The sequence below is a fragment of the Ictalurus punctatus genome, chromosome 3 (genome assembly GCF_001660625.3).
Source record: "Ictalurus punctatus breed USDA103 chromosome 3, Coco_2.0, whole genome shotgun sequence".
Classification (NCBI taxonomy): domain Eukaryota; kingdom Metazoa; phylum Chordata; class Actinopteri; order Siluriformes; family Ictaluridae; genus Ictalurus; species Ictalurus punctatus.
In genome coordinates this window covers 37340363-37409809 of record NC_030418.2, presented here as the reverse complement: position 1 = coordinate 37409809, position 69447 = coordinate 37340363, and the positions used below count along the sequence as shown (strand labels likewise).

The 69447-nt window shown below is 37.6% G+C and overlaps 5 protein-coding genes and 1 long non-coding RNA gene across 6 annotated transcripts; all 6 read right to left on the bottom strand.

Moving 5' to 3' along the window:
* Window positions 1–36116: 36116 nt before the first annotated feature.
* Window positions 36117–41054, bottom strand: LOC128632760 (uncharacterized). The gene is made up of 9 exons (XM_053679962.1): window positions 40962–41054; window positions 40544–40722; window positions 40335–40456; window positions 40168–40229; window positions 37848–38170; window positions 37627–37748; window positions 37160–37221; window positions 36958–37053; window positions 36117–36719 (listed from the first exon to the last, which is right to left on the bottom strand). The coding sequence occupies exons 1-9, from the start codon at window positions 41027–41029 to the stop codon at window positions 36545–36547; spliced, it is 1209 nt and encodes a 402-aa protein (XP_053535937.1). The 5' UTR covers window positions 41030–41054; the 3' UTR covers window positions 36117–36544.
* A 104-nt stretch (window positions 41055–41158) lies between these two features.
* Window positions 41159–43690, bottom strand: LOC128632782 (uncharacterized). Its single transcript, XM_053679990.1, has 8 exons — window positions 43583–43690; window positions 43159–43313; window positions 42938–43059; window positions 42444–42505; window positions 42243–42338; window positions 41878–42032; window positions 41657–41778; window positions 41159–41224 (listed from the first exon to the last, which is right to left on the bottom strand). The coding sequence occupies exons 1-8, from the start codon at window positions 43648–43650 to the stop codon at window positions 41159–41161; spliced, it is 846 nt and encodes a 281-aa protein (XP_053535965.1). The 5' UTR covers window positions 43651–43690.
* Window positions 43691–43779: 89 nt separating this feature from the next.
* On the bottom strand, window positions 43780–48707 carry LOC128632781 (uncharacterized). The gene is made up of 20 exons (XM_053679989.1): window positions 48643–48707; window positions 48452–48488; window positions 48206–48360; window positions 47967–48088; window positions 47580–47641; window positions 47410–47480; window positions 47219–47255; window positions 46967–47121; window positions 46728–46849; window positions 46341–46402; window positions 46171–46241; window positions 45980–46016; window positions 45729–45883; window positions 45490–45611; window positions 45103–45164; window positions 44933–45003; window positions 44742–44778; window positions 44490–44644; window positions 44251–44372; window positions 43780–43845 (listed from the first exon to the last, which is right to left on the bottom strand). Exons 1-20 carry the CDS (start codon window positions 48683–48685, stop codon window positions 43780–43782), a joined length of 1764 nt encoding a protein of 587 aa, XP_053535964.1. The 5' UTR covers window positions 48686–48707.
* A 496-nt stretch (window positions 48708–49203) lies between these two features.
* Window positions 49204–49905, bottom strand: LOC128632769 (uncharacterized). Its single transcript, XR_008396371.1, has 3 exons — window positions 49691–49905; window positions 49439–49593; window positions 49204–49321 (listed from the first exon to the last, which is right to left on the bottom strand). It is a non-coding gene; the product is annotated as an uncharacterized LOC128632769 (long non-coding RNA).
* Window positions 49906–50047: 142 nt separating this feature from the next.
* Window positions 50048–63337, bottom strand: LOC108262008 (uncharacterized). Its single transcript, XM_053679988.1, has 54 exons — window positions 63306–63337; window positions 63055–63209; window positions 62816–62937; window positions 62429–62490; window positions 62259–62329; window positions 62069–62105; window positions 61823–61977; window positions 61584–61705; window positions 61197–61258; window positions 61027–61097; window positions 60836–60872; window positions 60584–60738; window positions 60345–60466; window positions 59958–60019; window positions 59788–59858; window positions 59598–59634; window positions 59352–59506; window positions 59113–59234; window positions 58726–58787; window positions 58556–58626; window positions 58365–58401; window positions 58113–58267; window positions 57873–57994; window positions 57486–57547; window positions 57316–57386; window positions 57125–57161; window positions 56873–57027; window positions 56634–56755; window positions 56247–56308; window positions 56077–56147; window positions 55886–55922; window positions 55634–55788; window positions 55395–55516; window positions 55008–55069; window positions 54838–54908; window positions 54647–54683; window positions 54395–54549; window positions 54156–54277; window positions 53769–53830; window positions 53599–53669; window positions 53408–53444; window positions 53156–53310; window positions 52917–53038; window positions 52530–52591; window positions 52360–52430; window positions 52169–52205; window positions 51917–52071; window positions 51678–51799; window positions 51291–51352; window positions 51121–51191; window positions 50930–50966; window positions 50678–50832; window positions 50439–50560; window positions 50048–50113 (listed from the first exon to the last, which is right to left on the bottom strand). The coding sequence occupies exons 3-54, from the start codon at window positions 62879–62881 to the stop codon at window positions 50048–50050; spliced, it is 4602 nt and encodes a 1533-aa protein (XP_053535963.1). The 5' UTR covers window positions 62882–62937; window positions 63055–63209; window positions 63306–63337.
* A 97-nt stretch (window positions 63338–63434) lies between these two features.
* LOC108263784 (uncharacterized) lies at window positions 63435–68144 on the bottom strand. The gene is made up of 7 exons (XM_047153194.2): window positions 67820–68144; window positions 65089–65141; window positions 64529–64691; window positions 64281–64435; window positions 64054–64175; window positions 63667–63728; window positions 63435–63567 (listed from the first exon to the last, which is right to left on the bottom strand). The coding sequence occupies exons 1-7, from the start codon at window positions 67846–67848 to the stop codon at window positions 63435–63437; spliced, it is 717 nt and encodes a 238-aa protein (XP_047009150.2). The 5' UTR covers window positions 67849–68144.
* Between the last annotated feature and the right edge of the window lie 1303 nt (window positions 68145–69447).

The following is a 69447-nucleotide window of genomic DNA, read 5'->3' as shown; positions in this document are numbered from 1 at the left end:
GTTGTACTTGGAGCTGTAGTTGTTTCCTCTGTAGTTGTTGCTTCCTCAGTTGGAGTAGTTGGAGCTGGAGTAGTTGTAGATGCAGTTGTTCCTACTGTTGTTGGTTCTGTGCTTGTTGTAGCCTGTGTAGTTGATTCTGTGGTAGTGGTTAGTTCTGTTGTTGCTGCTGTAGATGATGATGTACTTGGAGCTGTAGTTGTTTCCTCTGTAGTTGTTGCTTCCTCAGTTGGAGCTGGAGTAGTTGTCGATGCAGTTGTTCCTACTGTTGTTGGTTCTGCACTTGTAACCTTTGTAGTTGATAGTTCTGTAGTTGGTATTGTTGTCAGTACAGTTGTACTTGTAGTTTCCTCTGTAGTACTTGGTTCCTGAGTTGTAGTGGTTGGGGCTACAGTTGTTGTAGATGCTGTTGTTGGTACTGTTGTTGGTTCTGTGCTTGTTGTAGCCTGTGTAGTTGATTCTGTGGTAGTAGTTAGTTCTGTTGTTGCTGCTGTAGATGATGATGTACTTGGAGCTGTAGTTGTTTCCTCTGTAGTTGTTGCTTCCTCAGTTGGAGCTGGAGTAGTTGTAGATGCAGTTGTTCCTACTGTTGTTGGTTCTGTGCTTGTTGTAGCCTGTGTAGTTGATTCTGTGGTAGTAGTTAGTTCTGTTGTTGCTGCTGTAGATGATGATGTACTTGGAGCTGTAGTTGTTTCCTCTGTAGTTGTTGCTTCCTCAGTTGGAGCTGGAGTAGTTGTAGATGTAGTTGTTCCTACTGTTGTTGGTTCTGTGCTTGTTGTAGCCTGTGTAGTTGATTCTGTGGTAGTAGTTAGTTCTGTTGTTGCTGCTGTAGATGATGATGTACTTGGAGCTGTAGTTGTTTCCTCTGTAGTTGTTGCTTCCTCAGTTGGACCTGGAGTAGTTGTCGATGCAGTTGTTCCTACTGTTGTTGGTTCTGCACTTGTAACCTTTGTAGTTAATAGTTCTGTAGTTGGTATTGTTGTCAGTACAGTTGTAGCTGTGGTTGTTTCCTCTGTTGTTGTTGCTTCCTCAGTTGTAGTTGTTGGAGCTGGAGTAGCTGTAGATGCAGTTGTTTCTACTGTTGTTGGTTCTGTGCTTGTTGTAGCCTGTGTAGTTGATTCTGTGGTAGTGGTTAGTTCTGTTGTTGCTGCTGTAGTTAATGTTGTACTTGGAGCTGTAGTTGTTTCCCCTCTAGTTGTTGCTTCCTCAGTTGGAGTAGTTGGACCTGGAGTAGTTGTAGATGCGGTTGTTCCTTCTGTTGTTGGTTCTCCACTTGTTGTAACCTGTGTAGTTGATAGTTCTGTAGTTGTTATTGTTGTCAGTACAGTTGTACTTGTAGTTTCCTCTGTAGTACTTGGTTCCTGAGTTGTAGTGGTTGGGGCTACAGTTGTTGTAGATGCTGTTGTTGGTACTGTTGTTAGTTCTGTGCTTGTTGTAGCCTGTGTAGTTGATTCTGTGGTAGTGGTTAGTTCTGTTGTTGCTGCTGTAGTTAATGTTGTACTTAGAGCTGTAGTTGTTTCCTCTGTAGTTGTTTCCTCTGTAGTTGTTGCTTCCTCAGTTGGAGTAGTTGGAGCTGGAGTAGTTGTAGATGCAGTTGTTCCTACTGTTGTTGGTTCTGTGCTTGTTGTAGCCTGTGTAGTTGATTCTGTGGTAGTAGTTAGTTCTGTTGTTGCTCCTGTAGATGATGATGTACTTGGAGCTGTAGTTGTTTCCTCTGTAGTTGTTGCTTCCTCAGTTGGAGCTGGAGTAGTTGTAGATGCAGTTGTTCCTACTGTTGTTGGTTCTGTGCTTGTTGTAGCCTGTGTAGTTGATTCTGTGGTAGTAGTTAGTTCTGTTGTTGCTGCTGTAGATGATGTACTTGAAGCTGTAGTTGTTTCCTCTGTAGTTGTTGCTTCCTCAGTTGGAGCTGGAGTAGTTGTCGATGCAGTTGTTCCTACTGTTGTTGGTTCTGCACTTGTAACCTTTGTAGTTAATAGTTCTGTAGTTGGTATTGTTGTCAGTACAGTTGTAGCTGTGGTTGTTTCCTCTGTTGTTGTTGCTTCCTCAGTTGTAGTTGTTGGAGCTGGAGTAGTTGTAGATGCAGTTGTTTCTACTGTTGTTGGTTCTGTGCTTGTTGTAGCCTGTGTAGTTGATTCTGTGGTAGTAGTTAGTTCTGTTGTTGCTGCTGTAGATGATGTTGTACTTGAAGCTGTAGTTGTTTCCTCTGTAGTTGTTGCTTCCTCAGTTGGAGCTGGAGTAGTTGTCGATGCAGATGTTCCTACTGTTGTTGGTTCTGCACTTGTAACCTTTGTAGTTGGTATTGTTGTCAGTACAGTTGTACTTGTAGTAGTTTCCTCTGTAGTACTGGGTTCCTGAGTTGTAGTGGTTGGCGCTACAGTTGTTGTAGATGCTGTTGTTGGTACTGTTGTCAGTACAGTTGTAGCTGTGATTGTTTCCTCTGTTGTTGCTTCCTCAGTTGTAGTTGTTGGAGCTGGAGTAGTTGTAGATGCAGTTGTTTCTACTGTTGTTGGTTCTGTGCTTGTTGTAGCCTGTGTAGTTGATTCTGTGGTAGTAGTTAGTTCTGTTGTTGCTGCTGTAGATGTTGTACTTGGAGCTGTAGTTGTTTCCTCTGTAGTTGTTGCTTCCTCAGTTGGAGTAGTTGGAGCTGGAGTAGTTGTAGATGCAGTTGTTCCTACTGTTGTTGGTTCTGTGCTTGTTGTAGCCTGTGTAGTTGATTCTGTGGTAGTGGTTAGTTCTGTTGTTGCTGCTGTAGATGATGATGTACTTGGAGCTGTAGTTGTTTCCTCTGTAGTTGTTGATTCCTCAGTTGGAGCTGGAGTAGTTGTCGATGCAGTTGTTCCTACTGTTGTTGGTTCTGCACTTGTAACCTTTGTAGTTGATAGTTCTGTAGTTGGTATTGTTGTCAGTACAGTTGTACTTGTAGTTTCCTCTGTAGTACTTGGTTCCTGAGTTGTAGTGGTTGGGGCTACAGTTGTTGTAGATGCTGTTGTTGGTACTGTTGTTGGTTCTGTGCTTGTTGTAGCCTGTGTAGTTGATTCTGTGGTAGTTGTTAGTTCTGTTGTTGCTGCTGTAGATGATGATGTACTTGGAGCTGTAGTTGTTTCCTCTGTAGTTGTTGTTTCCTCAGTTGGAGCTGGAGTAGTTGTAGATGCAGTTGTTCCTACTGTTGTTGGTTCTGTGCTTGTTGTAGCCTGTGTAGTTGATTCTGTGGTAGTAGTTAGTTCTGTTGTTGCTGCTGTAGATGATGATGTACTTGGAGCTGTAGTTGTTTCCTCTGTAGTTGTTGCTTCCTCAGTTGGAGCTGGAGTAGTTGTAGATGTAGTTGTTCCTACTGTTGTTGGTTCTGTGCTTGTTGTAGCCTGTGTAGTTGATTCTGTGGTAGTAGTTAGTTCTGTTGTTGCTGCTGTAGATGATGATGTACTTGGAGCTGTAGTTGTTTCCTCTGTAGTTGTTGCTTCCTCAGTTGGACCTGGAGTAGTTGTCGATGCAGTTGTTCCTACTGTTGTTGGTTCTGCACTTGTAACCTTTGTAGTTAATAGTTCTGTAGTTGGTATTGTTGTCAGTACAGTTGTAGCTGTGGTTGTTTCCTCTGTTGTTGTTGCTTCCTCAGTTGTAGTTGTTGGAGCTGGAGTAGCTGTAGATGCAGTTGTTTCTACTGTTGTTGGTTCTGTGCTTGTTGTAGCCTGTGTAGTTGATTCTGTGGTAGTGGTTAGTTCTGTTGTTGCTGCTGTAGTTAATGTTGTACTTGGAGCTGTAGTTGTTTCCCCTCTAGTTGTTGCTTCCTCAGTTGGAGTAGTTGGACCTGGAGTAGTTGTAGATGCGGTTGTTCCTTCTGTTGTTGGTTCTCCACTTGTTGTAACCTGTGTAGTTGATAGTTCTGTAGTTGTTATTGTTGTCAGTACAGTTGTACTTGTAGTTTCCTCTGTAGTACTTGGTTCCTGAGTTGTAGTGGTTGGGGCTACAGTTGTTGTAGATGCTGTTGTTGGTACTGTTGTTGGTTCTGTGCTTGTTGTAGCCTGTGTAGTTGATTCTGTGGTAGTGGTTAGTTCTGTTGTTGCTGCTGTAGTTAATGTTGTACTTAGAGCTGTAGTTGTTTCCTCTGTAGTTGTTTCCTCTGTAGTTGTTGCTTCCTCAGTTGGAGTAGTTGGAGCTGGAGTAGTTGTAGATGCAGTTGTTCCTACTGTTGTTGGTTCTGTGCTTGTTGTAGCCTGTGTAGTTGATTCTGTGGTAGTAGTTAGTTCTGTTGTTGCTCCTGTAGATGATGATGTACTTGGAGCTGTAGTTGTTTCCTCTGTAGTTGTTGCTTCCTCAGTTGGAGCTGGAGTAGTTGTAGATGCAGTTGTTCCTACTGTTGTTGGTTCTGTGCTTGTTGTAGCCTGTGTAGTTGATTCTGTGGTAGTAGTTAGTTCTGTTGTTGCTGCTGTAGATGATGTTGTACTTGAAGCTGTAGTTGTTTCCTCTGTAGTTGTTGCTTCCTCAGTTGGAGTAGTTGGAGCTGGAGTAGTTGTAGATGCAGTTGTTTCTACTGTTGTTGGTTCTGTGCTTGTTGTAGCCTGTGTAGTTGATTCTGTGGTAGTGGTTAGTTCTGTTGTTGCTGCTGTAGTTAATGTTGTACTTGGAGCTGTAGTTGTTGCTTCCTCAGTTGGAGCTGGAGTAGTTGTAGATGCAGTTGTTGCTACTGTTGTTGGTTCTGTGCTTGTTGTAGCCTGTGTAGTTGATTCTGTGGTAGTGGTTAGTTCTGTTGTTGCTGCTGTAGTTAATGTTGTACTTAGAGCTGTAGTTTTTTCCTCTGTAGTTGTTGCTTCCTCAGTTGGAGTAGTTGGAGCTGGAGTAGTTGTAGATGCAGTTGTTCCTACTGTTGTTGGTTCTGTGCTTGTTGTAGCCTGTGTAGTTGATTCTGTGGTAGTAGTTAGTTTTGTTGTTGCTGCTGTAGATGATGTTGTACTTGGAGCTGTAGTTGTTGCTTCCTCAGTTGGAGCTGGAGTAGTTGTCGATGCAGTTGTTCCTACTGTTGTTGGTTCTGCACTTGTAACCTTTGTAGTTGATAGTTCTGTAGTTGGTATTGTTGTCAGTACAGTTGTACTTGTAGTAGTTTCCTCTGTAGTACTTGGTTCCTGAGTTGTAGTGGTTGGGGCTACAGTTGTTGTAGATGCTGTTGTTGCTACTGTTGTTGGTTCTGTGCTTGTTGTAGCCTGTGTAGTTGATTTTGTGGTAGTGGTTAGTTCTGTTGTTGCTGCTGTAGTTAATGTTGTACTTGGAGCTGTAGTTGTTTCCTCTGTAGTTGTTGCTTCCTCAGTTGGAGTAGTTGGAGCTGGAGTAGTTGTAGATGCAGTTGTTCCTACTGTTGTTGGTTCTGTGCTTGCTGTAGCCTGTGTAGTTGATTCTGTGGTAGTAGTTAGTTCTGTTGTTGCTGCTGTAGATGATGTACTTGAAGCTGTAGTTGTTTCCTCTGTAGTTGTTGCTTCCTCAGTTGGAGCTGGAGTAGTTGTCGATGCAGTTGTTCCTACTGTTGTTGGTTCTGCACTTGTAACCTTTGTAGTTGATAGTTCTGTAGTTGGTATTGTTGTCAGTACAGTTGTACTTGTAGTAGTTTCCTCTGTAGTACTTGGTTCCTGAGTTGTAGTGGTTGGGGCTACAGTTGTTGTAGATGCTGTTGTTGGTACTGTTGTTGGTTCTGTGCTTGTTGTAGCCTGTGTAGTTGATTCTGTGGTAGTGGTTAGTTCTGTTGTTGCTGCTGTAGTTAATGTTGTACTTGGAGCTGTAGTTGTTTCCTCTGTAGTTGTTGCTTCCTCAGTTGGAGTAGTTGGAGCTGGAGTAGTTGTAGATGCAGTTGTTCCTACTGTTGTTGGTTCTGTGCTTGTTGTAGCCTGTGTAGTTGATTCTGTGGTAGTAGTTAGTTCTGTTGTTGCTCCTGTAGATGATGTACTTGGAGCTGTAGTTGTTTCCTCTGTAGTTGTTGCTTCCTCAGTTGGAGCTGGAGTAGTTGTAGATGCAGTTGTTCCTACTGTTGTTGGTTCTGTGCTTGTTGTAGCCTGTGTAGTTGATTCTGTGGTAGTAGTTAGTTCTGTTGTTGCTGCTGTAGATGATGTTGTACTTGAAGCTGTAGTTGTTTCCTCTGTAGTTGTTGCTTCCTCAGTTGGAGCTGGAGTAGTTGTCGATGCAGTTGTTCCTACTGTTGTTGGTTCTGCACTTGTAACCTTTGTAGTTAATAGTTCTGTAGTTGGTATTGTTGTCAGTACAGTTGTAGCTGTGGTTGTTTCCTCTGTTGTTGTTGCTTCCTCAGTTGTAGTTGTTGGTTCTGTGCTTGTTGTAGCCTGTGTAGTTGATTCTGTGGTAGTAGTTAGTTCTGTTGTTGCTGCTGTAGATGATGTTGTACTTGAAGCTGTTGTTGTTTCCTCTGTAGTTGTTGCTTCCTCAGTTGGAGCTGGAGTACTTGTCGATGCAGTTGTTCCTACTGTTGTTGGTTCTGCACTTGTAACCTTTGTAGTTACTAGTTCTGTAGTTGGTATTGTTGTCAGTACAGTTGTAGCTGTGGTTGTTTCCTCTGTTGTTGTTGCTTCCTCAGTTGTAGTTGTTGGAGCTGGAGTAGTTGTAGATGCAGTTGTTTCTACTGTTGTTGGTTCTGTGCTTGTTGTAGCCTGTGTAGTTGATTCTGTGGTAGTGGTTAGTTCTGTTGTTGCTGCTGTAGTTAATGTTGTACTTGGAGCTGTAGTTGTTGCTTCCTTAGTTGGAGCTGGAGTAGTTGTAGATGCAGTTGTTGCTACTGTTGTTGGTTCTGTGCTTGTTGTAGCCTGTGTAGTTGATTCTGTGGTAGTGGTTAGTTCTGTTGTTGCTGCTGTAGTTAATGTTGTACTTAGAGCTTCAGTTTTTTCCTCTGTAGTTGTTGCTTCCTCAGTTGGAGTAGTTGGAGCTGGAGTAGTTGTAGATGCAGTTGTTCCTACTGTTGTTGGTTCTGTGCTTGTTGTAGCCTGTGTAGTTGATTCTGTGGTAGTAGTTAGTTTTGTTGTTGCTGCTGTAGATGATGTTGTACTTGGAGCTGTAGTTGTTGCTTCCTCAGTTGGAGCTGGAGTAGTTGTCGATGCAGTTGTTCCTACTGTTGTTGGTTCTGCACTTGTAACCTTTGTAGTTGATAGTTCTGTAGTTGGTATTGTTGTCAGTACAGTTGTTCTTGTAGTAGTTTCCTCTGTAGTACTTGGTTCCTGAGTTGTAGTGGTTGTGGCTACAGTTGTTGTAGATGCTGTTGTTGGTACTGTTGTTGGTTCTGTGCTTGTTGTAGCCTGTGTAGTTGATTCTTTGGTAGTCTTTAGTTCTGTTGTTGCTGCTGTAGATGATGTTGTACTTGGAGCTGTAGTTGTTTCCTCTGTAGTTGTTGCTTCCTCAGTTGGAGTAGTTGGAGCTGGAGTAGTTGTAGATGCAGTTGTTCCTACTGTTGTTGGTTCTGTGCTTGTTGTAGCCTGTGTAGTTGATTCTGTGTTAGTAGTTAGTTCTGTTGTTGCTGCTGTAGATGATGTTGTACTTGGAGCTGTAGTTGTTTCCTCTGTAGTTGTTGCTTCCTCAGTTGGAGCTGGAGTAGTTGTAGATGCAGTTGTTCCTACTGTTGTTGGTTCTGTGCTTGTTGTAGCCTGTGTAGTTGATTCTGTGGTAGTAGTTAGTTCTGTTGTTGCTGCTGTAGATGATGTTGTACTTGAAGCTGTAGTTGTTTCCTCTGTAGTTGTTGCTTCCTCAGTTGGAGCTGGAGTAGTTGTCGATGCAGTTGTTCCTACTGTTGTTGGTTCTGCACTTGTAACCTTTGTAGTTGATAGTTCTGTAGTTGGTATTGTTGTCAGTACAGTTGTAGCTGTGGTTGTTTCCTCTGTTGTTGTTGCTTCCTCAGGTGTAGTTGTTGGAGCTGGAGTAGTTGTAGATGCAGTTGTTTCTACTGTTGTTGGTTCTGTGCTTGTTGTAGCCTGTGTAGTTGATTCTGTGGTAGTGGTTAGTTCTGTTGTTGCTGCTGTAGATGATGTTGTACTTGGAGCTGTATTTGTTTCCCCTCTAGTTGTTGCTTCTTCAGTTGGAGTAGTTGGACCTGGAGTAGTTGTAGATGCGGTTGTTCCTTCTGTTGTTGGTTCTCCACTTGTTGTAACCTGTGTAGTTGATAGTTCTGTAGTTGGTATTGTTGTCAGTACAGTTGTACTTGTAGTAGTTTCCTCTGTAGTACTTGGTTCCTGAGTTGTAGTGGTTGGGGCTACAGTTGTTGTAGATGCTGTTGTTGGTACTGTTGTTGGTTCTGTGCTTGTTGTAGCCTGTGTAGTTGATTCTGTGGTAGTGGTTAGTTCTGTTGTTGCTGCTGTAGTTAATGTTGTACTTGGAGCTGTAGTTGTTTCCTCTGTAGTTGTTGCTTCCTCAGTTGGAGTAGTTGGAGCTGGAGTAGTTGTAGATGCAGTTGTTCCTACTGTTGTTGGTTCTGTGCTTGTTGTAGCCTGTGTAGTTGATTCTGTGGTAGTAGTTAGTTCTGTTGTTGCTCCTGTAGATGATGATGTACTTGGAGCTGTAGTTGTTTCCTCTGTAGTTGTTGCTTCCTCAGTTGGAGCTGGAGTAGTTGTAGATGCAGTTGTTCCTACTGTTGTTGGTTCTGTGCTTGTTGTAGCCTGTGTAGTTGATTCTGTGGTAGTAGTTAGTTCTGTTGTTGCTGCTGTAGATGATGTTGTACTTGAAGCTGTTGTTGTTTCCTCTGTAGTTGTTGCTTCCTCAGTTGGAGCTGGAGTACTTGTCGATGCAGTTGTTCCTACTGTTGTTGGTTCTGCACTTGTAACCTTTGTAGTTACTAGTTCTGTAGTTGGTATTGTTGTCAGTACAGTTGTAGCTGTGGTTGTTTCCTCTGTTGTTGTTGCTTCCTCAGTTGTAGTTGTTGGAGCTGGAGTAGTTGTAGATGCAGTTGTTTCTACTGTTGTTGGTTCTGTGCTTGTTGTAGCCTGTGTAGTTGATTCTGTGGTAGTGGTTAGTTCTGTTGTTGCTGCTGTAGTTAATGTTGTACTTGGAGCTGTAGTTGTTGCTTCCTCAGTTGGAGCTGGAGTAGTTGTAGATGCAGTTGTTGCTACTGTTGTTGGTTCTGTGCTTGTTGTAGCCTGTGTAGTTGATTCTGTGGTAGTAGTTAGTTCTGTTGTTGCTGCTGTAGATGATGTTGTACTTGAAGCTGTAGTTGTTTCCTCTGTAGTTGTTGCTTCCTCAGTTGGAGCTGGAGTAGTTGTCGATGCAGTTGTTCCTACTGTTGTTGGTTCTGCACTTGTAACCTTTGTAGTTGATAGTTCTGTAGTTGGTATTGTTGTCAGTACAGTTGTAGCTGTGGTTGTTTCCTCTGTTGTTGTTGCTTCCTCAGTTGGAGTAGTTGGAGCTGGAGTAGTTGTAGATGCAGTTATTTCTATTGTTGTTGGTTCTGTTCTTGTTGTAGCCTGTGTAGTTGATTCTGTGGTAGTGGTTAGTTCTGTTGTTGCTGCTGTAGATGATGTTGTACTTGGAGCTGTAGTTGTTGCTTCCTCAGTTGGAGCTGGAGTAGTTGTAGATGCAGTTGTTGCTACTGTTGTTGGTTCTGTGCTTGTTGTAGCCTGTGTAGTTGATTCTGTGGTAGTGGTTAGTTCTGTTGTTGCTGCTGTAGATGATGTTGTACTTGGAGCTGTAGTTGTTTCCTCTGTAGTTGTTGCTTCCTCAGTTGGAGCTGGAGTAGTTGTAGATGCAGTTTTTCCTACTGTTGTTGGTTCTGTGCTTGTTGTAGCCTGTGTAGTTGATTCTGTTGTAGTGGTTAGTTCTGTTGTTGCTGCTGTAGTTAATGTTGTACTTAGAGCTGTAGTTTTTTCCTCTGTAGTTGTTGCTTCCTCAGTTGGAGTAGTTGGAGCTGGAGTAGTTGTAGATGCAGTTGTTCCTACTGTTGTTGGTTCTGTGCTTGTTGTAGCCTGTGTAGTTGATTCTGTGGTAGTAGTTAGTTTTGTTGTTGCTGCTGTAGATGATGTTGTACTTGGAGCTGTAGTTGTTGCTTCCTCAGTTGGAGCTGGAGTAGTTGTCGATGCAGTTGTTCCTACTGTTGTTGGTTCTGCACTTGTAACCTTTGTAGTTGATAGTTCTGTAGTTGGTATTGTTGTCAGTACAGTTGTACTTGTAGTAGTTTCCTCTGTAGTACTTGGTTCCTGAGTTGTAGTGGTTGGGGCTACAGTTGTTGTAGATGCTGTTGTTGGTACTGTTGTTGGTTCTGTGCTTGTTGTAGCCTGTGTAGTTGATTCTGTGGTAGTCTTTAGTTCTGTTGTTGCTGCTGTAGATGATGTTGTACTTGGAGCTGTAGTTGTTTCCTCTGTAGTTGTTGCTTCCTCAGTTGGAGTAGTTGGAGCTGGAGTAGTTGTAGATGCAGTTGTTCCTACTGTTGTTGGTTCTGTGCTTGTTGTAGCCTGTGTAGTTGATTCTGTGTTAGTAGTTAGTTCTGTTGTTGCTGCTGTAGATGATGTTGTACTTGGAGCTGTAGTTGTTTCCTCTGTAGTTGTTGCTTCCTCAGTTGGAGCTGGAGTAGTTGTAGATGCAGTTGTTTCTACTGTTGTTGGTTCTGTGCTTGTTGTAGCCTGTGTAGTTGATTCTGTGGTAGTGGTTAGTTCTGTTGTTGCTGCTGTAGTTAATGTTGTGCTTGGAGCTGTAGTTGTTCCCTCTGTATTTGTTGCTTCCTCAGTTGGAGTAGTTGGACCTGGAGTAGTTGTAGATGCAGTTGTTCCATCTGTTGTTGGTTCTGCACTTGTTGTAACCTGTGTAGTTGATAGTTCTGTAGTTGGTATAGTTGTCAGTACAGTTGTACTTGTAGTAGTTTCCTCTGTAGTACTGGGTTCCTGAGTTGTAGTGGTTGGGGCTACAGTTGTTGTAGATGCTGTTGTTGGTACTGTTGTTGGTTCTGTGCTTGTTGTAGCCTGTGTAGTTGATTCTGTGGTAGTGGTTAGTTCTGTTGTTGCTGCTGTAGTTAATGTTGTCCTTGAAGCTGTAGTTGTTTCCTCTGTAGTTGTTGCTTCCTCAGTTGGAGCTGGAGTAGTTGTAGATGCAGTTGTTGCTACTGTTGTTGGTTCTGTGCTTGTTGTAGCCTGTGTAGTTGATTCTGTGGTAGTGGTTAGTTCTGTTGTTGCTGCTGTAGATGTTGTACTTGGAGCTGTAGTTGTTTCCTCTGTAGTTGTTGCTTCCTCAGTTGGAGTAGTTGGACCTGGAGTAGTTGTAGATGCAGTTATTTCTACTGTTGTTGGTTCTGTGCTTGTTGTAGCCTGTGTAGTTGATTCTGTGGTAGTGGTTAGTTCTGTTGTTGCAGCCTGTCTTGTGGACACTAAAGTACTGGTCAGATCTGTTATAGGTGTTGTAGTTGTTGGTAGACTTGTAGCTGTAGTTGTTTCCACTGTTGTTGTTTGTTCCTTAGTTCTAGATGCAGCTGTTTCTTCTGTTGTTGGCTGCGTGCTTGTTGCAGCCTCTGTTGTGGATATGGTGCTAGTGATCAGTTCTCTTGTTGGTAATTTGGTGTCAGTTGTCCTTTCTGTGGTTTCTGTTGTAAATGATGTTGTACTTTGGACTCCATTCCCACTAAGCAGCACCCATAGACATACTGTAAGCATAGATAATTTCCTTTATTTTATTTTTTCATGTTTTTCATTTAATTCAAACTGTTGATTATCTAAGCACCTATTACAGTCATTACATTGTGCAGCATATGTTACAAATGATCCTGTTATATTAGCCATCATTTACATTAGATCATAGACCTCATAACCCACAATTAAATATTACACCATAATAATTTAAATGATTCATAAACTGAATGTTCACTAATGAGCATTAATTTATCTAATGTCAAAGAATAATAGACAAAATTTGTGCAATGTTACTTTCAAATATGTACATAATAATAATAATAATAATAATAATAATAATAATAATAATAATAATAATGATGATAATGACCGTTGTGAACATTTTTATAATAAGCTATGGATATGGGATAAACATACAATTTTACAGTGAAAAATAAGGTTTACTTACATATTGTGAAGGCAGTAGTGTTACTGGTGCCATTATTTTTATAAAAGGCAAACCTGTCAATAGTAAATGAGATCAAATAGCATTTAGTATTATTTTTAATGTTCAGTATTGCAGTTTGAAAATTTCAATATTACAACAACTCTACAATATCACAATTGCAGCAGCAATAGCAAAAACAATAATTAAAGCTGCAAGCAGCGATGAACAGGCCATCTAACCCAATTGCACGTTTGGGTTGCCCTACCAGGGGAATGCCATTCCATTTTTTTTTTTTTTTTTAAACTTACATGTCGTTAGGAGTGTATCAGGATGTAAAATGTATCATTTCCTGTTGCCAGCAGTTGGCGCTATGACTATTACTGAATCTTGGCATGTAGATGTCTTCAGGACAGGACTTTTATCAAACATGTGAAGTTTGGAGCAGATTGGACATTCTATGTTTGAGTTATAACAACTTACTTTTTCATCGAAATTTGTGAGACCCCCATGCCATGCAGCAAAAACTCAAAAGCTTCACAATTTAGCATTGTCTATGCCTTTAGATGAGACTGACCAAATATGACACCGATCTGGTGAAATCTCTAGGAGGAATTTGTTAAAGTATGAGGCCTATACTGGGCAGAAAAGGGGGCAAAAATTTCAGAGAAAAATCAAAATTCCTGTAGAGGTTAAGGCATGGATTCAAGAGACATTTTTGTATATATTGGCAGATTACATAGGTTTCCCGAATTTCGTACATGTAGTAGAAACCTAGCGCGAGGCGCACATCATTGAAATTTTGTATGTGGCGCTATCAATTCATTTTGCCAGAGTCAATTCTGGAACCACTATCAGATGTAACTGTTCACCGTTTCTGATGCGTCTGCAAACTTTCGTGAGTTTTCGGGTATGTTTAGGCCCCCTAAAATGTGATTAATTTCAGAAAATAATAATAATAATAATAATAATAAAGCTGCAAGCAGCGATGAAAGGGCCCACGCACCCAGATGCACGTTGGGTCTGCTCTGCCAGGGGCACTCTGTTCCTTTTTTTAAGCACTTTTTAGCATTTATATGTTGTTAGGAGTGTATCATGAAGTAAAAAATATAATTTCCTGTTGCCAGCAGGTGGCGCTATGACTATAACTGAATTTTGGCATGCATGTCTTCAGGCCGGGACCTTTATCAAACACCTGAAGTTTGGAGCAGATTGGACATTGTGTTTGAGTTATAACAACTTCCTCTTTGAGAGCGCCAGGCCACGGTTCTGACGTATCTGCCAATTTTCGTGAGTTTTCGGGTATGTTTAGGCCCTTAAAATCACACGAATGCATGAAAAAAATTAATCAAATAAAATAACAATAATAATAATAATAATAATAATGAGACGTCTGTCCCCCTCCCACAGAGGGATGTAGGGCCCTCGCACGGCTGCACTTTGGGTCTGCTCTGCCAGTGGCACTCAATTTTTTTTTAGCACTTTTTAGCATTTATATGTTGTTAGGAGTGTATCATGAAGTAAAACGTGTAATTTACTATTGCCAGCAGGTGGCGCTATGACTATAACTGAATTTTGGCATGTAGATGTCTTCAGGCCAGAATTAGTGTAAAACATATGAAGTTTGGTGCAAAGTGAACATTGTATGTTTGAGTTATGAAAACATCCTGTTTAATAGAAGTAATAGCACATTTGATCACTAAGCTAAGTGTTAAGCATTGTCAGTGCCTTTATATGAGACTGACCAAATATGATGCCGATCTGATGAAAGCTCTAGGAGGAGTACGTTAAAGTACGAGGCCTGGAAATGGCAAAAAACGGAGCAAAAATTTAAGAGAAAAATCAAAATGGCTGACTTCCTGTTGAGTTTAGGGTATGGGTTAAAGAGAAGTTTTTGTACATATTGGCATCTTACACGTGTTTTCTGAATTTCATACATGTAGGTGAAACGTAGCATGAGAACTTCTCAAAATCTCAGAACTTTTCTATCCCTTTAAAAAAAGAGAACAACAAAAAAAGAATGAACAAGAGAGAAAAATATATGAGTGAGAGAATTCAGGAACTGCGTTACGGCTTGCTCCCATTTCTGCACGGGAAGTAGTGCGCACTTTCTATGTGAAGTGTCTAGGATGGAGCATGTGATGGCAGCCTCGAGAGGCTGCACATTGTAATGCTTACATTTGGTAACTCTGCTCGTGACTCGCTCTCTTCTCGGAAGCCGAAGCGAGTTGGGTTTCAGAGGCTTGCGGATCTGGGCCGGCCGCTGCTGAAGCAGCTAGCCGTCTCAGGTCTGGGGGATCTCTTATGGATCCGGAAGAGGAGCCGAAGATGAGCGCTGCTCTCTCTCTTGCTCTGTCTTCCGGGTCCGCTCGCATCCAGTTCGCATTGTGACTCCTCCTTCCTCTATGGGAAGCCAAAAAGGAAAAAAAAAGAGAAAAAACGCACAAAAATAATAGTAATAATTCCTCTCTGACTCCGAGGAGCTAGAATGTTGTACTATAAACTGAGAGCAGCATATAAAGAGCTGCTTGAAGTGATTACTAAGGCTGGATGAGCTTTTTTCTCCTCAGGGAAAGTAAATCCCTCACACTGCAGAAAACTCCCCTTTCTTCCAGAAGTGCATGACAACATATCAGGCTTCTGGGGGAAAACCATGCATAAGCCGTATTTATAACCCTACGACGTTGGATTATTTGGCCATTGTGGGGAAGGAACGGCATGACTATTTAGCTATGCTGAAGGTGGGGGAGGCACTTATGAGCTACCTCTCTCCATCGATGGCAGGTAATTTAGGGGGGCCGGCTTTGCCACCCAAGCCACCCTATAAGGCCACTGTGGCACTGGTGGGCAAGTCCTATGCAGTCGTGGTCTTGCTTGTGGGTCACCGGGCCTGCTACTAGGCCTGATCTGAGAATGGTCATAAAGGCCAAGCAGACAAAGAAGAGCGGTCCTGGAGGGGTGTGGAGAGACGTTTCAGGGGACATACGGTTGTTAGGGCAGTTAGCCCCAAGTGCTACTGTAGGGCCTCCCCTAGCCAAGACTGTCCCAAGTTTTCAGTGTTCTCTGGACAGCGAGCTGTCACAGGGCATCGAAAATCTGATGCCATCCCTCCAATACAATGTGGAATAGTTAACGTCACTAAAAGACCATCTGGCAGCATGGAAACTACTGCCAAATGTGTCTCCATGGGCTCTGTCTACCGTAGAAAAGGGTTACCGGGTCCAGTTTAGAGCTCAACCGCCCTGGTTCAGAGGTTTGAGGGGCAACATCCTCTAACTTCAAGGTTCATGCATGGTGTCAGGCGGCTGAGGCCCATCTGCAGGCCGCACGTGATCTTTGGCAATCTGCAGGCCTGGGACCTAATATGTTTATTAGTATAATATGTTAATATGTAAAATAATATGTTTGGTAAAGGTAGCTCTTTAGAGTTTTGCTGGCCCTGACATCTCTCAAGTGAGTAGGAGATCTACAAGTTCACTCTGTTGCCCCTGGATTAGCCAAGGCCTTGCTGTATCCTAGGCCGGATTATATTCCTAAAGTGCATACATTGGCTGCCCACCTTGTGGTGTTGCAGGCTTACTTCCCTCCTCCATTCCTCACACTGGAACAGAGGATGCACCTGCTGTGTACAGTGCAAGGGCACTCCCACACTGTTATGCTAAACTCAACGTCTCTTTCCCTTCTCAGGGAATAGGGTTACATGCGTAACCCAGATGTTTTAGGTTAGAGTCCGATGAACAGTGTGTGAGGAGTTAGAAAAAGTAAACTTTTGATAACACCCAATTATTTTAAAAATAACTAAAAATAATTAATTTCTGTCCAATATGTGATGCTGTTCTGAAACTGCTCAGGTAACATCAGGGCATGATGATTATCATGCAGGAAACTGGTGATGCAGTTTCATTACAGTCCTTCAAAGTGTTGCGGCTATACAGCCTCAAGTTCAATTTTGCGCTTTCTTCAAATTCATTCAAGCGGCTTTTGAAAAAGGAATGGTTTATGAAAATTCTGTGAATATCTTTTGTCGGGACTGCATTTAGATGATGCAGACCAATTTTCGTGCAAATCGAATAAGTGGTCTTGGAGGAGTTCATAAAAGTAGCTTTTCTAAACATTTAAAAATGGCAGACAGGAAGTATGCCAAGTCGTTCGTAAAATACAGCATTTTAGATTTAAATTCATAATGGCCGACATCCAAAATGGCCAACTAGTCATTTTTCATATCGTTAGACTTGGTATGCCCCACTGAATCTGATGAGTCCAATTTGATGATTTTAAGACAAACTCTTCAGAAGTTTTAGAAAAATAAATATGCTTTTTTTCATATCACATGCCCACTAGGGGGCACTGGTTTCGATACTGAGCAGGCTCCCTCAAGTCATGATGCATATGAAAAATAATATGTTTGGTATGCATATGCTAAAGCATTCAAAAGTTAAGATGAACATTAGTGCAACAGTTGGTGGTGCTAGAGGGATTGAGTTAGAGATTCCAAATTTGCTGGATTAACAGATCAGCCTGTCCTTTTTCTGTGTCCCGAATTTCATTACTTTCTCACAAACAGTTCTATGGGCTGCCATAGATTCATTAGCAGAAGAAGAAGCAGAAGAAAAAAAAAAAAAGAGAAAATATAGCTGCAAGCAGCAATACTAGGATCACACCAATTATTGGCACCATGAGCAGCAAAATAAGCTTTTTGACATGTTTTTCATTATCATCTGATGAACGGTGTGAGGAGTTAGAAAAAGTAAACTTTCAGTCCTAAAAATACCTGTATTTTAAAAATAACTAAAAATAGTTACTTCTTAGAAATTTTGTCCAGTATGTGGCGCTGTTCTGAAACTGCTCAGGTAGCATCTGGACATGATGGTTATCATGCGGGAAAGCATTCAAGTATTATAAGTGAAAAAAGTAATTTTTGCTCTCTCATGATCACTATGGGGCAGTGTGCTGAAACTTTGTACATAACGTCAAGGCCTATTCTTGTTGAAAGGTACCAAGTTTCATCACAAACCCTCAAAGTGTTGTGGAGATACAGTTTGAAGTAAAATTTTACATTTTCAGCAAATTTGTCGAAGCGCCATTTGAAGACAGTATGGTTTATCAAAATGCTGTGAATATATTTTTGTCGGGACTGCATCTCGATGATGCAGGCCAATTTTCGTGCAAATCAGACAAATGGTCTCGGAAGAGTTAAAAAAAAGTAGGTTTTCTAAACATTTAAAAATGGTGGGCAGGAAGTTTGCTCGACCATGACATAGTTAATAGCATTGTTCTCGCCATGAATTATGGAATCTATCAAGACCAATCTCATGACAGTAGGCAAAAGGAGTAGATAGCTATTGGCATTTTTAGAAATAGCATTATAATTTTTGGCCACAAGATTTCTAATCCATTGTGCCAAAGACAGAAACCTAGTTCCCAAATGATACGCCATGTCGGTTTGGTATAATTGTTTTCTGCAGGACACACAGAATCTATCAAGACCAGTCTCTTGAAATTAGGCACACATGGTCAATAGCTATTAGCATTTATAAAATAGCATTATAATATTTGACTACAAAGTGGCGCTGTCCTGCAACTTTGAGTCCCTTCAGAGTATGGTGCCAAAGATACTTACTGAGTTTCATAGCGATCTGCCAAGTCGTTCATAAAATACAGCATTTTATGGCTAAATTTATAATGGTCGACATCCAAAATGGCCGACATAGGAATTTTTTATATCATTGGAATGCCCCACCGAATCTAGACCAATTGGATGAGTTTACGACAAACTGTTCAGAACTTATTAGCAAAAATGTACTTTTTTCATATCTTGTGACCACTAGGTGGTGCTGTTCCCAAATGCTGCAGCTTACTTCACGGCCTAATGCTGATTATAGATACCAACTTATACCATCACGTCCATTTTGGCGAGCTCGCCGTCAAATTTGTTGAAGTGCCATTCGAAAACGATAAGATTTATCAAAATTCTGTTAATAACTTTTTGTTGTAAGTGTTTCTAGATGATATAGGCCAATTTTGCAAATGGGACAAAAGGCCTAGGACAAGTTAGAAAAAGTAGCTTTATCAGAAAATGACATCATAGGGTGCAATCGACTCGAATCAGAGGAAAAAAGAATTTTGTTTCTATGACTCATGGTTCAAAAGACATTAACATAAAAATTAGTGTAATTTTGCACAGTGGTGGTGCTAGAGGGATTGAGTTAGAGACTCCAAATTTACTGTATTAACAGAAAAGCATGTGCTCTGTGTGCCAAATTTTCTAACTTTCCCTCAAGTAGTTCTATAGGCTGCCATAAACTTCTAGAATGGAATAATAATAATAATAATAGAATAGACAAAGAATAAAGAATAGACTTAGAAGCCGGAATAATAATAATAAATACAGCTGCAAGCAGCAATTAAGGGGCCAAGCAGTAAAAAGGCTAAACGAGGAGCTAAATAAACATCACAGGGTACATCAAGACCAACTGTAAAAAAAAAAAAATTAAAAAAAGAGAGCAATTTTATACATTTGTATATGATTGTAGGCAAAATGGTTGAACATTCATAAATACAATCAATTGTTATATGATTTAATTGCTTATCATATTTGACCAATAGGTGGCACTGTGAACAAATTGATATGAGGTGGTCAGTGTCTGGTCACAATGACACACAAAGTTTGGTGTCAATATGTCAAAGCCTTGCAGAGATACAGCCTCTAAACAGTTTTGGCATAAAAAAATCAAAGTTGTTGATGTGTTAAATGAAAACAGTTAAGTATATGAACACAAAATCCATAATATATTCCCGGAATGGTCTGAAGATGATCTGAATTGAATTTGGTGACAATCGGGTCAACGTTCTAGAAAGAGTTTGAAAAAGAAGGTTTTCAATTAAATTTAAAATGGCGGACAGCAAGTTCATTTGACCATGACATAATTGGTATCCTTGTTCTCGGCATGACTCATGGAATATATCAAATCCAGTATCATTACAATAGGGAAAAGTACTCAAAAGATATTAGCATTTTAAAAAATTGCATTATAATTTTGAACCACATGGTTGCAGAAACACAGCAGGTACCCTCAAGTTATGATGCAAATGACATGTATTATATTTGGTCTGAATACTCAAATGCACAATGGAGATATAGCCTCACGTCCATTTTGGCGAGCTTCTTTGTGTGCATTCCTTGTGCGCTGCTCGAGGACAGTTTGGTCTATCAAAAAGCTTTTGATAAATTTTTGCCAGCATCATATGAAGATGATCTCTTTTGAATTTTGTGAAAATTGTACAAACAGTCTGGGAGAAGTTCAAAAAAGTAGGTTTTTAAAGAAAATCAAATTGGTGGATAGGAAGTTTGGCTGACTATGGCAAAATTGGTATCTATGTTCTCAGCATGACCCAAGGAATAAAAGAAGATCAGATCAGTTTAATTGCAAAAGGCAAAATTTCTCAAAAGCAATTAGCATATATTTCTACTTAATTATAATTTTTGACCAGAAGGTGGCGCTGCCCCGAAATTATTTTGTCTACCTTCAGGGCATGGTCCCAAAGACACATACCAAGTTTTGTAATGATATGCCAAGGCACTCATAAAATATAGCATTTTACAACAAAATTCAAAATGGCCAACATGGGAAAATCGGGTACCGTTCATCTCAACCAGGTTTGTGATTATATAGGTTCAGAAGTTATAAGAAAAAGTGCCAATTTTTCATATCTCCTGACCACTAGGGGGCACTGTGTCAAAACTGCATGTAGACTGAAGTCATGCTTGTGAGGACATGTTCCACGATTTGTCTCAAACCGCTAAAGCATTGCAAAGATAAATGGTGCACTTATATAGTGCTTTTATCCAAAGTGGTAGTTTACACACCAGTGGTAGCAGAGCTGCCATGCAAGGCACTAACTTGCCATCGGGAGCAACTTGGGGTTCAGTGTCTTGCCCAAGGAAACTTCAGCATGTGGAGTCACGCGGGCCGGGAATCGAACCGCCAACCCTACAATTAGTGGACAACCCGCTTTACCAACTGAGCCACAACCGCCCAATATATAGCCTTGTGTCAAATTTGGCAAGATCTTTGTAAAATTTGTTCACCCATTTTTCGAGAACGGTTGGGTTTATCAAAAAGCTTTTAATACCTTTTTGCCAGCATGGTCTGAAGATGATGTGAGCCAGTTTTGGTGAAAATCAGAAGTTCAAAGAAGTAGGTTATTAAAAAATTCAAAATGGCGGAAAGATTTTCATGATGGAAAATGACCTCATAGGGTACAATCAAATTGTTTTGAGCCAGGGAATCAGGAATTTCTTTCTAAGACTCATGGTTCAAAAGTTATTAACATAAATGTAAGTGCAAACTTGAACAATTGGTGGCGCTAGAGGGCTTGAGGTGGAGACACCAAAAGGGCTGTAGTTAATGATCAGACTCTCCTCGATCAGGCTGCCATAGACTTACAGAGCAGAAGAATAATAAGAAGAGAACACTATTAGAATTATTACAACTACGCACCTTCGGTGCTTGGCCCCTAATAATAAGAAAACGAACGAAAACAATAGGGGTATTCATTATAACAACAACAATAATAGAATCATGCATTTTTACAAACAAAATCAGAATATATGAATTTGCAATTTAACTGTTGCTTCATTCCACTACATGTGAGAAAAATGGAGCAAATTGATGATCAGAAGCTAAACTGAGAGTTAAACATAACAAAGAGATATATTACCTTATTTTATTCTTAGTCATAACCATCTGATCTCAAACAATAATCTGTGCCTTGTAACTCTTTCAGCAATATCCTTATAATGACAACAGGTTCTGTCGCTCTGGAAGATGATTTACCCAAAAGGGAAACTGCTTTTATAAGGTGTTGTAGGTGTTACTATGTGTGACTCATGAAGCATAGTCACATGTTCATGAAAAAAGCTATTTTATGCAGCTTGACAGTAATGGGTGTTTGTTCATACAGAGATGATCGGAAAGAGAAATATTTTCACCATTTCAGGATGGATGGATGACCCGGTCACCCCAATACTTACCTGCAGACACCACCATCAGGCCTGGCTCATTGGGTGGGTCTTAGTAACCCTAATCCAGGCAGATTATACTTAGTGTTTATTTTTTTTGGTACATTTCATGATGATCACATTTGTCTGACATGTTCATACCTGTTCAGCAAGGTAGCCCTGTTAAGAACACTAAGCTCCTGGTGACCTAACCCTGAAGTTCAGGCAACTACATAACCCCTTTACCTTAAAAAGGTCTCAATCCATGAGGGAGATCTAAATGTAAAAAAAAAATAAATAAAATAAAAAAAATAAAAAAAAGACATTTGGATTGTTTGTCCATCAAATATTGCATGTTAACAGAATGTATTTTATATCCAGTGTAACTACTGCGATGCATTCAATAATTCATGACTAGTCAAACATGAAGATAACTACACATTGGTATATTTTACTGTATATTTTGTTTAGAGATCATTTTTTCCATTCAGAAGTTAAAGATATTAACATGTTTCCCAGAAGAAAAAATATTAACAATTTACACTGATCATCCTTTTCAAACTTTACATCCCCCTGGCTCTTAATGTAGTGTGTTGCCTTCTGGAGAATCAATGAATATTTGCACCTTTTGTAATAGTTGCGTACGAGTCCCTCAGTTGTCCTCAGTGTGAAAAGACGGATCTCAACATCATTAGCCACTGCTGGAAAGGGGTGAAATATGATGGAAAAAGCTGGAAAAGTAAAGAATGTGCAGCACCTGGAGGATTTTTCTGAAGAACATTGGGCAGTTTAACTGTTCAGGACAAACAAGGGACTCATGAACAACTATCACAAATCATACAGTCGTTGTTCATCCTGGTAAAAACACACAGTATTAAGAATCGAGGGCATGTAAACTTTTAAACATCTCTTATGTACAATAGCTTCATATAAGCTAGCAGTACTTCGTAAAAAACAAAATGCACTTCTTATGATATCTCTTTTTTCCATTATTAATAAGGGGATAAGAAAGACCAGGTGTGTGTAGAACTGATGACGTAAAATAAAATAAGGAAATTGTGTGTAAAATGTTGGGAAAAACTCACCAACTTCTAAAAAATATTTGCATCATGTTGACATTGGACTGAGTCTCTGTTTTATACAACATGTTTTCAATACAAACTGAAAATGATTCACCCAGTACAGGAATGCTGTTAGTGTGTTTCTTGATCTAATGTATGTCAACATTGTTAGATTCGTAGCTAAAGGTGTGTCTGAACATCTCCATAGATCAGATACGTACAACTTTGTCAGATGTCCAAATAATACTTGGATATTAGCCAGTTTGGATCATAAACAAACATTAAAAGTATGTCATGAATGCAGTAATTGCATGTTGTTCAAGGTGTGTCCACATGCTAAATCTCTCACTCTTTCTGTCTTACACACACTTACACACCTCTACACAAGCACACACTGATCATTCTACATCTCAAACACAATCACACGGTGGTGTAAAGAGTACTTAAGCATATCAGTCTTTTTCTTAAAGACTAATTAGCCTACATGTCTTTAATTGGCAACTGTGTGTGTGTGTGTAAGGAAGTTTATCACATTATTCCTCTCCACATTCCTCAGTGGTGGAATGAACTTCCAACTTCAATCCAGACTGCAGAATCTGTCACCATCTTCAAGAAACAGCTAAAAACCCACCGCTTCCGTGAACACCTAACCAACCCCTTAATAAATAATAATAATAATAATAATAATAAACTGTTACTCTGGTACTTACACCTCTACTCTGTGCACTTTGCTTCTTCTGGAACTCAATTAATGGATCTTGTATTGGTAGCACTACTGGTATTGTTCTCTGCTTGATATCGCTTTGCTTGTATTTTCTCTTTGGATAAAAGCGTCTGCTAAATTAATAAATGTAAATGTTGTTGTATGCTAGTAAATGAACATATTTTTATAAAAAATAAATAAATTGCTTCATTAGGTATTTTATTATATTTCTTTTTAAAAGCACTACTCACTGGTAAACTTCAGCAGAATCTTTTCTTAACATCAACAGTTTTATTGATCAATATCACAATTATTTTTGAGGAAGGACTGACTCAAATACACTTCCAGGAATTATTTGCTGCTATGTGAAATAATGTTGTCATATCACCGCAAATCAGCGACTCCATTTCCCAGAATTTGGCAAAGGTACTTACAAATACACATATACATACATATATATATATATACATACATATATATATATATATATATATATATATATATATATATATACATACATATATATATATATACATACATATATATATATACATATATATATATATATATATATATATATATATATATATATATATATATATATATATATATATATATAATTATATTATTATTATTATTATTATTATTAATAATAATTAATAATAATTAATTTATTATTCCCCCCCTCGTGTTTCCTCTCCCCCTTTTCCTTCTCTCAGAGGTGATGCTTCATTTTCATTCCCTTCCTGCTGTAAGCACTTGATAGATGTCCACTAATACTGGAAATTCTGGCTCACATGTGAACTTTGTGAGCTGGAACATTAAAAGGTATGGGGAGCCCTATAAAGAGATCTAGGGTATTTGCTCATCTGAAACGGCTCAATGCGGACATAGTGTTTCTACAAGAAACTCATATGCGCACCACAGACCAGGTTCGGCTTAAATGTCCATGGATTTCTGAGGTATTTCACTCTAATTTCAACTCTAAGGCCAGGGGAGTTGCCATTTTAATTGGTAAGTCAATTCACTTTATCTTCCAAAGTAATATCAGATGAAAATGGCAGATACTTAATAATTTCAGGTAAATTGTTGCATGTCCCTGTATTATTAGTTAATATTTACGCCCCAAATTTTGATGACCCACACTTTATGAATAAGCTCTTTGAGCGCCTCCCTTCATTACATAATACTGTCCTTATATTTGGAGGAGATATGAATTGCATTGTTGATCCTAGGTTGGGCTGCTCTACTCCCAAGACCATGACACCCTCAATAATGTCAAGTACGCTTTCTGATTTCATCTCCAAGAATGGTTGCATTGATCCTTGGAGATTCCTTAATCCCAGTATCAAGGAATATTCTTTCTTTTCGCAGGTGCATAAGTCCTTCTCTAGAATTGATTATTTTTTCATCAAGCCTAACCTTATCTCCAAAGTGTCGATGGTTAAATATCATCCTATTGTGATTCTGACCATGCCCCGCTTTCTTTGGATATTCAGCCCCCCCCCCAATCTCGATATTCAACACCGTGGAGGTTTAATACTCTGCTGCGGTCAGACAACAAATTTAATACATTAATTTCAGCTTCACTTGACAATTTTATTGAAATCAATCAGAACGAGGTTGAACCTATTTCCTGTTCCCTGCTGTGGGAGTCACTAAAAGCATACTTGCGGGGCCAAATAATTTTACTTCATTTAAACAAAACACGTACGGCCAAACTTCAAGAGCCATCGAGTAAAATTGACGAAATAGATAGTCAATTGGTCACTGGCCCCTCTTCTGCTTTTTTTATTTAAAGATCGGGTTGAGTTAGAGACTGAATTTGAACTTATTACAACTGCTGATGCAGAGCGCCTTCTACTATGTTCACGTTCCGCATATTATGAACATGGTGATAAGCCGAGCCAACTCTTGGCCCACCAATTGCGACGTCAGGCAACTTCGCACATAATCCCTCAAATAAAAGATTTATCTGGCACACTCTATACAGATCCTAATACTATTAACTCAGTCTTCTGCTCATTCTATTCCTCTCTGTATATGTCTGAATTTCCATCTGGGACTTCTGATATGAATGCTTTTTTAAGCAATCTCAACTTTCCTACCATTAACCCAGATGTTGCTAAAGATCTTGATTCTCCATTAACCTTAGAGGAAATCAACCTAGCCATAAATAGCATGCAAAACAATAAAGCTCCTGGCCCTGATGGATTCCCAGTAGAATTTTTCAAAAGATTTAAATCTAAACTGTCCCCTTTATTGCACTCTGTATATAAGGAATCTCTGCAGGATGGCTCTCTACCTCCTACTTTGTGACAAGCCTCTATAAATCTGCTTTTAAAAAAAGACAAAGACCCCGAATCTCTGCAGCTCTTACAGGCCCCTCTCTTTGATAAATGTGGATGCTAAGATTCTTGCTAAGGCTTTGGCTAGTCGCTTGGAAAGAATTCTTCCAGTCATAGTTTCAGAAGAACAAACTGGATTTATAAAGGGGCGTCAGTTATTTTACAATGTCCGAACTCTTTTGAACATTATCTACTCCAAACGCTCCACTACAACCCCCGAAGTGGTAATCTCAGTCGACACTGAAAAAGCGTTCGACAGGGTTGAATGGGACTACCTGCTTACAGCATTACTTAAATTTGGATTGGGTGATACATTTATTTCTTGGATACGCCTTCTGTACACATCCCCGCAAGCTAGTATCTCTACCAATGGTCTTCAATCAACTTATTTTACTTTATCCTGTGGCACTCGACAGGGCTGTCCCTGTCAATTTATCTGAGGTCCTCCCTCTCTTTCATTGGGATATCACGTTTGGGAATGGAATTTAAACCATCTCTTTATGCGGATGATTTACTACTGTATGTTTCCAACCCAAGTCACTCTTTCTCCAGAGATTTGGTTCATTTTCAGGTTATAAAGTTAACATTTCCAAGAGTAAGTGCAACCCGGTCAATACTTTGGCATTACAACTAAATCAATCTGATATCCCCTTCAGACTGAGCCCATCTGGCTTTAAGTATTTAGGAATTCATATAACCAGAACTCTGACTTCACTTTTCTCTGCCAACTTCTCCCCGTTGATGTCTAAAATCAAAACTGACCTTCAGCGATGGAGGTCTTTACCTCTGTCGCTTATAGGAAGGATTAACACAGTAAAAATGAATATATTGCCTAAGTTCCTCTTTTTATTCCAATGTCTCCGTCTATTCTTATCAAAGCATTTTTTTAAAGACTATTGATCAGGACATTTCTAGCTTTTTATGGTGTGGAAAGACACCCAGAATAAGTAAGTCAATGCTTCAGAGATGTAAACTCAATGCTGACCTGTCTCTCCCAAATTTCCAGCAGTATTTTTGGGCATCACATATTCATAAAATCTTATTTTGGTCGAGAGCAGCGCATTCCCCATGGTGTACGTTAGAGGTGCATTCATGTGGCTCGTCCTCTCCAATGGCTCTGCTTACCTCATCTATTCCCACCAATTTCTCTCGCTTTACAGATAACCCAGTGGTTAGCTCAACTCTAAAAATCTGGTACCAGTTCAGGAAGAATTTTAAATTTGTTTCCGCGTCTGCCTTAACTCCGTTACTGAAATATCACTCATTCCACCCTGCATCATCTGACCCCACATTTGCTATCTGGCATGACAAAGGTCTCAAAACCTTCAAAGATCTCTATAGGGACAGGGCTTTTTGTAGCTTTGCAAATCTGTCGAGTGAATTTCAGCTTCCACCATCCCATCTTTTTCGCCATTTCCAAGTTAGACACTGTGCAAAGTCACTGTTTCCTACTTTTCCCTCCCCACCCCCAAATCAACTATGGGATGATTTTCTCTCTTGCGACCCTCTTCAGAAATCTCTTATTTCAAAAATTTATAATAAACTTTTATCCTATGACAGCTCACCCATCACTAAAATCAAGGTTGCTTGGAAGGGCGAATTGGGGTTGACCTTACTTGAAGCCTGGTGGAACGTTGCCCTTAACAAGATCCACTCAAGTTCATCTTGTGCTCATCTCTCTTTGATACAGTTCAAGGTATTGCACAGGATTCATTTCTCCAAAACACGTCTGTCACAGATTTATCCCAATGTCATGGGTGTTCTAATCTGTACAAAAAAACAAGTTTGGCTCCCGATTTGTTGATTCACTGAGATATACAAAATAATCTCTAACTTTTTTCTCCTTTTATGAATGTGGTTCTCAGTGTACTGAAGTTTGTTAGTTTTTTGTTTTCTCCAATGTGCCATGTCTTTCAATAAAAATATTTAAAAAAAAAAAAAAAAAAAAAAAAAGTATGTTTTGTAGGGGAAAAAATTACGGCACTATTGATCAATTTACACTAGTCTCCCAGGAGAAGCATTACAACACACATTACACTACACCACAATAGAGTGCAGTAAATCATTAAAAAAAATTTTTTAAATTCTGTAATAAGGTCTGTGATTAACACAAGCTCAAGATATTTTCACATTTAATTCTATGACAATAATAAGTGTATTTTCCAATTATCGATCCTCAACTTCCCCAAGAGGAATATTATATTGGATGTCTCTTATTGATAACATTCAGTGGAGGAACTTGGTATATACAAGTATTGCACACAAGGAAGTTCATTTCCAAATCCTGCACAAAATCTATCTATGCAACGCACTATCTAGATATTGTGATGTAACTGATACATGTACCTCTTGTAATGGTGAGAGTTAAAAGTTGTGGGTCAGTGGTTAAATTTCAATTCAATTTTATTTGTATAGCGCTTTTTACAATAGACATTGTCTCAAAGCAGTTTTACAGAAATATCAACATGGTATACAGATATTAAAGGTGAGAATTTATCCCAACTGAGCAAGCCACTGAGTGGCGATGGTGGCAAGGAAAAACTCCCTAAGATGTTTTAAGAGGAAGAAACCTTGAGAGGAACCCGACTCAGAAGGGAACCCATCCTCATCTGGGTAACAACAGATAATGTGAAAAATTTCATTATGGATTTATATGAAGTCTGTATGGCCCTAGGAGCAGCCGTTGTCCCAGCAGTCTGGAATTAGAGAAGATTTGAGCTCTTCAGAAGCAGAAAGGATCTGGATCTCTAGTATCTCCATAAAGATACTAGATCTCCATTCGTGTGGGGCTCGGCGAAAGGAGAGAGGGAGAAAAAAAGATTATTATGACTGCGAAGTAGTAGAACAGAATCTAGTCAGGGTAGGCTTGAGTAAACAAATACGTTTTAAGCCTAGACTTAAACACTGAGACTGTGTCTGAGTCCCAAACACTAATAGGAAGACTGTTCCATAACTGTGGGGCTCTATAAGCGAAAGCTCTCCCCCCTGCTGTAGCATTCACTATTCGAGGTACCGTCAAATAGCCTGCATCTTTTGATCTAAGTAGGCGTGGCGGATCATATAAAACCAAAAGGTCGCTTAGATATTGTGGCGCGAGACCGTTTAGTGCTTTATAGGTTAATAAAAGTATTTTATAGTTAATGCGAGATTTTACTGGGAGCCAATGCAGTATTGATTATATCAATGTGATATGGTCGTATCTTCTAGTTAGGACTCTAGCAGCTGCATTCTAGACTAACTGGAGCTTATTTATATTCCTACTGGAACATCCAGACAGTAAGGCATTACAGTAATCTAATCTAGAGTTGACGAATGCATGAACTAGTATTTCCGCATCACGTAGTGATGTAGTTAAAGGCTCTGGGTTACTGATCAGAAGGTCAGGAGCCCCAGCACTGCCAACTATCGCTCATTTATTCCCCCTGTTGGGTCCTTGGGCAAGACCCTTAACCCTCAATTGCTCAGATGTATAAATTAGATAAATGTAAGTTACTCTGGATAAGGGCATCTGCCAAATGCCATAAAATGTAAAAAAATAAAATAAAAAAAAAAGTTAAAAAAGGGAAATGAAAACCTCAGACATTTGCTCTTTTTTGGAGCCAATTGAGTAATTAATCTTTGTATCAAGTTAATTAAAAAGTTATTATTTAAGCATAAAGGACATTTGTTATTTTGAAAATAAAAACAAGTTTCTAGAAGCTACAGTAAATTTATTTATTCCTGTGGCAAAATTTTACCTTGACAAGCAAAGGTTTCTGGAATTTTTACTTGAAATGGAGTATTTAATTAAATCCTTGCAGTTACTATCTTTTTCTACTATGCTATGATGAAATCTTTCATGTGAAATCTTTCATCTTACTCCGTGAGTAAGGTGTTTTTTTTGTCTTTAACTATGATTAATTACATTTTTTTCCTGAGAGATTATTTATTTATATATATATATATATATATATATATATATATATATATATATATATATATATATATATATATATATATATATATATATATATATATATATATATATATATATAAAAAATAATTTGGTCTTGGCAGTACTGTTACTGTTTATACATACAGTTGCTTGGGATTATATGTATTGTACGTGTATGATTGAAAGTTGTATCTTCGCACTATTGTTATTTCTTTGCATAAAAATATAAATAAATGAATAAATAAATAAATAAAATAAATAAATAACTATTTATTGCACTTTATTGTGGTGTAGTGTCATGCATGTTGCAATGCTTCTCCCGAGAGACTAGTGCAAATTGACCGATAGCACCATCTGTTGGTTTGAAAGAGGAAGGTTCTTAGCTGCATTTGTGAGAAAATCATGACAATGGGCAAAGGTCATCAAAAGCTATTATAATTTCTGAAATGAAATTGCATTATAATTGTTTACCACAAGGTGGCACTGCAGGTAAAATTCAGGTACCTCAAGTCATGATGGCTATGACATGCACCAAGTTTGGTATGAATACGCTAAAGCGTTTCAGAGATATTGCCTCACGTCCATTTTGGTGTGCTCACCCTCGGATTCGTTCGCACGTTGTTCGAGAATGGTTGGGTCTATCAAAAAGCTTTTGATATTATTTGCCAGTATAGTCTGAAGATAAATATTTTTTCATTTATATGCTGATGATACCCAGATTTACTTTCCTTTAAAACAAAATGATAGATGCGCTTTACAACCACTGGTGGCCTGCTTAAATGAACTCAAGCTATGGCTTTCTAGCAACTTTCTAAACCTAAATGATAACAAAATTTAATTAATCTTATTTGGACTGAAGGAAAATTGTGTTGCTGACCTTGGTTCGCTTTACTACGATGTCTACAGATTTTTTATGGTGTTTACAGCTGGTGCAAAATGCAGCTGCCAGACTTCTCACAGGGACTCAAATACGAGCCCGTTACACCTATTCGTTTGCAAAGCCCTCAATAACGTGGCTCCTCAGTATCTGACTGATTTGCTCCACCCGTACACTCTCTCTAGAACACCGCAATCATGTGGCTTACTCACTGTGCCCAGATATAGACACAAAAAACAAGGCAACCGCGCCTTCCTGATTGTTGGTCCGAAGCTTTGGACTAGTCTTCCCTACCATATCTATCTCAACTTTTAAATCTGCTCTTAAGACATACTTATTTTCCCTGGCTTTCAATATTCTGTGATCATTGTGATTTATTTTCTTTTTACTATAGTACTTGCCTTCACCCTGCTGTATGTTTGTGGTTATTTTTATATTGTACAGCACTTTGGTCAACCTTGGTTGTTTTTAAATGTGCTCTATAAAAATATGATTGATGATCTCTTTTGAATTTCGTGACAGATTAATGGTCTAGGAGGAGTTCAAAAAAGTAGGTTTTTCAGTCCATTCGAATCTGCATAAGCCAAAGAATCGGGGGAAAATGAATTTTGTTTCTAGCACTTACGGGTCAAAAGGTATTAGTATAAATGTGAGTGCAATTTTGGACAGTTGGTGGCACTAGAAGGTTTGAGTTACAGACTCCAAATTTGTTATAGTAACACATCACACTGTCCTCTATCTGTGTGCCAACTGTCATAACTTTACTGCAAGTGGTTCTATGGGGGGGGGAAGAAGAAGAAGAAGAAGAAGAAGAAGAACCTTTGGTGCTTGGCCCCCAATAATAAGATATGGATATGGGATAAACATACATTTCATTTTAAAGTGAAAAATTAGGTTTCCTTACATATTATGAAGACTGTAGTGTTACTGGTATCATTTTTTAAAAAGGCAAACCTGTCAATAAACAATTAAATCAAATTGGATTTTTCATTATTTTGAATGTTCAATATAGCAATTTAAAAATGTCAATAATTCAACAACTCTACAATATCACAATAGCATCCCCAATAATAATAATAATAATAATAAATAAAATTATGCATTTTTACAAACAAAATCAGAATATATGAATTTGCAGTTTAACTGTTGCTTTATTGCACTAAATGTGAAGGGAAAAGGTGCAAATTGATGATTAGAAGCCAAACAGAGTACAAAAAACCATAATGAGATTACCTTATTTTAGTCATAACCATCTGATCTCAAACAATAATCTGTTCCCTGTAACTGTCTCAGCAATATCCTTAATGACAACAGCCTCTGTCTCTCTGGAAGATGATTTACCCAAAAACTAAGCTACTTTTATAAGGTGCAACAAGATGTGACTCAGGAATCATATTCACATGTTCATGACAAAAGCTATTTTTATGCAACTTGACAATAGTGGGTGTTTCTTCATAGAGAGATGATCAGAAATAGAATTATGTAACATGATTTTTAATCAGTTTTCCACATTAACAATAAGTTAAAAGAGAACCATTTTGAATCTGTATTTAACTTTTAAATTACATATAGTCCATTACTTCTTGATTTTAAAACTGACTCAGATTAATAGTGATATGATTTTCTGTACAATGTACATTAATGGACTACATTTAAAATTTCTGGAAATCTGCTTTATGATGTCTATTGTTAGAACCTTTACCGAAATAAAATTGGATTGAATAAAAAAAAAAATAGAAATGCATTTTTAAAAAGTTAATGTAAGAAAGTTATTTAATGTATATTATATACACACATATATTCCACAAATATGTAAAAATGATAAGATCATGTTTATGTGAATATTAAAATATTGGAAATAAAATTTAAATGGTGACTTATGAAAATTAATTAAAATGCAACACATGAGAAATAAAATCTTAACAGTTAAAACTGGTAACCAAGAAAATACACTATATAGCCATAAATGTGTGGACACGATCATTACCCACATATGCTGCCTTTCCTCAAACTGTTGCCACAATGTATGAAGCACATAACTTCTGGGTCTGCTCCGGAGTCTCCATCCAGTGGAACATGTCTTATTCAGCTCTAGCGGGTTTAGTCACCTTGTTCGATGACTAAACCACTTCAACTGGCTTCTTTCGATTCAGAGGAGCAGCATCTCTATTCTGAGGCTCTCCCAGATTGTTTAACTCCTCACCTTATCTTAAAGATTAAGTCTGCAGAGAAAATGTCAGTTGTGCTGCCTGTACTTGGGACCTAATTCATTTGTTCAATACTCACAGCTAGTGACCACAGGTAAGGTGAAAATTCTTTGGGGAGACTCAAATTGTCTTTGTCTTTCGAAACTACTCCCTAGCTAGACTTTTTGCTTGTTGAAATGTTTTCATGAATATTCCATTCTGGCTCTCCTATACCTCTTAACTGAATAATGTATTATTTCAAGCTTTTGAAATTATTTCAAGCTTTTTTGTTTTAATCTTGATGATTACGGCTTACAGCTCAAGGACATCAAAAATCCAGCATCTCAAAATATTAGAATAAAGAATTTATAATACAGAAATAGCGACCTGAGAAGAGCTCTAATCAGCTGATTAACTCAAAACACCTGCAAAGGTTTCCTGAGCCTTTAAAAAGAACTGGACCATTGCTCAGTGGTCCGAAGTCCTCTTTTCAGATGAAAGTAAATTTTGCATTTCATTTGGAAATCAAGGTCCCAGAGTCTGGAGGAAGAGTGGAGAGGAACAGAATCCAAGTTGCTTGAAGTCCAGTGTGAAGTTTCTACAGTCAGTGATGATTTGAGGTGCCATGTCATCAGCTGGTGTTGGTCCACTGTGTTTTCTCAAGTTGAGAGTCAATGCAGCATCTACCAGGAGATTTTAGAGCACTTCATGCTTCCATCTGCTGACGAGCTTTATGGAGATGCTGATTTCCTTTTCCAGCACTTGGACTTGGCACCTGCCAACAGTGGCAAAACTATTAGTAACTGGTTTGCTGACCATGGTATTACTGTGTTTGATTGAACAGCCGACTCGCCTGACCCGAACCCCATAGAGAATCTATGAGAGACACCAGACCGAACAATACAGACGAGCTGAAGACCACTATCAAAGCAACCTGGTCTTTCAGAACACCTCAGCAGTGCCAAAGGCTGATTGACTCCATGCCACGCCGCACTGATGCAGTAATTCCTGCAACCGGATTAAAGCCCCGACCGAGTATAAGCACATAAATTATCATATTTTTCAGAAGGTCAACATTTCTGTATTATAAATTCTTTATTCTAATATTTTGAGATATTGGATTTTTTATTTCCATGAGCTGTAAGCCGTAATCATCAAGATTAAAACAAAAAAAAGGCTTGAAATATTTATCTTTATGTGTAATAAATTTAGAATATATGAAAGTTCCAATTTTTAATCAAATTATGAAAAAAAAAAATTGTCCATGATATTGAATTTTTTGAGATGCACCTGTATAGGCGATGAACTCACAAGATGGCTCCAAGTCACCATTTCAGGATAGATGTATGACCCGTTCACCCCAATACTCACCTGCAGACACCCCCCATCAGGCCTAGCTCATGGGGTGGGCCTTAGTAACCCTAATCCAGGCAGATTATACTTAGTCTTTTTTTTAATTTCATGGGGATCACATTTGTCTGACATCTTCATACCTGTTCAACAAGGTAGCCCTGTTTAGCTCTAAGCTCCTGGTGACCTAACCCTGAAGTTCAGGCAAGTACATAACCCCTTTACCTCAAAAAGGTCTCAATCCATGAGGGAAATCTAATTGTAAAAAAAAAAAAAAAGACATTTGGATTGTTGGTCCATCAAATATTGCATGTTAACAGACTGTATTTTATATCCAGTGTAACTACTGTGATGCATTCAATAATTCATGACTAGTCAAATATGAAGATAACTACACATTGGTATATTTTGTTTAGAGATCATTTTTTTTTCCCCTCAGCAGTTAAGATATTTACATGTTTCCCAGAAAAAAAAATGTTAATAATTTACACTGATCCTGTTCAAAAGTTTACATCCCCCTGTAACAAGTCACATGACACCGGGGATAGGAAAATGGCTAATTGGGCCCAATTTGGACATTTTCACTTAGGGGTGTACTCACTTTTGTTGCCAGCGGTTTAGACATTAATGGCTGTGTGTTGAGTTATTTTGAGGGGACGGCATATTTACCCTGTTACACAAGCTGTACACTCACTACTTTAAATTGCAGCAAAGTGTTACTTCTTCAGTGTTGTCACATGAAAAGAAAATATTGACAAATGTGAGGGGTGTACTCACTTTTGAAAGATACTGTATGTAATTATATATAAAATATATACATAATATAACAATTATATTTGATGATGATGACCTGCCAACATAATTTTATTTGATGATGACCTTTGACCTAGACCTGTCAAAACCAATTAGTGATTTTTGGTAGCATACCAAAAATCTGAAAACCTTCTCTCTCTCTCCACTTTTACTCTTGGTTTCATTCCTGGCTTTGTTTCAGTATTAGACCCAACATTGCTTCCTAGCTTTTTTAGATTTTAATCCAATTCGTGCTGATTAGTGGAGGATCAGACTCTGATTCTTTAACAAAATGTGTGGTGTTCAATTGCATAGTTGAAAACCAAATCAAAGGAACACCAATCGTCAAATCACAAGATCAAAGCAAGTTGAAAGTATAGTCGTAATTAAAATAATTAGGCATGTTGTTAGTGATGTGTGGGTTCACCAATCCAGTATCACCAATAAGTAATTTTATCTCAGTAAGAAATATGCTCTGGTGCCACCCCTGCATGGTGTGGTGACAAAATGTATTGCAGGAGAATGTTGCTGAGGTGAAGGTTGTGTAAGTGCTGTCCAGCAAATAGGGTCAGGTTCCTTAGAGCATTTTTTTCAGTAGACCTGGTCTGTTAAAGAGGTGCTGCTCTCCTGTCTAGAAATCTGTCTAACAATGTTAGCGCATGTATCTTTCCAAGACGAAGGTAAACATGCTAAAGCAACAAATGCATTCCTTACTACCCGAGAGTTGAGTATAAAGCATTGGAGTATAGTATAAAGCAGTTGAGTATAAAGTTAAGGAACATGTTCTGATCAGTAAACACAGCCTTAACCACTGAGCCATCACTGCCCCTGGGTAGGTGGTATTGTAAGTGGTGTACCTGTTGTAGTCAGGTACAAGTTTATAGGTCTGTGAAGGGGATGTGATATATGGAGATTTCAATATGCAAAGTAAAGTGTTTCAGAGAAACTTGTGAAAAGAAGGCACTTATGTGTAGTTTGCTTGTGGAAAGACAGACGCAGGAGCATCTTTCACATTCAGAATAGTGTTCAGCTAATAAAAGGGGGTAAAAATAAGTTTTAAATGAACATAGTCAAAATAAATCTTATTTTACTGTGTAAAGAAATTTTGGGACAGAAAACAATGGCTTACACTTACCAGGCTGCTGACCTTGTTTTGTATTAAATCATATGTTCCGTTCCTCAGCTGAAGGTCCTTGGAGATGGTCACATTGGTGATTTGAAATACAAAGCTTATAACGTAGGAGTTGTTGCCAATTTCTGAAAAGAATATAATTAAATTATAAGTGAGACCTTCAGAGAAAATACATTATATTTAAAACATTTTTAATTACAATTTCAAGACTCACTTTCATAAGTGTGTTACGAAACGGTAGCAGAGGCAGAAGCAGGTGCAGATCAACATCTTTCTTTTCGTGCAGCAGACAAAACACAGGAAATGCGGTCTATACTGAACAAGATTAACTAAGTTAAACATGGAACCAAAGTCTACACATGGAACGAGAGCAGGCCATGGAAATAAGACTTAGCATAGCATATGTAATGCATTCACTATCACTTTCAAGTATACGGGTAATACTGCGTGAAGTGCATAGCAACACGAGGAGTTTAAATAACCAACATAATCACCCTTAATTACAGACAGCTGGAACCAATAATGAGACAACCTTGAACATAAACCAATACCGGAACAGGAAGATACATGTCCGTATACTAGAGTTCAGTCCCGTGCACGCGCGCTCTCTGAAGCCGCGCCGCAGTGCCATCTGCCGGCGAGGGCGTAACAAAGTGACATTCAGTATGCTCACAGGATCACTCAGTTTTTGTGTTAGAAGAGCTCGTGTGTAATGAAATGGAGGTGTAGACAGTGCAGGATTGGTAGTTTAATCAAAAAACAACAAGTCCAAAGGATAAGAGAGAAGTCAACAACCATAGACAGGCAGAGGTCAGGTGATCATGCGAACAGTCCAAACAAGACTAGGGGGAGTGACAAGGTCATTAATGAGAACAAAGTCAAAACCAGATTAAACAAACACAACAATAAGACTTTGAATAGACAGAGACACTAGGGAACTGAGCGTACACTTCACAAATACAAAGTGTCCAAATAGTCTCTCATATAGTATGGCGTGAGTGTGCGTGAGATTGGCAACAGGTGTGTGTGATTAGAACTCTGGGGAAGGTGAAGCGTGTTTGGGTGTGTGTGGGTGTGTGTGTGGGTGTGTGTGTGTGTGGGTGGGTGCGTGCATGCATGCATGCGTGTGTGCGTGGGAAGTGTAGTCATCTTCGACCATGTTTCTAGTTGGCGGTGCATTCCTGGAAATGGAGTTGCTGGTTTGCTGTGATAAGACATTGTGCTCTTCTGATCTTTGAGTCCAGCAGAGCATTAGCAGCATTGAGAACATCAGCCTCACTAGGTACTCTAGTCAAGTTCTTAAAAACTAGACGAATACGTATCAGGACATTCCCCAATCTGAAGTAGGAGGAAAAAATACAAAATAATTAATAAAAGAAATCAAGAATAAGAGGGAGATAAAGAAGAACAGTTAGCCACTCATTAAATAAATAAAGTAAATAAGGGATAATGAACATTGAGTAAAAACAAAATAACAAAATCTATCATGAATTTTAACTACATGACATTCATCACACGGTGTGAGAACACACAGATTAAAAATGCAGACTTATGAATTTAATATCAGGACACTTACACAGGTGTTAGCTCATCCAGGAAGGCTGCTGGTGTTTTGGTGTCTCCATCTTGGAAGTAGTACTCCATATCACCATTAACCTGGTTTCCTGAACTCCTGTTACCAGTAGAAGAAATCACAAACATCATAATACAATTCACTTTACAATAAGAATTACCAAAAGGTATTTTCAGAGGAAAAATGAACACTGCTGTGAGCTTACGTGAAGAAAGAGCTCTGGGGTTCAAATGGTGCTGCACCAGCGTCATTTAGAAGTGTGTTTAGCTGGAGAAGGAAAGATAAATAATCAGATTTTCTGTGAGATATAAGATCATTCATACACTGTGTAAATATTTTGTCTTTTACAAATAAAAACAGTTTCATAGATTTTCAATTGAAGAATGTAGACATCATGTTTTATATGTAGGATAGATATTCCTGACCCTTTAAATCCCCCATTATAGTCCTATATTTGATTACTGATTTATGATTCTGCCCTGTTGTTATGTCTGCACCTGCCTTCTAGGGTTTGGGATCTTTAGCTGATTCCCTGCTATTAGTCTGTCGTGTCTTAGATAGCCCTGTGTTCACTGTGAATTTTTGGACTAATTCATAACTCTGAAATTGAATCCCACCCTATCTATAGACATTTGTTAGAATATTCATATGTGCCTGGTCATGAACACTCACAGCGTTATTGATGATGTTCTCCACTTGGGTGTAGGTGTCGTTCCTGAGTTCAGCGTTCTTAGACATGCTGATGTTACTGATGCTCAATGTGAAGAAGACTGCATAGGAGGTCTCTGAAATTTCTGTGGAATAAATCAAATGTCCATAATAATGTTTTAGCTCAAATATGGATAGGACAATGATGTGAAAGGTTGTAATATGTATTAGTAAAGAAAACATACTCTCATAGGTGAAGTTCAGCCTGTTTACAGAGTCAGTGAGGTTTGTGAGTTGAGCACTGAGAAGAGTCTGGATTGCTCTGAGGACCAAACTCTCACTGGGAACAGGACAGGAGGAATTGAAGAGCATCCTGGTCTGAACCACAACAAGAGTGGTGGGCCTCAGGACTACATGGACAGTGGATTCGGTTTGAGCAGCAGGAGTGGTGAAGGTCGACAACTCACTAATGTTGAGATTTGCAGAAAGAAATCCACTTGGTGTCCACTTGGTTTCACCTTCCACAAAGATGTATTCGAAATTAGCCTCAATTGCTGTACCATTAAACCTGGAGGAAAAGAAAACATGATTTTAAGAGTCTGTATTCAGTTCTAATTTATGTTATGTATGGTGTCCTTTGTCCCATGGCTTTGACAAAGAACTATTTACACTGAACTGTCTCCCACTGAAAAAGCTCCTCTAGCCAGTGATGGAATCTTCCAGAAAAAAAACTGTACAAATCCTACTCTACATTGTTGTGGGGGTTCATGCCTCTATAGACATAGCTGTTCTGATGGTCTTTGTAGTCTCTTCTATAAAAATCACAGCTGTTTCTTGTGGTTTTAGAGGCATGTGGTTTTAAAAAAGTTCCCCAGTTTTAATCTTGGTTTCATTCCTGGCTTTGTTTTAGTATTAGACCTAACATTGCTTCCTAGCTTTATAGATTTTAATCCAATTCGTGCTGATTAGTGGAGGATCAGACTCTGACTCTTCAACAACATGGGTGGTGTTCAATTGCATAGTTGAAAACCAAAGCAAAGGGACACTAATCATCAAATCACATTGCCAAAAGGTTATTCTATTGTACTTGTTGTATAAACACTGGAAATTCTACTTTACAAAATATGATTTATAGAGACAGGGAAAACCATAGACCATATTCCAAGTGCCATGGTGACAACATCAAAGCAAGTTGAAAGTATAGTTGAAATTAAAATCATTATGCATCTTGTTAATGATGTGTGGATTCACCAATCAGGTATCACCATTAAGTAATTTTATCTCAGTCAGAAGTATACTCTGGTGCCACCCCTGCATGGTGTGGTGACAAAATGTATTGCAGGAGAATGTTGCTGAATTGAAGGTTGTGTAAGTGCTGTCCAGCAAATAGGGTCAGGTTCCTTAGAGCACTTTTTCAGTAGACCTGGTCTGTTAAGGAGGTGCTGCTCTCCTGTCTAGAAATCTGTCTAACAATGTTAGTTTATGCATGTTGCCAAGACCGAGGTAAACATGCTAAAGCAACCATGCATTCCTTTCTACACAAGAGATGCAGTCAAAGCTAAAATTAAGGAACTTTTAGAGCTTGGTATTATTGAACCTGTTAATGGTGCAACTCCATGGGTGTGATAGTCCCCAAGGCAGGCAAATATATCAGATTATGTCTCAATATGAGACAACCAAATACAACCATTATGCATTGGTGATACACAATTCCTACTGTGGATGAATTGCTCCCAGCTTGTTAGGAAGCTGAGGCCAGACTACAGACTCAGCCATGATACAGCACCCCTGTGTATTGTAAGTAGTGTACCTGTTATAGTCACACAAGTTTATATGACTGTGAAGGGGGGATGTGATATACGGAGGACAGAAAAGGTGTAATGATATATTGTGGATGTCAGAAGAAGTAAGGTGTGTTCAGAGCAACTCATGTCCCAACCCCCACCCCACAACCAGCCACCCTCTCACATTCTAAAAATACTTAAATTAAACCAGACTTTCACCAGATAATTGTACAGTCTTGCTCCTGCAGTTTGAGGGTTATGTTACTTAGCCTTGTTTGTATTGTGCTTTACTTTCCTGGTTTCGTCTGCCTTGTTATTGAGTTTGAGTTAGCCTAGCCCAGTCTTAACCAGATCGCCTGACTTATTGCGTTCTACATCTTTGTGAATTGCTCTGTGCTTTAATTTGTTTGCTCATGATTTACACCAAAAATCTATACTTCCACACATCTGTTTGTAAGAAAACCTCTAAATCCTTTAAGCCAGTCCATATTCAGTCCTTTACCTCTATTACTAAATATCCCTGTGAAAGTTAATTGCATCCTAATGGTACCATTTCTGAAATTCTTGACCATCTGTTCATTCTAAGACTAGACTCGTTCCAACAGTTCTCTCCAATGCTGAAAGAGCTGCTCATTTTACTCAGTTTAGTGTAACGGCACCAGAGAGAGTTCGTAAATCAGTATCTCACAGATTACTCTTCAATTTTATTCTTAAAAGATGATGTTGAAAATTATTATTTTTTATCTATTTTGTAAAGGGCTTGAGAAAAGAAGGCACTTACGTGTAGTTTGCTTGTGGAAAGACAAATGCAGGAGCATCTTTCACATTCAGAATAGTGTTCAGCTAATAAAAGGGGGTAAAAATAAGTTTTAAATGAACATAGTCAAAATAAATCTTATTTTACTGTGTAAAGAAATTTTGGGACAGAAAACAATGGCTTACACTTACCAGGCTGTTGATGGTGTTTTGAATTAAATCATATGTTCCGTTCCTCAGCTGAAGGTCCTTGGAGATGGTCACATTGGTGATTTGAAATGCAAAGCTTATAATGTAGGAGTTGTTGCCAATTTCTGAAAAGAATATAATTAAATTATAAATGAGACCTTCAGAGAAAATACATTATATTTGACATTTTTAATTACAATTTCAAGACTCACTTTCATAGATGACATTCTGTATGCTCACAGGATCACTCAGTGTTTGTATTACAAGTGATCGTCTTCTTCGAATCTTTGAGTCCAGCAGAGCATTAGCAGCATTGAGAACATCAGCCTCACTAGGTACTCTGGTCAAGTTCTTAAAAACTAGACGAATACGTATCAGGACATTCCCCAATCTGAAGTAGGAGGAAAAAATACAAAATATTTAATTAAAGAAATCAAGAAAAAGAGGGAGATAAAGAAGAATAGTTAGCCACTCATTAAATAAATAAAGTAAATAAGGGATAATGAACATTGAGTAAAAATCAAAATAACAAAATCTATCATGAATTTTAATTAGATGACATTCATAACACGTTCTGAGAACACACAGATTAAAAATACATACTTGTGAATTTAATATCAGGACACTTACACAGGTTTAAGCTCATTCAGGAAGGCTGCTGGTGTTTTGGTGGTTCCATCTTGGAAGTAGTAATCCATACCACCATTAAGCTGGTTTCCTGAACTCCTGTTACCAGAAGAAGAAATCACAAACATCACAACACAATTCACTTTACAATAATAATTACCAAACAGTATTTTGAGAGAGGAAAGAATACTGCTGTGAGCTTACGTGAAGAAAGAGCTCTGGGATTCAAATGGTTCTGCACCAGGTTCATTTAGAAGTGTGTTTAGCTGGAAACAGAAAGATAAATAATCAGATTTTCTGTGAGATAAAAGAACATTCCATTGTACTGTTTGTGTAAATATTTTGTCTTTTACATATAAAAACAGTTTCATAGATTTTCAGTTGAAGAATATAGACATCATGTTTTATATGTAGGATAGATATTCCTGACCCTTTAAGTCCCCCATTATAGTCCTATATTTGATTACTGATTCATGATCTTGATCTGCTTCTTTGTCTGCATCTGCTTCCTAGTGTTTTGACCTTTGATGATTACCCCACTGTGAGTCTGCCCAGCCTCATACAACCCAGGGGTTACTGTGTTGACATTAACACTGTTTGATTTTTACAAATGTTTTTATTAAACGCTGCAATAGGATCCATCGCCATCTCTGAATATTTGTTAGAATGTAGATAGGCAAATGGTCATGTACACTCACAACGTTATTGTTGATGTTCTCCACTTGGGTGTAGGTGTCGTTCCTGAAGTCAGGGTTCTTAGACATGCTGATGTTACTGATGCTCAATGTGAAGTTGACTGCATAGGAGGTGTCTGAAATTTCTGTGGAACAAATCAAATGTCCATAATAATGTTTTAGCTCAAATATGGATAGGACAATGATGTGAAAAGTTGTAATATGTATTAGTAAAGAAAACATACTCTCAGAGGTGAAGTTCAGCACTTTTACAGAGTCAGAGAGGTTTGTCAGTCGAGCACTGAGAAGAGTCTGGATCGCACTGAGGACCAAACTCTCACTGGGAACAGGAGAGGAGGAATTGAAGATCATCCTGGTCTGAACCACAGCTGAACCAGATCTGAAAAGACAGAGAGTCATTGTTATTTGCAGATACAAAGCTTTATGCTGATTATTCTTCACAATCCGGATGATAATTCCATTGTCCATTACATACACATGGTTGAAATGATCTGTTATTAAATATACATTCATAATCAGATATTAAACACAGAGTGTGAGAACACATTGATTAAATAGAAACTTGTGAAATTGATATCAGGACACTTACACAGGTGTTAGCTCATTCTGGAAGGCTGCTGGTGTTTTGGTGGTTCCATCTTGGAAGTAGTAATCCATACCACCATTAAGCTGGTTTCCTGAACTCCTGTTACCAGAAGAAGAAATCACAAACATCACAACACAATTCACTTTACAATAATAATTACCAAACAGTATTTTGAGAGAGGAAAGAATACTGCTGTGAGCTTACGTGAAGAAAGAGCTCTGGGATTCAAATGGTTCTGCACCAGGTTCATTTAGAAGTGTGTTTAGCTGGAAACAGAAAGATAAATAATCAGATTTTCTGTGAGATAAAAGAACATTCCATTGTACTGTTTGTGTAAATATTTTGTCTTTTACATATAAAAACAGTTTCATAGATTTTCAGTTGAAGAATATAGACATCATGTTTTATATGTAGGATAGATATTCCTGACCCTTTAAGTCCCCCATTATAGTCCTATATTTGATTACTGATTCATGATCTTGATCTGCTTCTTTGTCTGCATCTGCTTCCTAGTGTTTTGACCTTTGATGATTACCCCACTGTGAGTCTGCCCAGCCTCATACAACCCAGGGGTTACTGTGTTGACATTAACACTGTTTGATTTTTACAAATGTTTTTATTAAACGCTGCAATAGGATCCATCGCCATCTCTGAATATTTGTTAGAATGTAGATAGGCAAATGGTCATGTACACTCACAACGTTATTGTTGATGTTCTCCACTTGGGTGTAGGTGTCGTTCCTGAAGTCAGGGTTCTTAGACATGCTGATGTTACTGATGCTCAATGTGAAGTTGACTGCATAGGAGGTGTCTGAAATTTCTGTGGAACAAATCAAATGTCCATAATAATGTTTTAGCTCAAATATGGATAGGACAATGATGTGAAAAGTTGTAATATGTATTAGTAAAGAAAACATACTCTCAGAGGTGAAGTTCAGCACTTTTACAAAGTCAGAGAGGTTTGTGAGTCGAGCACTGAGAAGAGTCTGGATCGCACTGAGGACCAATCTCTCACTGGGAACAGGAAAGGAGGTATTGAAGACCATCCTGGTCTGAACCACAGCTGAACCAGACCTGAAAAGACAAAGCATCATTATTATTTGCAGATACAAAGCTTTATGCTGATTATTTTTCACAATCGGATGAAAATTTAATTCTCCATTACATACACATGGTTGAAATGATCTGTTATTAAATATATATATATATATATATATATATATATATATATATATATATATATATATATATATATATATATATCAATACTCAGATATTAAACACAGAGTGTGAGAACACACTGATTAAATAGAAACTTGTGAAATTGATATCAGGACACTTACACAGGTGTTAGCTCATTCTGGAAGGCTGCTGGTGTTTTGGTGGTTCCATCTTGGAAGTAGTAATCCATATCACCATTAACCTGGTTTCCTGAACTCCTGTTACCAGAAGAAGAAATCACAAACATCACAACACAATTCACTTTACAATAATAATTACCAAACAGTATTTTGAGAGAGGAAAGAATACTGCTGTGAGCTTACGTGAAGAAAGAGCTCTGGGATTCAAATGGTTCTGCACCAGGTTCATTTAGAAGTGTGTTTAGCTGGAAACAGAAAGATAAATAATCAGATTCTCTGTGAGATATAAGAACATTCCATTGTTTGTGTAACCATTTTTTCTTTTACAAATAAAACAGTTTCAAAGATTTATAATTGAAGAATGTAGACATCATGTTTTATATGTAGGATGGATATTCCTGAACCTTTATGTCCCCCATTATAGTCCTATATTTGATTACTGATTCATGATTCTGCCCTGCTGTTATGTCTGCACCTGCCTTCTAGGGTTTTGGATCTTTACCTGCTTCCCTGCTATGAGAGTGTTGTGTCTCAGATACACCTGTGTTCACTGTGAATCTTTGGACTAATTCATAACTCTGAAATTGAATCCCACCCTATCTATAGACATTTGTTAGAATGTTCATATGTGCCTGGTCATGTACACTCACAGCGTTATTGATGATGTTCTCCACTTGGGTGTAGGTGTCATTCCTGAGGTCAGGGTTCTCAGACATGCTGATGTTACTGATGCTGAATGTAATGTTAACTGCGTAGGAGGTGTTTGAAATTTCTGGGGGAAAAAATCAAATGTGCTTCAATAAGATTGATGGAGTTACAGATTTCATTAGAAAGGGACAATGAATTGTTCAGGTTTAAATGTATTGTGAGATAAGAAAGGAGAACATACCCTCAACGGTGTAATTCAACACTTTTACAGGCTCGGTGAGGTTTGAGAGTGTAGAGTTCAGCAGAGCTTGGAGAGCACTGAGGACGGCAGTCTCATTGAGAACAGGAGAGGACGAGTTGAACACCAGCCTGGTTTGAACCACAGCTGATCCGTTGCTAGAGAAAAACAAAAAGTCATCATTTATAAATACATCACAGATTTTAATGGAAATGTAAATCCTGCTTAAATATCCATTAAAGAAATTTCTCGTACATTGTGGATGGAGGTTCTGGAGAAGTCGGCACTGTGGCTGTAGTTGGAGTAATCGTTGTAGAGGATTCAACAACAGAATCATTTTTAGTGACGGAGTAATTTAGAGGAAGATAAACAATTTCAGAATCATTAGAAAGAGAAATTACACACACTTTTATTGAGCAAGATTTTCAAGTTGTGGTGAAACCTACCATTCCCAGTCTGATTGAGGGAGACTTTGAGATTGTATTCCATGTATCCAGTAACTTCATTCTCTGAACTCCTATTATGAAGAGAAAGCAATATTGTCACGATACAAATGACTTCACAATGAGAATTTCACAGAGAAATTTCAGGACTGCAATCTTCTGCCTGAACTTACGTGAAGTTGGAGGTAGTGGGTTTTAATGGATCTGAACCAAAATTGTTTAGAAATGTGTTAACCTGGAGAGAAAATTCAAGATAGTTCATTTTTAATATTAACTGTTCTGACAAATGTAACTGTACAGCATCAGTCTTCCTACAACGAGCAATTGCCTGTTCAGTCATCATTTAATCTTTTGCTCAAAACTGAAAAATCTTTCAACTTGCATTTTTAAACAAACAAAATAATAATTAAAATTCTTATTATAATTAACATTATGAGATATTTCCCACATCACAGCTGAGTCTACGAGGATTTAAGTTAAGCTAAGACATGAGTTAAAGATCAAAATAAATTCTGATCAGAGGAACAGTATCTGCCAAGCACATGGTGATGTACACTCACAGTGTTATTGATGATGTTCTCCACTTGGGTGTAGGTATTGTTCCTGAGGTCAGGGTTACTCGGCATGCTGATGTTACTGATGCTGAATGTAATGTTAACTGCGTAGGAGCCGTTTGAAATTTCTGTGGAAAAAAATCAAATGTGCTTCAATAAGATTGATGGAGTTACAGATTTCATTAGAAAGGGACAATGAATTGTTCAGGTTTAAATGTATATTGAGGTAAGAAAGGAGAACGTACCCTCAATGGTGTAATTCAACACTTTTACAGGCTCGCTGAGGTTTGAGAGTGTAGAGTTCAGCAGAGCTTCGAGAGCACTGAGGATGGCAGTCTCATGGAGAACAGGAGAGGACGAGCTGAACACCAGCCTGGTTTGAACCACAGCTGATCCGTTGCTAGAGAAACACAATAAGTTCCAATTTATAATGCATCACAGATTTTAATGGAAATGTAAATCTTGCTTAAATATCCATTAAAGAAATTTCTCGTACATTGTGGATGGAGGTTCTGGAGAAGTCTGCACTGTAGCTGTAGTTGGAGTAATCATTGTAGAGGATTCAACAACAGAATCATTTTTAGTGACTGAGTAATTTAGAGGAAGATAAACAATTTCAGAATCATTAGAAAGAGAAATTACACAAACTTTTATTGAGCAAGATTATCAAGTTGTGGTGAAACCTACCATTCCCAGTCTGATTGAGGGAGACTTTGAGATTGTATTCCATGTAACCAGTAACTTCTTTCTCTGAACTCCTATTATGAAGAGAAAGCAATATTGTCACGATACAATTGACTTCACAATGAGAATTTCACAGAGAAATTTCAGGACTGCAATCTTCTGCCTGAACTTACGTGAAGTTGGAGGTAGTGAGTTTTAATGGATCTGAACCAAAATTGTTTAGAAGTGTGTTTACCTGGAGAGAAAATTCAGGATATTTCATTTTTAATATTAATTGTCATGACAGATATAACTGCACAGCATCAGTCTTCCTACAACGAGCAATTGCCTGTTCAGTCATCATTTAATCTTTTGCTCAAAACTGAAAAATCTTTCAACTTGCATTTTTAAACAAACAAAATAATAATTAAAATTCTTATTATAATTAACATTGTGGGATATTTCCCACATCACAGCTGAGTCTACGAGGATTTAAGTTAAGCTAAGACATGAGTTAAAGATCAAAATAAATTCTGATCAGAGGAACAGTATCTGCCAAGCACATGGTGATGTACACTCACAGTGTTATTGATGATGTTCTCCACTTGGGTGTAGGTATTGTTCCTGAGGTCAGGGTTACTCGGCATGCTGATGTTACTGATGCTGAATGTAATGTTAACTGCGTAGGAGCCGTTTGAAATTTCTGTGGAAAAAAATCAAATGTGCTTCAATAAGATTGATGGAGTTACAGATTTCATTAGAAAGGGACAATGAATTGTTCAGGTTTAAATGTATATTGAGGTAAGAAAGGAGAACGTACCCTCAATGGTGTAATTCAACACTTTTACAGGCTCGGTGAGGTTTGAGAGTGTAGAGTTCAGCAGAGCTTGGAGAGCACTGAGGACGGCAGTCTCATTGAGAACAGGAGAGGACGAGTTGAACACCAGCCTGGTTTGAACCACAGCTGATCCGTTGCTAGAGAAAAACAAAAAGTCATCATTTATAAATACATCACAGATTTTAATGGAAATGTAAATCCTGCTTAAATATCCATTAAAGAAATTTCTCGTACATTGTGAATGGAGGTTCTGGAGAAGTCTGCACTGTAGCTGTAGTTGGAGTAATCGTTGTAGAGGATTCAACAACAGAATCATTTTTAGTGACGGAGTAATTTAGAGGAAGATAAACAATTTCAGAATCATTAGAAAGAGAAATTACACACACTTTTATTGAGCAAGATTTTCAAGTTGTGGTGAAACCTACCATTCCCAGTCTGATTGAGGGAGACTTTGAGATTGTATTCCATGTATCCAGTAACTTCATTCTCTGAACTCCTATTATGAAGAGAAAGCAATATTGTCACGATACAAATGACTTCACAATGAGAATTTCACAGAGAAATTTCAGGACTGCAATCTTCTGCCTGAACTTACGTGAAGTTGGAGGTAGTGGATTTTAATGGATCTGAACCAAAATTGTTTAGAAGTGTGTTTACCTGGAGAGAAAATTCAAGATAGTTCATTTTTAATATTAACTGTTCTGACAAATGTAACTGTACAGCATCAGTCTTCCTACAACGAGCAATTGTCTGTTCAGTCATCATTTAATCTTTTGCTCAAAACTGAAAAATCTTTCAACTTGCATTTTTAAACAAACAAAATAATAATTAAAATTCTTATTATAATTAACATTATGAGATATTTCCCACATCACAGCTGAGTCTACGAGGATTTAAGTTAAGCTAAGACATGAGTTAAAGATCAAAATAAATTCTGATCAGAGGAACAGTATCTGCCAAGCACATGGTGATGTACACTCACAGTGTTATTGATGATGTTCTCCACTTGGGTGTAGGTATTGTTCCTGAGGTCAGGGTTACTCGGCATGCTGATGTTACTGATGCTGAATGTAATGTTAACTGCGTAGGAGGTGTTTGAAATTTCTGTGGAAAAAAATCAAATGTGCTTCAGTAAGATTGATGGAGTTACAGATTTCATTAGAAAGGGACAATGAATTCTTCAGGTTTAAATGTATATTGAGGTAAGAAAGGAGAACGTACCCTCAATGGTGTAATTCAACACTTTTACAGGCTCGGTGAGGTTTGAGAGTGTAGAGTTCAGCAGAGCTTGGAGAGCACTGAGGACGGCAGTCTCATTGAGAACAGGAGAGGACGAGTTGAACACCAGCCTGGTTTGAACCACAGCTGATCCGTTGCTAGAGAAACACAAAAAGTCATCATTTATAAATACATCACAGATTTTAATGTAAATCCTGCTTAAATATCCATTAATTAAATTTCTCGTACATTGTGGATGGAGGTTCTGGAGAAGTCGGCACTGTAGCTGTAGTTGGAGTAATCGTTGTAGAGGATTCAACAACAGAATCATTTTTAGTGACGGAGTAATTTAGAGGAAGATAAACAATTTCAGAATCATTAGAAAGAGAAATTACACACACTTTTATTGAGCAAGATTTTCAAGTTGTGGTGAAACCTACCATTCCCAGTCTGATTGAGGGAGACTTTGAGATTGTATTCCATGTATCCAGTAACTTCATTCTCTGAACTCCTATTATGAAGAGAAAGCAATATTGTCACGATACAAATGACTTCACAATGAGAATTTCACAGAGAAATTTCAGGACTGCAATCTTCTGCCTGAACTTACGTGAAGTTGGAGGTAGTGGGTTTTAATGGATCTGAACCAAAATTGTTTAGATGTGTGTTTACCTGGAGAGAAAATTCAAGATAGTTCATTTTTAATATTAACTGTTCTGACAAATGTAACTGTACAGCGTCAGTCCTCCTACAACGAGCAATTGCCTGTTCAGTCATCATTTAATCTTTTGCTCAAAACTGAAAAATCTTTCAACTTGCATTTTTAAACAAACAAAATAATAATTAAAATTCTTATTATAATTAACATTATGAGATATTTCCCACATCACAGCTGAGTCTACGAGGATTTAAGTTAAGGTAAGACATGAGTTAAAGATCAAAATAAATTCTGATCAGAGGAACAGTATCTGCCAAGCACATGGTGATGTACACTCACAGTGTTATTGATGATGTTCTCCACTTGGGCGTAGGTATTGTTCCTGAGCTCAGGGTTACTCGGTATGCTGATGTTACTGATGCTGAATGTAATGTTAACTGCGTAGGAGCCGTTTGAAATTTCTGTGGAAAAAAATCAAATGTGCTTCAATAAGATTGATGGAGTTACAGATTTCATTAGAAAGGGACAATGAATTGTTCAGGTTTAAATGTATATTGAGGTAAGAAAGGAGAACGTACCCTCAATGGTGTAATTCAACACTTTTACAGGCTCGGTGAGGTTTGAGAGTGTAGAGTTCAGCAGAGCTTGGAGAGCACTGAGGACGGCAGTCTCATTGAGAACAGGAGAGGACGAGTTGAACACCAGCCTGGTTTGAACCACAGCTGATCCGTTGCTAGAGAAACACAAAAAGTCATCATTTATAAATACATCACAGATTTTAATGGAAATGTAAATCCTGCTTAAATATCCATTAAAGAAATTTCTCGTACATTGTGGATGGAGGTTCTGGAGAAGTCGGCACTGTGGCTGTAGTTGGAGTAATCGTTGTAGAGGATTCAACAACAGAATCATTTTTAGTGACGGAGTAATTTAGAGGAAGATAAACAATTTCAGAATCATTAGAAAGAGAAATTACACACACTTTTATTGAGCAAGATTTTCAAGTTGTGGTGAAACCTACCATTCCCAGTCTGATTGAGGGAGACTTTGAGATTGTATTCCATGTAACCAGTAACTTCATTCTCTGAACTCCTATTATGAAGAGAAAGCAATATTGTCACGATACAAATGACTTCACAATGAGAATTTCACAGAGAAATTTCAGGACTGCAATCTTCTGCCTGAACTTACGTGAAGTTGGAGGTAGTGGGTTTTAATGGATCTGAACCAAAATTGTTTAGAAGTGTGTTTACCTGGAGAGAAAATTCAAGATAGTTCATTTTTAATATTAACTGTTCTGACAAATGTAACTGTACAGCGTCAGTCTTCCTACAACGAGCAATTGCCTGTTCAGTCATCATTTAATCTTTTGCTCAAAACTGAAAAATCTTTCAACTTGCATTTTTAAACAAACAAAATAATAATTAAAATTCTTATTCTAATTAACATTATGAGATATTTCCCACATCACAGCTGAGTCTACGAGGATTTAAGTTAAGGTAAGACATGAGTTAAAGATCAAAATAAATTCTAATCAGAGGAACAGTATCTGCTAAGCACATGGTGATGTACACTCACAGTGTTATTGATGATGTTCTCCACTTGGGTGTAGGTATTGTTCCTGAGCTCAGGGTTACTCGGTATGCTGATGTTACTGATGCTGAATGTAATGTTAACTGCGTAGGAGCCGTTTGAAATTTCTGTGGAAAAAAATCAAATGTGCTTCAATAAGATTGATGGAGTTACAGATTTCATTAGAAAGGGACAATGAATTGTTCAGGTTTAAATGTATATTGAGGTAAGAAAGGAGAACGTACCCTCAATGGTGTAATTCAACACTTTTACAGGCTCGGTGAGGTTTGAGAGTGTAGAGTTCAGCAGAGCTTGGAGAGCACTGAGGACGGCAGTCTCATTGAGAACAGGAGAGGACGAGTTGAACACCAGCCTGGTTTGAACCACAGCTGATCCGTTGCTAGAGAAACACAAAAAGTCATCATTTATAAATACATCACAGATTTTAATGGAAATGTAAATCCTGCTTAAATATCCATTAAAGAAATTTCTCGTACATTGTGGATGGAGGTTCTGGAGAAGTCGGCACTGTAGCTGTAGTTGGAGTAATCGTTGTAGAGGATTCAACAACAGAATCATTTTTAGTGACGGAGTAATTTAGAGGAAGATAAACAATTTCAGAATCATTAGAAAGAGAAATTACACACACTTTTATTGAGCAAGATTTTCAAGTTGTGGTGAAACCTACCATTCCCAGTCTGATTGAGGGAGACTTTGAGATTGTATTCCATGTATCCAGTAACTTCATTCTCTGAACTCCTATTATGAAGAGAAAGCAATATTGTCACGATACAAATGACTTCACAATGAGAATTTCACAGAGAAATTTCAGGACTGCAATCTTCTGCCTGAACTTACGTGAAGTTGGAGGTAGTGGGTTTTAATGGATCTGAACCAAAATTGTTTAGAAGTGTGTTTACCTGGAGAGAAAATTCAAGATAGTTCATTTTTAATATTAACTGCTCTGACAAATGTAACTGTACAGCGTCAGTCTTCCTACAACGAGCAATTGCCTGTTCAGTCATCATTTAATCTTTTGCTCAAAACTGAAAAATCTTTCAACTTGCATTTTTAAACAAACAAAATAATAATTAAAATTCTTATTCTAATTAACATTATGAGATATTTCCCACATCACAGCTGAGTCTACGAGGATTTAAGTTAAGGTAAGACATGAGTTAAAGATCAAAATAAATTCTGATCAGAGGAACAGTATCTGCTAAGCACATGGTGATGTACACTCACAGTGTTATTGATGATGTTCTCCACTTGGGTGTAGGTATTGTTCCTGAGCTCAGGGTTACTCGGTATGCTGATGTTACTGATGCTGAATGTAATGTTAACTGCGTAGGAGCCGTTTGAAATTTCTGTGGAAAAAAATCAAATGTGCTTCAATAAGATTGATGGAGTTACAGATTTCATTAGAAAGGGACAATGAATTGTTCAGGTTTAAATGTATATTGAGGTAAGAAAGGAGAACGTACCCTCAATGGTGTAATTCAACACTTTTACAGGCTCGGTGAGGTTTGAGAGTGTAGAGTTCAGCAGAGCTTGGAGAGCACTGAGGACGGCAGTCTCATTGAGAACAGGAGAGGACGAGTTGAACACCAGCCTGGTTTGAACCACAGCTGATCCGTTGCTAGAGAAACACAAAAAGTCATCATTTATAAATACATCACAGATTTTAATGGAAATGTAAATCCTGCTTAAATATCCATTAAAGAAATTTCTCGTACATTGTGGATGGAGGTTCTGGAGAAGTCGGCACTGTAGCTGTAGTTGGAGTAATCGTTGTAGAGGATTCAACAACAGAATCATTTTTAGTGACGGAGTAATTTAGAGGAAGATAAACAATTTCAGAATCATTAGAAAGAGAAATTACACACACTTTTATTGAGCAAGATTTTCAAGTTGTGGTGAAACCTACCATTCCCAGTCTGATTGAGGGAGACTTTGAGATTGTATTCCATGTATCCAGTAACTTCATTCTCTGAACTCCTATTATGAAGAGAAAGCAATATTGTCACGATACAAATGACTTCACAATGAGAATTTCACAGAGAAATTTCAGGACTGCAATCTTCTGCCTGAACTTACGTGAAGTTGGAGGTAGTGGGTTTTAATGGATCTGAACCAAAATTGTTTAGAAGTGTGTTTACCTGGAGAGAAAATTCAAGATAGTTCATTTTTAATATTAACTGTTCTGACAAATGTAACTGTACAGCATCAGTCTTCCTACAACGAGCAATTGCCTGTTCAGTCATCATTTAATCTTTTGCTCAAAACTGAAAAATCTTTCAACTTGCATTTTTAAACAAACAAAATAATAATTAAAATTCTTATTATAATTAACATTATGAGATATTTCCCACATCACAGCTGAGTCTACGAGGATTTAAGTTAAGCTAAGACATGAGTTAAAGATCAAAATAAATTCTGATCAGAGGAACAGTATCTGCCAAGCACATGGTGATGTACACTCACAGTGTTATTGATGATGTTCTCCACTTGGGTGTAGGTATTGTTCCTGAGGTCAGGGTTACTCGGCATGCTGATGTTACTGATGCTGAATGTAATGTTAACTGCGTAGGAGCCGTTTGAAATTTCTGTGGAAAAAAATCAAATGTGCTTCAATAAGATTGATGGAGTTACAGATTTCATTAGAAAGGGACAATGAATTGTTCAGGTTTAAATGTATATTGAGGTAAGAAAGGAGAACGTACCCTCAATGGTGTAATTCAACACTTTTACAGGCTCGGTGAGGTTTGAGAGTGTAGAGTTCAGCAGAGCTTGGAGAGCACTGAGGACGGCAGTCTCATTGAGAACAGGAGAGGACGAGTTGAACACCAGCCTGGTTTGAACCACAGCTGATCCGTTGCTAGAGAAACACAAAAAGTCATCATTTATAAATACATCACAGATTTTAAGGGAAATGTAAATCCTGCTTAAATATCCATTAAAGAAATTTCTCGTACATTGTGGATGGAGGTTCTGGAGAAGTCGGCACTGTAGCTGTAGTTGGAGTAATCGTTGTAGAGGATTCAACAACAGAATCATTTTTAGTGACGGAGTAATTTAGAGGAAGATAAACAATTTCAGAATCATTAGAAAGAGAAATTACACACACTTTTATTGAGCAAGATTTTCAAGTTGTGGTGAAACCTACCATTCCCAGTCTGATTGAGGGAGACTTTGAGATTGTATTCCATGTATCCAGTAACTTCATTCTCTGAACTCCTATTATGAAGAGAAAGCAATATTGTCACGATACAAATGACTTCACAATGAGAATTTCACAGAGAAATTTCAGGACTGCAATCTTCTGCCTGAACTTACGTGAAGTTGGAGGTAGTGGGTTTTAATGGATCTGAACCAAAATTGTTTAGAAGTGTGTTTACCTGGAGAGAAAATTCAAGATAGTTAATTTTTAATATTAACTGTTCTGACAAATGTAACTGTACAGCATCAGTCTTCCTACAACGAGCAATTACCTGTTCAGTCATCATTTAATCTTTTGCTCAAAACTGAAAAATCTTTCAACTTGCATTTTTAAACAAACAAAATAATAATTAAAATTCTTATTATAATTAACATTATGAGATATTTCCCACATCACAGCTGAGTCTACGAGGATTTAAGTTAAGCTAAGACATGAGTTAAAGATCAAAATAAATTCTGATCAGAGGAACAGTATCTGCCAAGCACATGGTGATGTACACTCACAGTGTTATTGATGATGTTCTCCAGTTGGGTGTAGGTATTGTTCCTGAGGTCAGGGTTACTCGGCATGCTGATGTTACTGATGCTGAATGTAATGTTAACTGCGTAGGAGCCGTTTGAAATTTCTGTGGAAAAAAATCAAATGTGCTTCAATAAGATTGATGGAGTTACAGATTTCATTAGAAAGGGACAATGAATTGTTCAGGTTTAAATGTATATTGAGGTAAGAAAGGAGAACGTACCCTCAATGGTGTAATTCAACACTTTTACAGGCTCGGTGAGGTTTGAGAGTGTAGAGTTCAGCAGAGCTTGGAGAGCACTGAGGACGGCAGTCTCATTGAGAACAGGAGAGGACGAGTTGAACACCAGCCTGGTTTGAACCACAGCTGATCCGTTGCTAGAGAAACACAAAAAGTCATCATTTATAAATACATCACAGATTTTAATGGAAATGTAAATCCTGCTTAAATATCCATTAAAGAAATTTCTCGTACATTGTGGATGGAGGTTCTGGAGAAGTCGGCACTGTAGCTGTAGTTGGAGTAATCGTTGTAGAGGATTCAACAACAGAATCATTTTTAGTGACGGAGTAATTTAGAGGAAGATAAACAATTTCAGAATCATTAGAAAGAGAAATTACACACACTTTTATTGAGCAAGATTTTCAAGTTGTGGTGAAACCTACCATTCCCAGTCTGATTGAGGGAGACTTTGAGATTGTATTCCATGTATCCAGTAACTTCATTCTCTGAACTCCTATTATGAAGAGAAAGCAATATTGTCACGATACAAATGACTTCACAATGAGAATTTCACAGAGAAATTTCAGGACTGCAATCTTCTGCCTGAACTTACGTGAAGTTGGAGGTAGTGGGTTTTAATGGATCTGAACCAAAATTGTTTAGAAGTGTGTTTACCTGGAGAGAAAATTCAAGATAGTTCATTTTTAATATTAACTGTTCTGACAAATGTAACTGTACAGCATCAGTCTTCCTACAACGAGCAATTACCTGTTCAGTCATCATTTAATCTTTTGCTCAAAACTGAAAAATCTTTCAACTTGCATTTTTAAACAAACAAAATAATAATTAAAATTCTTATTATAATTAACATTATGAGATATTTCCCACATCACAGCTGAGTCTACGAGGATTTAAGTTAAGCTAAGACATGAGTTAAAGATCAAAATAAATTCTGATCAGAGGAACAGTATCTGCCAAGCACATGGTGATGTACACTCACAGTGTTATTGATGATGTTCTCCACTTGGGTGTAGGTATTGTTCCTGAGGTCAGGGTTACTCGGCATGCTGATGTTACTGATGCTGAATGTAATGTTAACTGCGTAGGAGCCGTTTGAAATTTCTGTGGAAAAAAATCAAATGTGCTTCAATAAGATTGATGGAGTTACAGATTTCATTAGAAAGGGACAATGAATTGTTCAGGTTTAAATGTATATTGAGGTAAGAAAGGAGAACGTACCCTCAATGGTGTAATTCAACACTTTTACAGGCTCGGTGAGGTTTGAGAGTGTAGAGTTCAGCAGAGCTTGGAGAGCACTGAGGACGGCAGTCTCATTGAGAACAGGAGAGGACGAGTTGAACACCAGCCTGGTTTGAACCACAGCTGATCCGTTGCTAGAGAAACACAAAAAGTCATCATTTATAAATACATCACAGATTTTAAGGGAAATGTAAATCCTGCTTAAATATCCATTAAAGAAATTTCTCGTACATTGTGGATGGAGGTTCTGGAGAAGTCGGCACTGTAGCTGTAGTTGGAGTAATCGTTGTAGAGGATTCAACAACAGAATCATTTTTAGTGACGGAGTAATTTAGAGGAAGATAAACAATTTCAGAATCATTAGAAAGAGAAATTACACACACTTTTATTGAGCAAGATTTTCAAGTTGTGGTGAAACCTACCATTCCCAGTCTGATTGAGGGAGACTTTGAGATTGTATTCCATGTATCCAGTAACTTCATTCTCTGAACTCCTATTATGAAGAGAAAGCAATATTGTCACGATACAAATGACTTCACAATGAGAATTTCACAGAGAAATTTCAGGACTGCAATCTTCTGCCTGAACTTACGTGAAGTTGGAGGTAGTGGGTTTTAATGGATCTGAACCAAAATTGTTTAGAAGTGTGTTTACCTGGAGAGAAAATTCAAGATATTTCATTTTTAATATTAACTGTTCTGACAAATGTAACTGTACAGCATCAGTCTTCCTACAACGAGCAATTGCCTGTTCAGTCATCATTTAATCTTTTGCTCAAAACTGAAAAATCTTTCAACTTGCATTTTTAAACAAACAAAATAATAATTAAAATTCTTATTATAATTAACATTATGAGATATTTCCCACATCACAGCTGAGTCTACGAGGATTTAAGTTAAGCTAAGACATGAGTTAAAGATCAAAATAAATTCTGATCAGAGGAACAGTATCTGCCAAGCACATGGTGATGTACACTCACAGTGTTATTGATGATGTTCTCCACTTGGGTGTAGGTATTGTTCCTGAGCTCAGGGTTACTTGGCATGCTGATGTTACTGATGCTGAATGTAATGTTAACTGTGTAGGAGCCGTTTGAAATTTCTGTGGAAAAAAATCAAATGTGCTTCAATAAGATTGATGGAGTTACAGATTTCATTAGAAAGGGACAATGAATTGTTCAGGTTTAAATGTATATTGAGGTAAGAAAGGAGAACGTACCCTCAATGGTGTAATTCAACACTTTTACAGGCTCGCTGAGGTTTGAGAGTGTAGAGTTCAGCAGAGCTTGGAGAGCACTGAGGACGGCAGTCTCATTGAGAACAGGAGAGGACGAGTTGAACACCAGCCTGGTTTGAACCACAGCTGATCCGTTGCTAGAGAAACACAAAAAGTCATCATTTATAAATACATCACAGATTTTAATGGAAATGTAAATCCTGCTTAAATATCCATTAAAGAAATTTCTTGTACATTGTGGATGGAGGTTCTGGAGAAGTCGGCACTGTAGCTGTAGTTGGAGTAATCGTTGTAGAGGATTCAACAACAGAATCATTTTTAGTGACGGAGTAATTTAGAGGAAGATAAACAATTTCAGAATCATTAGAAAGAGAAATTACACACACTTTTATTGAGCAAGATTTTCAAGTTGTGGTGAAACCTACCATTCCCAGTCTGATTGAGGGAGACTTTGAGATTGTATTCCATGTATCCAGTAACTTCATTCTCTGAACTCCTATTATGAAGAGAAAGCAATATTGTCACGATACAAATGACTTCACAATGAGAATTTCACAGAGAAATTTCAGGACTGCAATCTTCTGCCTGAACTTACGTGAAGTTGGAGGTAGTGGGTTTTAATGGATCTGAACCAAAATTGTTTAGATGTGTGTTTACCTGGAGAGAAAATTCAAGATAGTTCATTTTTAATATTAACTGTTCTGACAAATGTAACTGTACAGCGTCAGTCTTCCTACAACGAGCAATTGCCTGTTCAGTCATCATTTAATCTTTTGCTCAAAACTGAAAAATCTTTCAACTTGCATTTTTAAACAAACAAAATAATAATTAAAATTCTTATTATAATTAACATTATGAGATATTTCCCACATCACAGCTGAGTCTACGAGGATTTAAGTTAAGGTAAGACATGAGTTAAAGATCAAAATAAATTCTGATCAGAGGAACAGTATCTGCTAAGCACATGGTGATGTACACTCACAGTGTTATTGATGATGTTCTCCACTTGGGTGTAGGTATTGTTCCTGAGCTCAGGGTTACTCGGTATGCTGATGTTACTGATGCTGAATGTAATGTTAACTGCGTAGGAGCCGTTTGAAATTTCTGTGGAAAAAAAATCAAATGTGCTTCAATAAGATTGATGGAGTTACAGATTTCATTAGAAAGGGACAATGAATTGTTCAGGTTTAAATGTATATTGAGGTAAGAAAGGAGAACGTACCCTCAATGGTGTAATTCAACACTTTTACAGGCTCGGTGAGGTTTGAGAGTGTAGAGTTCAGCAGAGCTTGGAGAGCACTGAGGACGGCAGTCTCATTGAGAACAGGAGAGGACGAGTTGAACACCAGCCTGGTTTGAACCACAGCTGATCCGTTGCTAGAGAAACACAAAAAGTCATCATTTATAAATACATCACAGATTTTAAGGGAAATGTAAATCCTGCTTAAATATCCATTAAAGAAATTTCTCGTACATTGTGGATGGAGGTTCTGGAGAAGTCGGCACTGTAGCTGTAGTTGGAGTAATCGTTGTAGAGGATTCAACAACAGAATCATTTTTAGTGACGGAGTAATTTAGAGGAAGATAAACAATTTCAGAATCATTAGAAAGAGAAATTACACACACTTTTATTGAGCAAGATTTTCAAGTTGTGGTGAAACCTACCATTCCCAGTCTGATTGAGGGAGACTTTGAGATTGTATTCCATGTATCCAGTAACTTCATTCTCTGAACTCCTATTATGAAGAGAAAGCAATATTGTCATGATACAAATGACTTCACAATGAGAATTTCACAGAGAAATTTCAGGACTGCAATCTTCTGCCTGAACTTACGTGAAGTTGGAGGTAGTGGGTTTTAATGGATCTGAACCAAAATTGTTTAGAAGTGTGTTTACCTGGAGAGAAAATTCAAGATAGTTAATTTTTAATATTAACTGTTCTGACTAATGTAACTGTACAGCGTCAGTCTTCCTACAACGAGCAATTGCCTGTTCAGTCATCATTTAATCTTTTGCTCAAAACTGAAAAATCTTTCAATTTGCATTTTTAAACAAACAAAATAATAATTAAAATTCTTATTATAATTAACATTATGAGATATTTCCCACATCACAGCTGAGTCTACGAGGATTTAAGTTAAGGTAAGACATGAGTTAAAGATCAAAATAAATTCTGATCAGAGGAACAGTATCTGCTAAGCACATGGTGATGTACACTCACAGTGTTATTGATGATGTTCTCCACTTGGGTGTAGGTATTGTTCCTGAGCTCAGGGTTACTCGGTATGCTGATGTTACTGATGCTGAATGTAATGTTAACTGCGTAGGAGCCGTTTGAAATTTCTGTGGAAAAAAATCAAATGTGCTTCAATAAGATTGATGGAGTTACAGATTTCATTAGAAAGGGACAATGAATTGTTCAGGTTTAAATGTATATTGAGGTAAGAAAGGAGAACGTACCCTCAATGGTGTAATTCAACACTTTTACAGGCTCGCTGAGGTTTGAGAGTGTAGAGTTCAGCAGAGCTTGGAGAGCACTGAGGACGGCAGTCTCATTGAGAACAGGAGAGGACGAGTTGAACACCAGCCTGGTTTGAACCACAGCTGATCCGTTGCTAGAGAAACACAAAAAGTCATCATTTATAAATACATCACAGATTTTAATGTAAATCCTGCTTAAATATCCATTAATTAAATTTCTCGTACATTGTGGATGAAGGTTCTGGAGAAGTCGGCACTGTGGCTGTAGTTGGAGTAATCGTTGTAGAGGATTCAACAACAGAATCATTTTTAGTGACGGAGTAATTTAGAGGAAGATAAACAATTTCAGAATCATTAGAAAGAGAAATTACACACACTTTTATTGAGCAAGATTTTCAAGTTGTGGTGAACCTACCATTCCCAGTCTGATTGAGGGAGACTTTGAGATTGTATTCCATGTATCCAGTAACTTCATTCTCTGAACTCCTATTATGAAGAGAAAGCAATATTGTCACGATACAAATGACTTCACAATGAGAATTTCACAGAGAAATTTCAGGACTGCAATCTTCTGCCTGAACTTACGTGAAGTTGGAGGTAGTGGGTTTTAATGGATCTGAACCAAAATTGTTTAGAAGTGTGTTTACCTGGAGAGAAAATTCAAGATAGTTAATTTTTAATATTAACTGTTCTGACAAATGTAACTGTACAGCATCAGTCTTCCTACAACGAGCAATTACCTGTTCAGTCATCATTTAATCTTTTGCTCAAAACTGAAAAATCTTTCAACTTGCATTTTTAAACAAACAAAATAATAATTAAAATTCTTATTATAATTAACATTATGAGATATTTCCCACATCACAGCTGAGTCTACGAGGATTTAAGTTAAGCTAAGACATGAGTTAAAGATCAAAATAAATTCTGATCAGAGGAACAGTATCTGCCAAGCACATGGTGATGTACACTCACAGTGTTATTGATGATGTTCTCCACTTGGGTGTAGGTATTGTTCCTGAGGTCAGGGTTACTCGGCATGCTGATGTTACTGATGCTGAATGTAATGTTAACTGCGTAGGAGCCGTTTGAAATTTCTGTGGAAAAAAATCAAATGTGCTTCAATAAGATTGATGGAGTTACAGATTTCATTAGAAAGGGACAATGAATTGTTCAGGTTTAAATGTATATTGAGGTAAGAAAGGAGAACGTACCCTCAATGGTGTAATTCAACACTTTTACAGGCTCGGTGAGGTTTGAGAGTGTAGAGTTCAGCAGAGCTTGGAGAGCACTGAGGACGGCAGTCTCATTGAGAACAGGAGAGGACGAGTTGAACACCAGCCTGGTTTGAACCACAGCTGATCCGTTGCTAGAGAAACACAAAAAGTCATCATTTATAAATACATCACAGATTTTAAGGGAAATGTAAATCCTGCTTAAATATCCATTAAAGAAATTTCTCGTACATTGTGGATGGAGGTTCTGGAGAAGTCGGCACTGTAGCTGTAGTTGGAGTAATCGTTGTAGAGGATTCAACAACAGAATCATTTTTAGTGACGGAGTAATTTAGAGGAAGATAAACAATTTCAGAATCATTAGAAAGAGAAATTACACACACTTTTATTGAGCAAGATTTTCAAGTTGTGGTGAAACCTACCATTCCCAGTCTGATTGAGGGAGACTTTGAGATTGTATTCCATGTATCCAGTAACTTCATTCTCTGAACTCCTATTATGAAGAGAAAGCAATATTGTCACGATACAAATGACTTCACAATGAGAATTTCACAGAGAAATTTCAGGACTGCAATCTTCTGCCTGAACTTACGTGAAGTTGGAGGTAGTGGGTTTTAATGGATCTGAACCAAAATTGTTTAGAAGTGTGTTAACCTGGAGAGAAAATTCAAGATAGTTCATTTTTAATATTAACTGTTCTGACAAATGTAACTGTACAGCGTCAGTCTTCCTACAACGAGCAATTGCCTGTTCAGTCATCATTTAATCTTTTGCTCAAAACTGAAAAATCTTTCAACTTGCATTTTTAAACAAACAAAATAATAATTAAAATTCTTATTATAATTAACATTATGAGATATTTCCCACATCACAGCTGAGTCTACGAGGATTTAAGTTAAGGTAAGACATGAGTTAAAGATCAAAATAAATTCTGATCAGAGGAACAGTATCTGCTAAGCACATGGTGATGTACACTCACAGTGTTATTGATGATGTTTTCCACTTGGGTGTAGGTATTGTTCCTGAGGTCAGGGTTACTTGGCATGCTGATGTTACTGATGCTGAATGTAATGTTAACTGTGTAGGAGCCGTTTGAAATTTCTGTGGAAAAAAATCAAATGTGCTTCAATAAGATTGATGGAGTTACAGATTTCATTAGAAAGGGACAATGAATTGTTCAGGTTTAAATGTATATTGAGGTAAGAAAGGAGAACGTACCCTCAATGGTGTAATTCAACACTTTTACAGGCTCGCTGAGGTTTGAGAGTGTAGAGTTCAGCAGAGCTTGGAGAGCACTGAGGACGGCAGTCTCATTGAGAACAGGAGAGGACGAGTTGAACACCAGCCTGGTTTGAACCACAGCTGATCCGTTGCTAGAGAAACACAAAAAGTCATCATTTATAAATACATCACAGATTTTAATGTAAATCCTGCTTAAATATCCATTAATTAAATTTCTCGTACATTGTGGATGAAGGTTCTGGAGAAGTCGGCACTGTGGCTGTAGTTGGAGTAATCGTTGTAGAGGATTCAACAACAGAATCATTTTTAGTGACGGAGTAATTTAGAGGAAGATAAACAATTTCAGAATCATTAGAAAGAGAAATTACACACACTTTTATTGAGCAAGATTTTCAAGTTGTGGTGAACCTACCATTCCCAGTCTGATTGAGGGAGACTTTGAGATTGTATTCCATGTATCCAGTAACTTCATTCTCTGAACTCCTATTATGAAGAGAAAGCAATATTGTCACGATACAAATGACTTCACAATGAGAATTTCACAGAGAAATTTCAGGACTGCAATCTTCTGCCTGAACTTACGTGAAGTTGGAGGTAGTGGGTTTTAATGGATCTGAACCAAAATTGTTTAGAAGTGTGTTTACCTGGAGAGAAAATTCAAGATAATTCATTTTTAATATTAATTGTCCTGACAAATGTAACTGCACAGCATCAGTCTTCCTACAACGAGCAATTACCTGTTCAGTCATCATTTAATCTTTTGCTCAAAACCGAAAAATCTTTCAACTTGCATTTTTAAACAAAAATATTAACAATAACAATTTTTATTATAATTAACATTATGAGATATTTCCCACATCACAGCTGAGTCTACGAGGATTTACGTTAAGGTAAGACATGAGTTAAAGATCAAAATATATTCTGATCAGAGGAACAGTATCTGTTAAGCACATGGTGATGTACACTCACAGTGTTATTGATGCTGTTCTCCACTTGGGTGTAGGTATTGTTCCTGAGTTCAGGGTTACTCGGCATGCTGATGTTACTGATGCTGAATGTAATGTTAACTGCGTAGGAGGTGTTTGAAATTTCTGGGGGAAAAAATCAAATGTGCTTCAATAAGATTGATGGAGTTACAGATTTCATTAGAAAGGGACAATGAATTGTTCAGGTTTAAATGTATTGTGAGATAAGAAAGGAGAACATACCCTCAACGGTGTAATTCAACACTTTTACAGGCTCGCTGAGGTTTGAGAGTGTAGAGTTCAGCAGAGCTTCGAGAGCACTGAGGATGGCAGTCTCATTGAGAACAGGAGAGGACGAGCTGAACACCAGCCTGGTTTGAACCACAGCTGATCCGTTGCTAGAGAAACACAATAAGTTCCAATTTATAATGCATCACAGATTTTAATGGAAATGTAAATCTTGCTTAAATATCCATTAAAGAAATTTCTCGTACATTGTGGATGGAGGTTCTGGAGAAGTCGGCACTGTAGCTGTAGTTGGAGTAATCGTTGTAGAGGATTCAACAACAGAATCATTTTTAGTGACGAAGTAATTTACAGGAAGATAAACAATTTCAGAATCATTAGAAAGAGAAATTACACACACTTTTATTGAGCAAGATTATCAAGTTGTGGTGAAACCTACCATTCCCAGTCTGATTGAGGGAGACTTTGAGATTGTATTCCATGTAACCAGTAACTTCCTTCTCTGAACTCCTATTATGAAGAGAAAGCAATATTGTCACGATACAAATGACTTCACGATGAGAATTTCACAGAGAAATTTCAGAACTGCAATCTTCTGCCTGAACTCACGTGAAGTTGGAGGTAGTGGGTTTTAATGGATCTGAACCAGAATTGTTTAGTAGTGTGTTTACCTGGAGAGAAAATTCAAGATATTTCATTTTTAATATTAATTGTCCTGACAAATGTAACTGCACAGCATCAGTCTTCCTACAACGAGCAATTGCCTGTTCAGTCATCATTTAATCTTTTGCTCAAAACCGAAAAATCTTTCAACTTGCATTTTTAAACAAAAATATTAACAATAATAATTTTTATTATAATTAACATTATAAGATATTTCCCACATCACAGCTGAGTCTACGAGGATTTAAGTTAAGGTAAGAGATGAGTTAAAGATCAAAATAAATTCTGATCAGAGGAACAGTATCTGCTAAGCACATGGTGATGTACACTCACAGTGTTATTGATGATGTTCTCCACTTGGGTGTAGGTATCGTTCCTGAGGTCAGGGTTACTCGGCATGCTGATGTTACTGATGCTGAATGTAATGTTAACTGCGTAGGAGGTGTCTGAAATTTCTGTGGAACAAATCAAATGTACATAATAATGTTTTAGCTCTCATATGGATAGGACAATGATGTGAAGAGTTGAAGCTGTAATATGTATTAGTAAAGAAAACATACTCTCATGGGTGAAGTTCAGCACTTTTACAGAGTCAGAGAGGTTTGTGAGTCGAGTCCTGAGAAGAGTCTGGGTTGTGTTGAGGACCAAACTTTCACTGGGAACAGGAGAGGAGGAATTGAAGACCATCTTCGTCAGAACCACAGCTGAGCCAGATCTAAAAAATTAAAGCATTATACAATTATTTAGTATCAGAATTCAGTATGAATATATAATTCTTTACTCATTTATGTGTCAGAAAGTAACATACATTAATGACGGTGTTGCTGTAGAAGTTGGAGACTGTGTTGTGAACTCAGTAGTACTTGTTATTGCTTGTGCAGTTCTAGGTGATGTAGTTAGCCTTTCCTCTGTAGATATTGATGGTATTGTATTTTGGGCTCCAATCCCACTAAGCAACAGCCATGGACATACTGTCACAAATATAGATCATTTCCTTTATCATTATTATTATTTTATTTTATTCAAAACTAGTGATTATCTTTGCACCATATTACAGTCATTACATCATGCAACATATGGTGCAAATGATCCTGTTATATTAGACATCATTTACAATAGATCACAGACATCACAACCCACAATAAAAAAAAAATTATGTCATTTAAATATTTAACAATCTAATTGTTCACTTATGAGCATTCATTTATCCAACATAGCAAAATAGGCTAAGTTTGTGCAATGCTACTTACAAATATGTACATAATAATAATAATAATAATAATCACAGTTATAATCATCTTCATAATAATATATGGATATGGGATAGACATACATTAAATTTTAAAGTAAAAAATAAGTTTTACTTACATATTGTGAAGGCAGTAGTGTTACTGGTGCCATTACTTTTTAAAAAGGCAAACCTGTCAATAATAAATGAGATCAAATTGCATTTTTTATTATTTTGAATTTTCAATATTGCATTTTGAATTTTCAATATTACAACAACTCAACAATATCACAATAGCAGCAGCAATAGCAAAAACAACAACAATAATAATAAAACAATAATAGTAGTATTAATAATAACAATAATAATAATATTAATACTACTACTAATAATAAATATAGCTGCAAGCAACAATACTGGGGTCAAGTCATGACCACCAAAAGAAGCTTTGTGACATGTTTTTGGTTACAGGCCCATAAACAGTGTGTGAGGAGTTATAAAAAGTCAACTTTCAATCATAAAAATCCATTTATTTAAAAAATAACTAAAAATAATTTATTTTTGTCCAATATGTGCTGCTGTTCTGAAACTGTTCAGGTAGCATCTGGCATGATGATTATCATGCCATTATCATCGTCACAATCCCTCAAAGTGTTGCGGCGATACATCATTCGATCTTGATGATGCAGGCCAATTTTCGTGGAAATCTGACAAATTGTCTCGGAGGAGTTCAAAAAGGTAGGTTTGCTAAACATTTAAAAATGGTGGACAGGAAGTTTGCTCGACAATGACATACTTAATATCTTTGTTCTCGGCATGAATCATGGAATCTATCAAGACAAATCTCATGACAGTAGACAAAAAGAGTCGATAGCTATTAGCATTTTTAGAAATTACATAATTTTTTTTTACCACAAGGTGGCGATGTTTTTAAACTTTTTTAATCCCTTCAGAACACTGTGCCAAAGACAGAAACCTAGTTTCCTAATGATATGCCAAGTCGTTCGTAAAATACAGCATTTTAGTACTAAATTCATAATGGCCGACATCCAAAATGGCCGACATAGTAATTTTTCATATCGTTGGACTTGGTATGCCCCACTGAATATAATGAGTCCAATTTTATATTTTTATGACAAAGTCTTCAGAAGTTATAAGTATAAATATGCTTTTTGCATATCTCATGCCCACTAGGGGGCACTGGTTTGAAACTGAGCAGGCTCCCTCAAGTCATGATGTCTATAAAAAATAATACGTTTGGTATGCATACGCTAAAGCATTCAAAAGTTAAGATGAACATGAATGCAACTTTGGACAGTTGGTGGTGCTAGAGGGATTGACTTAGAGACTCTAAATTTGCTGGATTAACAGATCCTCCTGTCCTTTAGCCCTGTACCAAATTTCTCACAAACAGTTCTATGGGCTGCCATAGTCACATTAGCAGAAGAAGAAGAAGAAAAAGAAGAAGTAGAAGTAGAAGAAGAAGAAGTGGAAGAAAAGAAGAAAATATTGCTGCAAGCAGCAATACCAGCGTCAGGCCAATTTTTGGCATCATGAGCAGCAAAAGAAGCTTTGTGACATGTTTTTCATTAGAGTCAGAACAGTGTGAGAAGTTAGAAAAAGTAAACTTTCAATCATAAAAAAACTGTATTTTAAAAATAACTAAAAATACATAGTTCTTAGAAATTTTGTCCAGTAGTCACTAGCTATTAGCATGTTTAATATAGCATTATAATTTTTGCCCAGAAGGTGGCACTGTCTCAAAACTTTTTGAGTCCCTTCAGAGTATGGTGCCAAAGACACTTGCTGAGTTTCATAGTGATATGCCAAGTCGTTTGTAAAATACAGCATTTTGTGGCTAAATTTAAAATGGCCAACATCCAAAATGGCTAACAGGAATTTTTTATATTGTTGGACTCAGAATGCCCAACTGAATCTATTGAGATCAATTGGATGATTTTATGACAAACTGTTCAGAAGTCATAAGCAAAAATGTGTTTTTTTTTTTCATATCTCGTGACCACTAGGTAGTGCTTTTACGAAACTCTGCATCTTACCTCAGGGCCTAAAGCTGATGACACGCACCAAGGTTCATCATAATCCCTCAAAACTTTACAGAGATATACCCTCACGTCTATTTTGTCATGCTCGCCATCGAATTTGTAGATGCGCCATTTGTAAACGGTAAGATTTATTAAAATTCTGTAAATATTTTTTTTGTCGGAATTGTCTCTAGATGATGTAGGCCAATTTTCATGCAAATGGGACAAACGACCTAGGACGAATTCGAAACAGTATTTTTTTCAGAAAATTCAAAATGACATCATAGAGTGCAATCGAATCGAATCAGAGGAAAAAGGAATTTTGAAGTAGAGACACCTTAAGAGCTGTATTTAATTCAGACTCTCCTCGATCAGTGTGCCAAATTTCACAACTTTTTACCATACGGTTCTATGGGCTGCCATAGACTTCCAGAGCAGAAGAATAAGAAGTAGGGAAGAACACTAACTATTACAACTACGCACCTTCTGTGATTGGTCCCTAATAATAAAAAAACTAACAAAAACAATAGGGGTCGTCATTATAATAATAATAATAATAATAATAATAATAATAATAATAATAATAATAATAATAATAATAATAATAATAATGGAATCGTGCATTTTTACAAACAAAATTAGAATATGTGAATTTGCAATTTACAGTCATGACCAAAATTTACATATGTAATATATAGTATAGTGATCGCAAACTTTTGGCCATGAATGTCACTGTTGCTTTATTCCACTAAATGTGAGAAAAATCTCACAAATTAATGATCAAAAGTTAAACTGAGAGTAAAAAAAAAAACAAGGAGAGATATATTACCTTATTTTATTCTTCAAAGTCATAACCATATGATCTCAAACAATAATCTGCTCCCTGTAACTCTCTCAGCAATATCCTTGATGACAACAGACTCTGTCTCTCTGGAAGATGATTTACTCACAAGGGAAACTGGTTTTACAAGGTGTGGTAGGTGTAACTAGGTGTGTCTCATGAAGCAGTCACATGTTCATGAGAAAAGCTATTTTTATGCAACTTGACAGTAATGGGGCTTTGTTCATACAGAGATGATCAGAAACAGAATTATTTCCACCATTTCAGGATGGATGGATCAGCCCAATATTCGCCTGCAGACACCACCATCAAGCCTGGCTCAAGGGATGGGTTTTAGTAACCCTAATCCAGGCAGATTATTCTTAGTCTTTATTTATTTTCTTTTTTGTACATTTCATGGGGATCACATTTGTCTGATATTTTCTTCAAACCTGTTCTACAAGGTAGCTAAGGTAGTTAAGAACACTAAGCTCCTGGTGACCTAACCCTGAAGTTCAGGCAAGTACATAACCCCTTTACCTCAAAAAGGTCTCTGGTTGTAAAAAAAAACAAAAAAACATTTGGATTGTTGGTCCATCAAATGTTGCATATTAACAAGGCTTTTTTTTTTATCCAGTGTAACTACTGCGATGCATTCAATAATTTGTGACTAGTCAAACATGAAGATAACTACACATTGGTATATTTTATTATTTTGTTTAGAAAAATTTTTTTCCTTCAGAAGTTAAAGATATTTACATGTTTCCCAGAAGAAAAAATATTAACAATTTACACTGATCATCCTGTTCAAAAGTTTACATCCCCCAGGCTCTTAATGTAGTGTGTTGCCTTCTGGAGAATCAATGAATATTTGCACCTTTTGTAATAGTTGTGTACGAGTCCCTCAGTTGTCCTCAGTGTGAAAAGATGGATCTCAACATCATTAGCCACTGCTGGAAAGGGGTGAAATATGCTGGAAAAAGCTGGAAAAGCAAAGAATGTGCAGCACCTGGAGGATTTTTCTGAAGAACATTGGTTAGTTTAACTTCACAGGACAAACAAGGGACTCATGAACAACTATCACAAATCATACAGTCGTTGTTTATCCAGGTAAAAACACACAGTATTAAGAATCAATGGTATGTAAACTTTTGAACTCTTTTATTTGTGTAAATTCAGTTATTATTTTGTCTGGTGGACTATATGTAAACATCTTTTATGTATAATAGCATCACATAAGCTAGCAGTACTTCATAAAAACCAAAATGCAATTCTTATGATCTCTATTTTTTTCATTATTAATAAGGGTCTAATAAGAAAGACCAGGTGTGTGTAGACCAGGTGTGTGTATAACTGATGACATAAAAAAAAGGGAAATTGTATGTAAAATGTTGGGGAAAACAACACCAACTTCTAAAAATATTTGCATCATGTTGATGTTGTTGTACTGAGTCACTGTTTAAACAAGATGTTTTCAAAACAAATTGAAAATGATTCACCCAGTGCAGGAATGCTGTTAATGTATTTCTTGACATAATGTATGTCAACATTGTTGATTCGTAGCTAAAGGTGTGTCTGAACGTCTCCATAGATCAGATACGTACAACTTTGTCAGATGTCCAAATTATATGTGTCAG

Excerpts from the sequence above, each read along its gene's own strand:
- LOC108262008 (XM_053679988.1), bottom strand. The coding sequence starts at position 62,881 with ATGCCGAGTAACCCTGAACTCAGGAACAATACCTACACCCAAGTGGAG. Across the intron at positions 53,445-53,598 it reads CCTCAATCAGACTGGGAATG|CTACAGTGCCGACTTCTCCA; the intron begins GTAGGTTTCACC and ends CTCCAACTACAG. Across the intron at positions 52,072-52,168 it reads CCAGAACCTCCATCCACAAT|CAACGGATCAGCTGTGGTTC; the intron begins GTACGAGAAATT and ends GTGTTTCTCTAG.
- LOC128632760 (XM_053679962.1), bottom strand. The coding sequence starts at position 41,029 with ATGGATTACTACTTCCAAGATGGAACCACCAAAACACCAGCAGCCTTC. Across the intron at positions 37,749-37,847 it reads GCTGAACTTCACCTATGAGA|AAATTTCAGAGACCTCCTAT; the intron begins GTATGTTTTCTT and ends TTTATTCCACAG. Across the intron at positions 37,054-37,159 it reads CCCCAGAGCTCTTTCTTCAC|GAGTTCAGGAAACCAGGTTA; the intron begins GTAAGCTCACAG and ends TACTGGTAACAG.
- LOC128632782 (XM_053679990.1), bottom strand. The coding sequence starts at position 43,650 with ATGGATTACTACTTCCAAGATGGAACCACCAAAACACCAGCAGCCTTC. Across the intron at positions 43,060-43,158 it reads GCTGAACTTCACCTCTGAGA|AAATTTCAGACACCTCCTAT; the intron begins GTATGTTTTCTT and ends TTTGTTCCACAG. Across the intron at positions 41,225-41,656 it reads AGAACATCAACAATAACGTT|CTAAACACACTTCTAAATGA; the intron begins GTGAGTGTACAT and ends TTCTGTTTCCAG.
- LOC108263784 (XM_047153194.2), bottom strand. The coding sequence starts at position 67,848 with ATGGTTATGACTTTGAAGAATAAAATAAG. Across the intron at positions 63,729-64,053 it reads AGAACATCATCAATAACACT|GTAAACACACTACTAAACAA; the intron begins GTGAGTGTACAT and ends TTTTCTCTCCAG. Across the intron at positions 63,568-63,666 it reads CCCACTACCTCCAACTTCAC|GAGTTCAGAGAAGGAAGTTA; the intron begins GTGAGTTCAGGC and ends TCTTCATAATAG.
- LOC128632781 (XM_053679989.1), bottom strand. The coding sequence starts at position 48,685 with ATGGAATACAATCTCAAAGTCTCCCTCAATCAGACTGGGAATG. Across the intron at positions 46,017-46,170 it reads CCTCAATCAGACTGGGAATG|CTACAGTGCAGACTTCTCCA; the intron begins GTAGGTTTCACC and ends CTCCAACTACAG. Across the intron at positions 45,004-45,102 it reads CCCACTACCTCCAACTTCAC|GAGTTCAGAGAATGAAGTTA; the intron begins GTAAGTTCAGGC and ends TCTTCATAATAG.